General features: G+C 40.6%; 6 protein-coding genes across 7 annotated transcripts; 3 read left to right on the top strand and 3 right to left on the bottom strand.

Annotated features, from left to right (window-relative positions):
* Positions 1–30802: 30802 nt before the first annotated feature.
* trh (thyrotropin-releasing hormone) lies at positions 30803–32072 on the top strand (the record flags this gene model as incomplete). The annotated part of the gene is made up of 2 exons (XM_080031064.1): positions 30803–30992; positions 31447–32072. The coding sequence occupies 2 exons, from the start codon at positions 30803–30805 to the stop codon at positions 32070–32072; spliced, it is 816 nt and encodes a 271-aa protein (XP_079887190.1).
* A 3059-nt stretch (positions 32073–35131) lies between these two features.
* On the top strand, positions 35132–42452 carry rbsn (rabenosyn, RAB effector). The gene is made up of 12 exons (XM_080031043.1): positions 35132–35219; positions 36198–36478; positions 36979–37113; positions 37249–37349; positions 37477–37522; positions 37625–37786; positions 37916–38187; positions 38395–38465; positions 38580–38666; positions 38779–38881; positions 38974–39078; positions 39176–42452. Exons 2-12 carry the CDS (start codon positions 36316–36318, stop codon positions 40307–40309), a joined length of 2379 nt encoding a protein of 792 aa, XP_079887169.1. The 5' UTR covers positions 35132–35219; positions 36198–36315; the 3' UTR covers positions 40310–42452.
* Positions 42453–42540: 88 nt separating this feature from the next.
* Positions 42541–44431, bottom strand: mrps25 (mitochondrial ribosomal protein S25). Its single transcript, XM_080031066.1, has 4 exons — positions 44215–44431; positions 43379–43485; positions 43200–43287; positions 42541–43070 (listed from the first exon to the last, which is right to left on the bottom strand). The coding sequence occupies exons 1-4, from the start codon at positions 44346–44348 to the stop codon at positions 42881–42883; spliced, it is 519 nt and encodes a 172-aa protein (XP_079887192.1). The 5' UTR covers positions 44349–44431; the 3' UTR covers positions 42541–42880.
* Positions 44432–45387: 956 nt separating this feature from the next.
* On the bottom strand, positions 45388–55622 carry nr2c2 (nuclear receptor subfamily 2, group C, member 2). Of its 2 annotated transcripts, XM_080031050.1 has the most exons (15): positions 55492–55622; positions 53580–53664; positions 53184–53285; positions 52740–52940; positions 52469–52574; positions 52122–52301; positions 51047–51203; positions 50849–50939; positions 50449–50594; positions 49818–49995; positions 49472–49593; positions 49084–49223; positions 48474–48611; positions 48215–48320; positions 45388–47791 (listed from the first exon to the last, which is right to left on the bottom strand). In XM_080031050.1, the coding sequence occupies exons 2-15, from the start codon at positions 53637–53639 to the stop codon at positions 47617–47619; spliced, it is 1902 nt and encodes a 633-aa protein (XP_079887176.1). In that variant the 5' UTR covers positions 53640–53664; positions 55492–55622; the 3' UTR covers positions 45388–47616. The 2 variants fall into 2 exon arrangements, 1 of the variants encoding a protein (XP_079887176.1); XR_013844946.1 differs by lacking the exon at positions 45388–47791 and having other exon boundaries at positions 48217–48320; positions 49052–49223.
* Positions 55623–57348: 1726 nt separating this feature from the next.
* Positions 57349–59666, top strand: b3galt4 (UDP-Gal:betaGlcNAc beta 1,3-galactosyltransferase, polypeptide 4). Its single transcript, XM_080031054.1, has one exon. It carries the CDS (start codon positions 57537–57539, stop codon positions 58650–58652), a length of 1116 nt encoding a protein of 371 aa, XP_079887180.1. The 5' UTR covers positions 57349–57536; the 3' UTR covers positions 58653–59666.
* Positions 59667–59775: 109 nt separating this feature from the next.
* Positions 59776–69703, bottom strand: wdr46 (WD repeat domain 46). The gene is made up of 14 exons (XM_080031051.1): positions 69633–69703; positions 69216–69389; positions 67875–67955; positions 67676–67788; positions 67501–67588; positions 66584–66645; positions 66260–66364; positions 66013–66163; positions 65261–65496; positions 64655–64808; positions 62620–62767; positions 62160–62350; positions 61912–62025; positions 59776–61760 (listed from the first exon to the last, which is right to left on the bottom strand). Exons 1-14 carry the CDS (start codon positions 69687–69689, stop codon positions 61641–61643), a joined length of 1794 nt encoding a protein of 597 aa, XP_079887177.1. The 5' UTR covers positions 69690–69703; the 3' UTR covers positions 59776–61640.
* Between the last annotated feature and the right edge of the window lie 1236 nt (positions 69704–70939).

Below are 70939 nucleotides of genomic sequence, written 5' to 3'. Positions count from 1 at the left end.
TAGTAGGCTACTGTCTGTAGTGTGTGTGTGTGTGTGTGTGTGTGTGTGTGTGTGTGTGTGTGTGTGTGTGTGTGCGTGTGCGTGTGTGTGTGCGTGTGTGTGTGTGTGTGTTCAGTGTTTGATCTGCACTTCCTCACATTGCTGTCTTTTCTCCTTGGTTGTTTTATTTTCCTGAATTAAAGTTATATTGTTTTCTGTGTCAGTTTTAACATTGAGTTTCAGTCAACAGCAGTGATGCACACACATTTATGATATATATTTATTTGCCTGTTCTACAATTGAAAAATTAGTTATCTGAGGCTTTGTATTATTTAAATTTTAAATTTGTAGTTATTTATTTGTTATATCCTACTGCTTTAATCCTTCAAATTCATGAATCACTTTACACATCACATCATAATCCTTTTTAAATCACCTCACTTTTTTCTGCACCCAACCTACAGAGCAAGTCATCACTCCATCAATTGGACCAAGTAAAAATAGTAGCCTATAATCAAATTTTCATTATGGACAATCAAAATTGTAACTTACCCTGCAAATTATTATTGCCATGCTGTAATTTGCTTTTACTTCTAAATTAAAATGTTCAATCAAGATGATTAAGGGATGCAATTAGACCTATGAGATGACTCATCAGTGTACTCCCACTACTAGCGTTGAATGAAGAGAGAGAGATGGAAAGCAAAAGAACAAGTTCACATGAAAAACATCCTGGAAATATGTTTTCGCCACAAAATAAATGTCCCTGTAGACTAGACTAAGCTGCTCTCAAGTGCTTTACATCAATGAGTGCAATGATGTTCTTTTAAGGTGTGAACACACCTGTGTTGCCATTAGACAAAGTACTTACACAACCCTTGCACACAGTCCCACACAAACAGAAACAAGCTTAATTATAACATACACTATGAACTCAAAAACACACGAACCACAGGCTGGCTGTTTTTCCTGCTCTACGGTACAGCAAAGGATAATGGGAAAGATTAGTGTGAGCGGCTGATGCCTGGCGACCCTATCTCTGAGAGCTCGGAAGATGGGGATGCTGGCTCTCAGCGGCCCTTGACAATTACAGCATCCACTCTTGCAGGCCGGATCTAATGAAGAGTCCGGGACACGGGAGTGGAGGTGGGCAGGCATGGGATCGATCCCCAGTTTGGTGAGGGCACTGCTGAGGGGCCGCCATGGGAAAGCCGGGGGACTTGGAGACATTATCTTCTTCCTCTATCATTCATATATAGGTGTCCCTCAGGGCCATATGGCTCAGTCTTCCTCTCTGTTCCCCTGTTTGACCTCTCAACATCATTAAAGCCACTTCTTTTCACATGGAATACATTTTTCTCCCTTTTAATCTTCAAAACTACTGTTGCTGATGTGCATCAAATCAATAGTAAAACGTCTGAGGTGGATGCTGGTGTGTCTCACTGTACATCTCTTGAGCCTCCAGCTTTGATAGTCTATGTCAAACCGTTTCAAACTAAGCCAAGTGTTTTTTTTTAGAATAATCCTGCAAGACTGACAATTGATTATCAGGAGTGGGGATTACCACAGCTTTCAAAGTACATTTAATGAGCTGTTCTATGGATGTCATGGCAGATTGTCAATAACCTGTCATTTTTTAAGCAGTCACTGCACGTGTATCAGAGGCAACTTGAAGATGTTGTTTTAAGCTTTTGATTATTATTATTATTGTGGTGATCGCCTGATTTTTTTTCTCTTGCGCCATGAGATTGACATCATTTGCTCTGAGTGAAATGTCATGCTATATGAAAGTTGAAACAGACATGGTCCCCAGGGGGATGAATCCTAATGACTATGCAAGATCCCCGGATATTTCCTCTAGCACCATCAGCTGGTTGAGATATTTGGTTCAGACTAAAATACCTCCGACAACTTTTGATGGATTTGTCCCCCCTTCAAATATGTGTTTGTATATTTAGTGATAGGTTAACTTTGCATGTAGCCACAGTCAGAAATGTAATCTGTGAGGTACTTTGGTTTATGACCAAATAACTACAAAACTAATCCCCATCGGTCTCAGTTGTACTTTGTGTGTAGTGCTAATTAGAACATGTCGCCTTATTTCTGTTGGTTTAATTGTTTAATATATTTTTAATAATAACAGAACTACGTTAATAACCCAAGCATTAAACTTTAAATGCTTTGATTATCAAATCTCATTCGGCAGCCTGTAACTATGCACCTGCAAACCAGAGACTTCTAAAAGTAAAAAAAAAAAAAAACATTTCTTAGAACAATCTGTACTTTTTGAAAAAAATAAAATAAACACTCTCTCTGCATTCTGAGCAAGCCCTCTGCTGCTCACTCTTTGAAAAGGTCAGGAACCCCTGCCTTATCCTCAGTGTTTCTGCATCGCCACGGTGATCAGCATGCTAATAGGGCTGATTGCCATTTCTAGTTTAGGATTAGCATTCAAAGGGAATATCCAGCAGTGCTGACAGCTATTCTGGCAAACGCTTTCACTAATGAAGATTTTCCAAATATTTCTGTTGGATACCATTAAGGCTACAACTACAGCAGTCCATATTTGGCCAATGCCGGATCCATTTCTCCTGCTATTTAATGCCAGATCTTGATTTCCGCCAACATTACCTCCAGATGCACCTGTCAGTTATTAGAGTACTATTCAGATTGGCTTTCAATCACTTTTTAGCAGAAACAAGTTTTGCAGGGCCACAATAGGTCTACTCTGTTCAAAGTGCTGTATTTCTTTGATGTCTGAATCAAAATGTTGTGGAATTGGTCCAGGCGTCTTGTCATTTTTATCAGCTATGCTAGCAGCCTGGGTCATTGGCTATATCTGTGTGCCTGTCGGTTGGTTAGTTGTTCCGACACATTGGTCCCAAACTGAAAAAAGTCAACAACTATTGGAAAGATAGCCAAGGAGTTTAGTACATATTATTCCGGTTATCTAAAGATGAATTACAAAAACCTGGTCTACCCCTTCACTTTTCATCCATCATCATATTAACATTTCAATTAGTCCAGTTATTTTGTATTTGCCATTGCCATCAGTCTCAAATGTACCCCATGTTCTGCCTATTTGAACACAAAACTTAAAATTTCATTGATATGACCAAAGACAATTTAATCGAAAATCAATAATCTGGAGTATTTCAGAGGGGCTTCTGAGGCATCCCAGGTTTTTCTAACCAGCCAATTTAAATTCAAGGTTCCTGACAATACTATACATAACACCAAATAGTCTCATGATAGATAGAAGAAGTCATTGATAGTCATGGAACATAAGTGAAGAGGCTGGTTAGATATTTTGAGAAATGCTGTCAAGATGAGGCCTAATTGCTTTTCTTTGAACCTGATTTACAGCCATGGGCTCTTCTCGCTGTCCTCCTCATCAGGGAATAGGATATGTGATAAACCTCACGATACAGTGTGAGTCAGAAGTTATATCATACCTTTAGTTCGACAACAGGGAGTTCTACTAATTAACTCCTTTTTTCCCTTGAGGAATCTTCTGCCTGAATAAGATGAGCAACAAAATATTAAGCAAAGCTGTCATTTATAACACAGGTATGAAAGTGAAAGTTAATGTACCAGATGCAATAGCTTCTTTTCAAAATCCATTGAAAAAGAATGGATCTGTGTATGGCAGCATATGTTCATTTATACTTTGGTGGTGGTGGTGGTGGGGAGGGGGCGGGGCATGTATTGTTGTTAATATTGTTAGAATCACATTGCTACTGGCCAACTGGTTTAATTGGCTTGTAATCCTTAAGTGCAAAGCAACAACAAGAATTGCTGGTGTGTTACAATGAGCAGTTGCATGCCTTATTGATCTGAGATGATGGATATCGGAGATTGTTAAAGAACAAAACAGATCCATATGGCACAAGACCAATATAATGAACTTGTCAATGTGTGTGTGTGTCAATGCAAATGGGCAATTCAAAACAGAGGCAAATGCTAATTGTTGCCAACGTCACGTGTGGTCACTATTGTATTAAATACCAAACTGTACTTGTATGGACTATTTAATCAATGGAGAGAACTAAAGAAATGCACTGAGAAAATCAATAGACAGAGACACGAATATACAAAAGATAACACCCATTTGTCATCTGATTTAGCAAAAAAAGTGAAATAATTTGGTAAAGGACAGGGAGTATTCCTCTGAGGGGATTAAACCAAAGAGAGTGCTTTACCTTCTCGGTGTAATGAATGTGTTAGCGAGAGCTGAAGATGAAACTCTCTCCTAATCTGAAAACAAACACATGCACAGTGTTTGCTCCTCATTACCAGATATCAAACCATGGATAAGCCAGGGATTAAACTAAACTCCATATGGGGGAATGTCACTTAACTATGTGGGTCCAATCTGAAGGCCTGCTTCAAGGAATAAGTAGTTCAATAGTGATTCATTGGGACTAAATTTGCCCAAAGTTGTAGAAAAGCTGTGTTTGACATTGTATTTTCAATAATTTGTGACTCATCATCTATTGAAAGCGCTTGCTGGAATAACCTGAATTTATCTAATTTGTGATACTAGGCAAAGAGGAAACAGGACAGAGATATCCTTCATTGAAGGTGAAAGTAAAGTTTAATTTCTTTTTGCGCAACATGTTTAGTTATTGACAGATGGAGCCGAAGATCAATGATTGCAGAACATAGGAGCATATTGCTTTGTTTTGAAATATAGAGAAATACAATTATTCGATTCTAGAATCCTACTAACTGCCTTTGGAAAGGAATTGAGTGATAGGATCATAGACGGATTATGAGATAATAGGCCCCTGGGCACACACTCTTAAAGGGCCCCCCACTTGTCCCTATCCAGTCAGGTACACAGAATTTTCTACACAGATACATACAATTAATGGCAAAAAAATATTAAGGAAGTCAGTGTTTCCCACAGGATTTTGGGATATTGTTGGAGGGACCCTGTACCTTGTTGTTTTACCTTTTTAATGTAAAATGCATCAATCTGGTGCACTTTGTGAGGACATTTTAGAGACTATATCAAATCCTGAGATGCAGAAGGAACATTATTTTTCAGCTTATATGTATATGTGTGAGGGGGCCTTCAAGGCCCCTCATGGAGCCCCTTAGACAGAACTACTAATGCTGTTGTTTTTAACTTGCTTTTGTATTTCTCCCCTACTAGTTGAGGGGCACATGATGATTTGTATTTTGTTAAATTGTGATGAGTATACTTATAATTAGGCTATTCCTTTTTGGACCCTGTTATTGACATCAGTGACTGAGCTCTTTGACTATGCAACATGAAAAGTTACTATCAGTATCTCTGGCTAAGGGCCCCCCTGAGCCCTTGGGCCCCTGGGCCTGTGCCCGGTGTGCCTGTGCAGTAATCCACCACTGGATAGGTTACACAATTAAGAACAAACAACGATGGGCCTGTTCATAACTAATTTATATATTTTTTGTAATGTAATGATTATCATGAACTTTTTTTAAAAAACTTAATTTTGGGGGGCCCCCGGATCATCCTTTAAACTCCTATTCTTACCTCTCCCTGTCCCCTTACCCTTACCCTAGTAACGAGCCAACTATGATTCCTGAACCTAATCGCCAATTTCAGGAATATAATCCTGCTGGCTCATCAGGCTATGGGAACATTAGGGATGACATCGTTCAGCTAACTGTCACCTGTAGTTTGATCATAAACAGGAAAACACAAGGGGGCTGTCAATCTGCAAATCAGAAATAAGAAATCACATAGATCACAAAGATTTTCTCCCCAAAACGTCAGGCTAGCCTACTTTACAAATTGATAAGCTTGTCTCAAAAACAAAATCACCCAGACATACTTTTCATCTACCAAAATCTTCACAGCCAGAACGCATTTCCACACGCTAGGGTTAAGCTTGCGTGAAGTATCTTTTTTTAAATCCTAAAATGCTAAAACTTGATCGTTAACATATCAGTCAAACACTGAGAAAATGAGTAGGAAAGGACGATAAGACCTGCTCTGGACTCCCCTTTACAGGTTTCAGTGATTGCCCAAACGACAGGCTGACTCACCTAATGTCCTTCATTCTGTGCAAGTGCCACACTTATACTTTGTGCTAATAGGATATGCCACTGGGTTTCAGCCATAGGCTATTCTGTCTTATTAAAGTTCTCAGCTGAAGTATTTGAGGACATAATGGTGAGAGCAATTAAAATCCACATTCGAAGTCTGTTGGAGGGAAAGTACTTGTAAGTGCTAACACCCTTACACTAGGCAGGTTTGCCTGTTCCGTCTACCATTCACCAAACTACTACCACTAGTAGCCTATAGTCATAATACTACTACAGCAGCCAATACTTCTTCAAGCTGAATGCAAATATTGCTTCAAGGTATAAAATGCTAAATTTGCACTCATAAATAATCAGTGATTATTATACCATTACGTAACTAATACAACTAGTGCCTGACTGTATATTTTCACTCTCAGTCTGAAAAGGGCTTCCCAGCCAGAAGGTAAATATTTTCTCCAAGAATCTCATTCGTTATGATTTATTCAGAGCCAACACTTTGCATAACTGGATGGTAGAGCTCACACGTTGAATTTATATGCAGATCTTAGTCTATTTAGAGAGTTAGAAATAAAACACACAAACACATAAACGATTGCTAACACACACATGACAGCCCTGACCTTCCCAATGACAGCAGCCGAGCACCCGCTCCATGCAGTGCCTTGTTACTTGATTAATTAAAGGGAAAATGAGTAGGCGGCCTTACCAGTCAGCAATTAACTTACATGTGTGTGCTTTGTCTGTAGAAGTGTGTGTGTGTGTGTGTGTGTGTGTGTGTGTGTGTGTGTGTGTGTGTGTGTGTGTGTACATTTTAATGACATGCAGATCTATAGCACCTATCCACCGTAGCTGTAGACTAAATAGCTGATAAACAGCATTCCCACAATTCAACATATTATTTCTGTGAATCATCTGGCTACACAGAGACCAGAGTGATACTCTTTTTAACCCTTGTGTGGTGTTCATATTGTTGTTACACAGCCAGTGTTCGTGGGTCTGGTGGACCCACTGCATTTTATGGCTTTTTAACTCAACACAATCAAACATTTTATGTTAAAATACTCAACAGATGTTTACTTCAACCTATTTGCAAGAAATATAAACAGCATATAAGGTTACTATTTGCCCTTTACCTTTGTTAGATCACATTTATGAATTAAAGTACCACTCGTTTTGTCTGTTTTTGAATAAAATTTAATAAAACAAGAAAAACAATTATAAAAAAGATAAGAGGGGAATAAATTAAACCGATGTACAAATGAAGCAGGGTTTTTCATAACTTTTGATTTTAATTTATTTGAAATTAATTGGAAATGTAACCCATTCAGGTCAGTTTACACTACAAAGCTAATTGGCTGGTCCTAGGGCTGGCTGCTGAAGGCTGGTCCTGTGTCTTCGTTATGGAACTAGCTGATGCTCAATCTCATTATCTTCTTCAAAGTCACTGTCAGACTCTGACATTTCAGAAATGCGATCGTCACTTTGAGCTCATCACTGCTTTATGCAGATGATGTGGTCCTGATGACATCATAGGTCTGTGACCTTCAGCTCTCACTGGATTGGTTCAAAGCCGAGTGTGAAGCAGTTGGCATGAGGATCAGCACCTCTAAATCTGAGGCCATGGTTCTCAGTAGGAAACCGATGGATTGTCTACTCCAGATATGGAATGAGTCCTCGCCCCAAGTGAAGGAGTTCAAGTAGTGTGAGGGAGGGGACAATGGAGCTTGAGTTTGGCCAGAAAATCAGAGCAGCCGGGGCGGTATTGCACTTGCTTTACGTTGTGACATAAAGAGAGCTGAGGTGGAAGGCAAAGCTCTCGATCTACTGGTCGATCTTGGTTCCTACTCTCACCTATGGTCATGAAGACTGGGTCATGACCCAAAGAACTAGATCGCAGGTACAAGTCGCCCAAATGGGTTTTCTCAGGAGGGTGGCTGGAGTCTCCCCGAGAGACAAGGTTAGAAGCTCAGTTATCCTGAGAGATTTGGAGTACAGATGCTACTCCTATGTGTAGAAAGGAGCCAGTTGAGGTGGTTCGGGCATCTGGTCAGGATGCTCCCTGGGCGCCTCCCTAGGGAGGTGTTCCCGTCATGTCCATCTGTAAGGAGGCCTCAGGTAAGACCCAGGACAAGGTGAAGAGATTATATCTCCACCCTGACCTGGGAACACCTCTGGATCCCCCAGTCAGAGCTGGTTACTGTGGCCCGGGAAAGAGAAGTTTGGGGTCCCCTGCTTGAGCTGTCAGCCCCGAGACCCGACCCCTAATAAGCAGCTTATGTGATGACTGGGGGAGGGGGGGGGGGGGTTGTTACACAGGTGCGGACCCAGGGGTGTCTGAAAGTTATAGTAGGAGGGATAACCACTAAATCGCAAAAGCGACTACAGGGAAGGGAAGAAAACAAAAATGCACCGAGCTGTAAAGGACCACACAGGCCACCTTTTTAATATAAAAAACTAAAGCAACAACAAAACCACCACTGCCAAGCAGCTGAACGCACACACAAGTAAAACAGTTTCCTTTGCAACACATAACACAGAGAGCACTCGGAGACAACCTCTCACTACCTCTGAAGGTGAGACAATGAGCAGCACAGAGCACTGGGGGTCTCAGGGCATATATAACCCCCTCACACCTGGGCTCAATCAGCCAATCAGTGCCACACACACCTGATTGCAGTTAGTGAATCAGTCACCATTCTCACGGAGGCAAAAAATTCTGTGCCCTCACAGGGCTGAAATCTTCCATGTCCTCACAGGACCACCCCTCTAAGGAACGGCACTTGACGTTCCAACAGGACCCCCCACCCAACCTCGGTGGAGGCCTCCCTGGAGGGGCTATTGGATCAGAGCAGACTGGCTTGAGGCGGGAAACATGAAACAAGGGGTGAATCCTCATGGACCGGGGGAGCAAGAGGCGAACAGTGACAGGGTTTATCCTTCGAATGATCCTGAAGGGGCCAACAAAACGTGGCAGCAATTGGCGAGACTCTACCCACAGTGGGAGATCCCTTGTGGAGAGCCACACCCTCTGACCCACCCGATAGTTTGGGGCTGGGCGGCAATGCTGTTGTGACGTCTTGTTTCGGGCGCAAATATTGCAAGCTGCCACAAACTCGCTCACATCTCTCCCCATCCGGGGCCACCAGAATCTGCGTTTGAGCAAACCAATTGTGCGACGAACACCAGGGTGATTTGTGAGGTGTGCGGAATGGCCCCACTCAAGCACTTGTGATCGCACTCCTGCCGGAACATACCGACAGCCTTGGGGCCCCCCTCCAGGGTCAGGCTCCTGCTGTTGAGCCCCCTGAACCACTGTCAATCTCCCAGGTCAGTGGGGCCTGGATGTGGGTAAGGAGCACAATGGGCTCTAGAGAACTCTTATCTGAACACTGGAATCGTAGAGATAAGGCATTTAGCCTCCGATTTTTCGAACCTGGACGGCCCTTATGTTTACTAATGACTTCACTAAGTTGAGCGTACTCTGCAGGAACCCCATTTGCAGGAAGAGACACAGAGGATGAAGAATCAGGGGGAGTCACGGTCTCAATCGCCCCAAGAGTCAGGCGGTCACTGGGGTTAGCACAGGTGAAGCCTACTGAACTGGGAGATTTTGAGGCAGAGGCACTGGTGGCAGGAGGAGGCTCGCATCCAACAGGTTGGAGTTGAAAAACTACCTGCTGCTCCTGAATCAACAAATGCAGAGAAGGAAAAACCACCACTGCCAAGCAGCTGAACGCACACACGGGTAAAACAGTTTCCTTTGCAACACTTAACACAGAGAGCACTCAGAGACAACCTCTCACTACCTCTGAAGGTGAGACAATGAGCAGCACAAAGCACTGGGGTCTCAGGGCATATACACTGTATAACCTCTTCACACCTGGGCTCAATCAGCCAATCAGTGCCACACACACCTGATTGCAGTGAGTGAATCAGTCACCATTCTCACGGAGGCGAAAGATTCTGTGCCCTCACAGGGCTGAAATCTTCCGTGTCCTCACAGTTTATGATGAGTAATGATCATGAGAGAGTGAGTGATCATCACATTCTGACACCTCTAACTCTATATCATCTTTAAAAGCTTCTCTCTCTTCCAAAACAAACAAAAACAAAACAATTTCCCCACATGTATTAGCCCTGGGTCCAGTAGACCCAAACATCCTGTATGTAATATAAATGTGTAGGGGGGGTGTACAGTGAGTGTTGACCAAAAAAAAATTCTGATCTATGTTCTTCACGGTGAATGAGCCAAGGCCAATGAGTCTGTTTGAAATTATAATTAATTGTATCATTTTCTTTTGATAAAAAATTAAAATGGGTCCCACAGACCCGAACACCACACAAGGGTTAAGCTGTTTGATGCAGGTGGTTATCATTTTGCTTGTGTTATCTCAGGATTTACATTTGAAAAGAGAGGTAAGGTGTTGCACCTTTAACTGCCCCTGGATATCACATTTACCACATTTGCCAAAACTACATTCAAAAATTGCTTAAACTGTCATAAGCTGAAAAGAAACTTAAAGGTTAGAGCTGTTACTGTCTCTCATGTGTCGTCTCTAGAAGTAGAGGATCATCGGTTGGGATGCATCCATCACCACAGTGGGCAGTTGACATTCTGCCTACAGGGCACCTTTCCTAGTTTGGCCGCACCTTTGAAACGTGGATGGATGTTGAATTAAGAGGTGTTTCCTTTATACATTCCTTCAGCCTTCTTCTATCTTCTTCGTTATATTAATGCAGGTCAAGATCATTAGGGCACACAGATACATTTCTTATAGTATGTACAGTATTTGGGGTAAAATACACAAATTCATTATTAGAAATATCATCAATTAATTTGTCTTTTTAAAGTCTCAACAACTATGGATTGCTCTGGAACACTAAACAGACATTCATGATCCTCGGATATTGTACACTAGTCCATTTGGTGATCTGCTGACTTTTCCTATAGCGCTAAAATGAGAAGGAATTGTTATCACTTTGATTATCTCTAAACTTGAAAAAAATCTCCTTTCGTACTCCTTATTTATTTTAAGTAAATTCCCTTTTTGTTTTTATGTTATTTTACCCATCTATGAGGCATCCACACAAACTAAAGTCATGACAGCAAAGGTGTCATAAGGGTGCCCTTGCGCATCTAATCTCCCCCATCTTTCTCTCCTCTCACCAGCTGTAAACAATTTAGTAAAGTTTTAAAAGCCGTAAAAGTTTTCCTCTCAAGATGGTGGGCGGTAATGATTGAAAAATAAATCAATGAAAACGTCCACCTTCTTTGTCCTTAGAGACAGCTGTCGGTACATGGATATAATGAAGAGAGGTAATAGGCCAGCGGAGCATAACGCGCCCCACACACATCCTACCTCTACCTCTGGAGCGCGTCGCGTTACCTTACTGCTGCCTCTCTCGGACTTTTCTCGGACACACATGCAACGTCTCAGCAGCTGCTGCTGCAGCGCTGCTTCTAAAAGCCCTATCTTTCTACATAGAGTTTTCATAGATAATTCCCATTACAAATGAAGTTCTTTCATGTCATCTATGATGCATATGATTTATATTGAGTCTGGACAGTAATCCGTGCGCCCCATTGCCATTTTTTTTCTTCTTTTTTTGCCATATTTTCGCTTGTTGGAAGTTTTATTTTGAAGGGGACACACCAGGAAATGGTGAAACTACAGCGAAAGCTGCCAGTATGAAGTCAATATGACTCTCAACAGAGTATTTCAAAAATCACTTTACTGATATATACGGGAGAGAGAGAGGGGGGTGTGGTCGGGGAAGAAGAAGGCCGTAGACACAGATAGAGCAACGGAAAACTGTTGCGCTCATCATGATCTTTTTTATTTCTTCACTATATTGGATCTCTATATGTGTCATTTATCCAAAAATGAAATGCCAGAACTAATTGAAAATTAGGTTTTAAATCCCTCGGATTTTGATTGCACAATTAAATCGTGAAATAAAGGGATTATTCGCGTATACGACTGAGGGATGTTTTATTTTGAAATAAACACACCGGGTAAACGTGTAACTAGAGTGAATGCTGCTGGTATGACTGTCAACAGAGTATTTCTCTATCAGTTAAAGCACAGAGACGCGAGAGAGACGCGCTGCTCTCAGAAAAAAATAGGCGAGCCTCCTGAGGTGAAGGGGAGCGGCGCTGCAGACGTGCCTCCGACGCGCCTCAGCAGTGCGTCTGAGGTTGGATGTGTGCTCGCTCTACGTTGATTTCACAGTCTGTGACCAAAAGTCAGACGCAGACGCGAGGTAGACGCGCAGTAGAGGTAGGATGTGTGTGGGGCGCGTTAGCCATACCATTTAGGCAGCTATAGCCTATTTGTAAAGCCATTAAAACTAGAAAGGTCAAGTAAAGATTAATTTTAATCTTATATGCAAATCGGAAGTTAGACCAGTCGGTTGAAGTGTTTGGGATTTTTCTTTTTGCACAAAATCGTGATAGCATAGTTTGGAGGTATAAGCACAGTTCAGGTCAATGGAGTCAGTAAAATGGGAGTATTTCTCTTTTTTTATAGGATGTTCAACAAAATGAGCAGTCTTATTTTCATATGCCAGTTCTATTCATGTATTCATGATCTGGCTCCTTGAGGGGGCTAGGGGCCGACCATCGGCATAGAGATGAATCCTTTAATACAGGAAACCCCCCGCAGAGACCAGTGGAAGGAAAAAGACAGACAGTGTAGGTAATATTTCTGAGTGCTATTTCTGGTTATATAAGGCTCAGCAAGTGGGGAAGAGCTAGATGAAGAGAAGAGGTGGGATGGGAGGCACCGAGAGATGGTTAAAGTGACAGGCCAATTGTTAAATGTTTAACAGTTTGGGAGGCGCCGGGTTGGATTTAGAAATCTTTCACATTTTGTGTTGTTCCAGCAGACAGAAGTGTGCATCTGGAGAGGAAAGAGCAGCAATTTGTTTCTTGTGCAAAACAGTTTTCTTTTTATTTGCAAGAGTGTCTTAATGTCTTGATAAGCACCTGCCGAAATTGGCCTCAGAAGAAAGAATTGTTTCATTTAAGAAGCACATTCCTGCTAGTTATTGCTGCATTTCTTTCCCGTGCTCTTCTCTAGGAGCAAGTTGATGCTGTGTGTATTTGAATGTAAAGCAAAATTGTAAGGATATGTGCTGAATGCAAATGAGGAGAGAAAATGGGAGAAAAGAGAGAGAGAGAGAGAGAGAGAGAGAGGTGTAAGTGGGAGAGGACAGGCATGAGTGGAACAGGGATTGTTTGTGTGGAGGAAAAAGAAGGTGTGACTCCCCTCTCACTCCGCTGATTACGGATGGAGAGGACTCTGTGGAGTTGTGCGGCAAGTTCCTGCTGCCTCAGTGTTGAGTGTGCCTAATGCTCTCTCCTCTCTATTACAGCTCGCAGCGCCACACACACACACACACACACACACAGAAAGATAGAGAGAGAGAGAAAAAGAGAGAGAACAACAACCACTCGTTATCTTTATCTTTTAATTATGTCCTCTTGATGTCATTCTGCTGCTTCCAAACAATACAAAATCCTGCTTGGCCTTTCACTTTCCTTGTGTAGTTAATGTAAAGCAACATGTGGGTGGCAAATTGCTGTCAGCCAACACTGTTAATTATAACACTTTATTGCAGCTTGTTAGATGTGAGCCTACCTTAAACTAACAGTGAAGACCCTTAATTACAGCTCTTGTATTATAAGAAGACAAGTTATTCTAAAACAGTAGCAGAAGCTAAACTGAAGATCATTGAACAATGCTTTAACAGATGATATTCAAAAGAGGTCACAGATGTATAGGTGATGGTGTGTGTGTGTGTGTGTGTGTGTGTGTGTGTGTGTGTGTGTGTGTGTGTGTGTGTGTGTGTGTGTGTGTGTGTGTGTGTGTGTGTGTGTGTGTGTGTGTGTGTGAGAGAGAGAGAGAGAGAGAGAGAGTGTGCATGTTACACATTTGCTTCAAAACACAACTCTCTCTAATAGCTTGTGTAAAAATCAAAGGGCACATAGTTTTTTATTTATTTATTTATTTATTTGTTTATTGAACAGGGACAATGTACAGCACATAAGCAGTACCAGATTTAGCTATAAGCTAATTTTCATCTGTAGTCCCTGGGCAGGAAACAGAGTATTACATCTCTGTCAAGATGGGAAACTGAAGTATAAAAACAATAACACACAATTTCACAACAGTAAAACACAACAACGCAATACGAACACTAAAATCACAACATTTAGGACACCACAACAACAACAACATCACAACAGTAAGACACCAAGAAAACAGGACATCACAACATTAAGAAAACAATCTATGCATGATGGGTACATGCTTGGGTTGATTTCAGCCATGACTTCATCTTACATTTAAAACCAGCAAAGGTGTTCCACTCTCTTATCTCGCTTGGTACTAAGTTCCAAGACTTGGTGGCTCTAACTGAAAAAACGGATGTGCCAAACTCAGTGGATCTGTGCTGTACTACACAGTCCCCTCTGTTAGACGTTCTAGTTCTCCTTCCATTGTCTGAGCGTAGTGACACAAACTCATTTAATGGAGGAGCGGCCAAATCATTAATTATTTTATAAACTAAACATACATCCGCAAGAAACACAAAACTATCAAAAGTCATGAGATTATGTCTTTGAATTATGTTACAGTGGTGATATCGTAATGGCTTTTTGTCCAGTACCTTGAGTGTTTGTTTGTAAAGTGTTTGCAGTGGAGCAAGTGTTGTTTTTCCAGTTTGTGACCAGCTTGTAATACAGTATGAGATGTGTGAAAAGATCATGGAGTGCATGTAAAGTTTTGCTGCATCTAGAGGGAGCTGGTTCCTGATGTACCTAAAATTCCTTAAATTGAATTTGACTCTATTACACACCTGCTTCACATGTTTCTTAAATGAGAGCTGTGCGTCCACAGTTATTCCTAAATATTTAAAATGTGAAACAGCTTTTAAAAGCTTGTTTCCTTCCACAGTGAAGATTGCATGCAGGACCAGCAACACACAAGCAGCACACATGCACACAAATACATAGATCATTCATATACTATTAGATTAAAATATTAAACGATATTATCATTACATTACATTTTATGTAAATTCCAAGGCTTTTGATTTGATTGCCTGATAAATATGACGAATAATCCCAAACACATCTTTACAGTCTCCAAACCTCAGAATCATCAAAAGGATTGAATAATCTTCCCTGATCATAATCCTTTGTAGTGCAAGAAATACATTTGAAAGAACCCAGCTCTGGTTTCTGCAGTCTTCCCAGAACGGAATTATTTCTGTTCAGTCTCAGATGCTGAGGGTAAAAGTTCATCTGAATCCATACATTTTCAGTTCAGGGTTTATGGGTGAATCACCAGACACAGTGACATACCGTATTGATTTTCATGAATTTCCTATAAGAAATGTATCCTTGAGCATCAGAAATCCAAGTATAATCCAAGGTATATCCCATTGAGTCCAAAGACTCAAAAGAGTCTTTGGACTCAATGGGATATACCTGTATAAATAAAGGTAAAAAAAAAAAAAAAAAAGTACTCTCCAACAGTACACCACTGGAAAAAGGAAATGTGTAAATATAAGGAATTATTAACAATAATATAGCTATTGTATTTTATGTATTTAAATATTAAATATAAGGAAATATTTAAAGACATCAAAGAAAAGCACAGAACAGAACATATAATCAACCCAATTTGAACCCACATCTATGTAACTGTGATATAGCATAACATTTTGGACCATAAATCGGTATTCTGAATTTGAAACTTAGGTAGGCCAAAACAATAATGATGAAGCAAGAATCCACACATTATTAATGAGACCAGACTCTTTGTGCTTGTGCCTGAAGTTTTAGTTTTCACTTGGTTGAGAAAAGACGTGTGTTTATTGTATACTGTATGTGTGACTTTCAAGAGAGGTTTATATTTTTTCAGGGGGAAAATGTAAATAAAATCTCCCAAACTCACAGCTTGCTAGGCAGGTAAATACAAACTTTCTGTATAGCGTTGATCTCCAAATCTTGTAAAATTTATTTTTGTGGAGTTAAACAAAGCGATTGTCAATCATACTTGAACATGTATACATACTGTTCTTTCAGAGGTTAAGGGTGTTTTTGGAGAATCCATTTGGGGCTGGTGAGTCACCATGACTGTCAGCCTGGCTGTTTCTCCACTCCATCAGTGTGGCAGAGGCAGGCGTTCGGGTGGCAGGACAGTGACAGGGGCTTCTGACAGCGAGCACGGACGTGATGCCAGGGAGGAAGAGGGTGGTGCACGGGGCGTGAGACTGGGCACAAAACACTATGAAATCTAGACCTTTCCTCTCTGTTAGACCAGTAAACAACAAAGGAAACGTTTGCATCGTATGTCTGGGGCATACAGTGGGTAAGATAATAATGTTATATAGCCTTCCACATTTTCTAAAAAGGTCATGCATTAAGATCTTAAATCGAACAAATTGGAGTCAAGTATCAAGTAGAAGGGGCTCAATTTGAGTCTTCGTGATTTCTCTATTTTGCTCATTCACCGAAACCAATTACAGTGAACCAAACCGCAAGTAAGTTTTTTGCAAACTACACTGACAGCTCTGCAGCACTCAAATCTCCCTCAACAAAAGCCAATCAGAGTTGTGAAAGCAGGCTGAGAATCAATCTCCTTGGGCGTGAGCGGAGCATGGCCCTGACGAAAGACTGGAAGTCACTGGATGTGATCACAAAGCTATTATCTCTGATAGCTAAGTCACATTAACTGCAGAAAAAAAAATCTCCTGCAATGTGTTTTCTTATACACCTCAATGCGTCATACTAACTGATTGTAACTACAGAAATTGAGATCCACACAGTTTGAGAGCTGGAGGAAAACCTATGAAAACCTATGAAGGAAGCATAACATGGCAGGGACACTTAAGATTTTATTTTATTTTTATTTTAATGTGACATTTGAACTTTTTCCCCATGGGAATAAGAGCATCATGCATAGACAGGGGAATAGGTCAGCCACAAGAAAACATTCTTCTTGGGCATCAGTCTGAGCCAACAATTTGAATCCTATGTTATTTAGAAACTTGACTGTGGAAAAAAAGAAGAAAGAAAATCCAATCTCATTCATGGCATCTATGAAACAGTGGATAAATGGCTATTTCCTGTGGGGACAAAAACCTTGTGTGTTGGTGCAGCACTGGACAATAAGGAAGCCGCCTACACCCCAATCATGTCGCCTTTATGTTTTCTTTAGCAGCCCTTTTTCTGAAATCAGCTTACTTTCTGTGCAGCTCAATAGCGCTTAAGGAGCAACAAAGGGCTAATGTAAAGTGATTTTCTGATTCAGTTGATTCACATCTGTCCCACTTTTTTCAGTCTTACCCAACTTAACTTCCCGCCTAAAACATACCCATTTCTTTCAACTACACGATAACTCTGAAAGAATCCATCTTTGTTAGGAGCAGTTGATCATATTGAGTTTTTATTTTTATTTTCTTGTAAACTAAACACATGAAGAGACCAAAACTGAAAATGAATACTAAGAATTCCCTGCTTAGCCAAAGCTTGCCTTATAGGTTAATCCTTTGTTCATGAGTTTTTAGAAAATCGATAAAATTAAAAACGACATATAAATGTGGACAAACTGTAAGTGGTGGGCACTTGCAACCTCCTCGCCCGCCTAACTTTACTAATTAAAAAACATCAACTCCCACGAGACAATTATGTTAATCCATTAATTTAGGAACGGCTTTCATGAAAAAAAGCTAATTACAATAGAAAAGCTATGACTACGTTCATTTAAACTCAGATAAATATATTTTTTTCTCCATAAGGGCTTCCTGTGAAGCCGCTGGGCCGGAAAACAAACCATTGAGCGTCTTTTAACTTGCAATATAATGGTTTACTCTGACGGAAAGGTCTTCGGTTGAAGCAGTGGGCCACTTCTGATGAATACTTGCTGCCTGACTTCCAAGGCTATACAATTCTATTGGCATCTTACAGAGTTAAGACAAAAGTTCAATCCAGACAAAACACGATTGTCTGGCCCTTGAAATCAACCCTTTGCAGTCTGACCTTTACAACCTTCATCCAACATCACATAGAGACAGTTTATCTTCGCCAATGCCTGTGGACAATTACGTTGCTGAAACAGAAGACCCTGTCAGTGCTGCTCTTTACTGTAAACAACAGCTGTGATGTCATCCCAGGAGACCACAGACTTGTCAGATGTCAGAGTGATACAATGTGGTCCAAATACGGAGGGCATGACAATAGATGCAGAACATCAACTTAAAACAACCTCATTAGCAAAGATGAATCTGGAGTACAATAGTTGTTGTGACCCAAATGGGCTTTCAATTGATGCTAATTTAATGAAGACAACATTATTATAACTGATACACGTGCATCCTTTTCAGTAGTGACAGCAAATTAAGGAGTTGGAGTATTGTTTTTTTAGGTTACGGCCTCACCACAACTGACAGAGCAGACAGGACCTTCCCCTTAGCAGTCTCCTGGGAATAGGTCAATAGGGAGAATCACCGCCTGCTGCTGCAATCACATATCTAAGGGTTCCTCATCGATTGTATTGACTACCCAGGTGGTCTTTTCAAACTCAAGACGCCATTATAAGGGATAAAGCAAATTCTCATCTGTATGTGTCCATATATGCTGAAAAGTAGAACTTCATACAACATTATGTACGTCCAGAATCTATGTTCCACTTGGTTTTTTCATCAAGTAGTAGAAGTAAAAATTCAGGACAGAGTACAGGTCTTATTTGTGGTGCGTTTTAGCTGCTTGGGTTGGTTTCTCATGGGAGCCATTTCCTGGCAGCTTTCAGCACACCTGGTCTGACTCATCCTTTATCCTCCATGTGTGACGTGAATTGGGAATACATGTTTAACCCATTCCTGTCTAGATGAGCATGTGGAAAAGGCTGTTGCTGATCTATCATCCATTATTGGATCTGTGTAGTCTGTTATTCGTACTGCCTCAACCATTGATCATTGATGATGTGGCAGACATAAATAGCTGCTCGCATTCGACTTTAAGACAAAATCAAGAAGTCCTCTTCATGCCTCCCTGAAGTCCATCTTTTGGTTGAGGGCTTAATAAAAACACCAACAAAACAAAACAGGTCAAGTAGTGTGAGGGTCTGTGCTTGTTCATGTTGTGGTTTGTTTGTTAGATGGTTAAGATGGGGGGAAAAGAAGGAAAAGAAAAGCATTGATAACACTGCTTTGCTGATTCCAGGACTGATACGAGAATCGGATGTTATTGCTTTCAAGGCTCTATTCACGTGTTCGGACAATCTTTGTGACAACTCTATCTGTTATAAAGTAAAGAGAGAAAAGACAGTCGTAAAGGGGAGGGGGCATATTGTTTAAATATGGGGATAATGGCACATATTTGCAGTTTTAAGATTATAGATCCACAAAACTATTAAAACCTTATTTTATCCAGTAATGCAGCATTCCATTATTATCTCCAGTGTGAAACTGTAAGCCTTATTATTGCCCTTATTTAAAGCTTTGCATTTGTCAGACAGTTGGTTTGTGATATTCTTAATGTTGGTTTTTGGAGATATGGATAGGACTAGTACAGACTTGTGTATTAACTGTTATTTATTTATTATTTTTATAACAAGAAGCGATTGGTGTTATTCTCTCTTCACTGGTCCCCTGCAAGTATTATGAATAGTGTCAGCAATAGTAGCATTATGAGGTTTAAGGAACTTCGAATTTATTTTATTTTTATTTTTTACTTTTAGCAGATAATGTTGTTTTTCTTGCTCAATCAGATCATGACCTCCAGAGGGCTCCAGAGGGAGCAGAGCATGAAGAGGTTTGGTAAGAGGGTCAGCTACAAGAAGTATGAGGTCATGGCATGGCCTGGACATAATAGTGGGTGTAACAGTATTAGACGTTATAGTGTAGAAGTTAGTATAACAGGAGGAGACAACTTAAGGTGGTGTGTGAATACATTGATGGTTAAAATGATGGAGAATAAGATATTTTCATCCAGACAGAATGCATTTAGCTCTCCGTTTAATTGGCCCATTTCACCTGAAGCTCCAGCCCATTTTGCCAGGCTGATAGAAAACAATGTTTATACTAGCAGCTGTGCTTCCCAGACAGTTATACTTTCTTAGATTTCTCCAAACAGAAATACTTTAAAGGCTCATTGTGTTTCTGATGAGCCATCGCTGAAAACGCAGGGGAAGTATTTCTCTCGTGTGCTTGTGTGCAATAAGTATGACATATCTGCTCCACCCGCTGCAGAGGAAGATGATGGCGAGGAAGATAACACCATTTGCATGTGTTGGTATTTACATTTAATGATAAAAAACCCTTTTAATCTGCTTTGCAATCGACCACTCCCCCCTAATTAGATTAATTAAGCTAAGGGATGTTTAAAGTGGGATAAGAGAGAAGGACTTCCTTGAGATGTCTGTGATCCCAACTGGTTTCATACACAAGAAGGATGGTTGACATGTGACGTTGCAGCTACAGATTTCTTCATGTGCTGAAAATGAAACACGGGTAGCAAATCCCTTTCCTGTTACACCCTCACACATCCCCGCACAGCCACTGAGGACCACAAAAGGCTAAAAATATAAAGAGGGGACTTTAATTCAAGCACCAGATCTCTCCGAGATTCATGTAAATGGGATAGTCTGAGGGTAAAATATGCTTGTGATGGATTATGTAATGTGTTAATGTTTTAAGGTTCGAAAGTCTAAAACCCTGTAATGTCTGGTGGAGACTCGGAAATCTGAAGTTAGATACTGCAGGAAAGTACAGTGGCTCTAGGCACAGAAACATGGACTGTCATGTAAAGTAAGTATCGTCTGACTATAACAAACCAATATGACAACCATAGAAAACAAAATTCTGAGTAAAAGCTTCAATAAATGCTTCACATTTCGAGGCAAATGAGAGATAGAAGACAGTGTGCACAGTCTCAATAAATCGCGTTTCATTTATTGTCCCTTTGTGGGCAGCACAAAAACAATAACATCATATCACCAAGTTGATAAGGATATAACATGTCAGCGATAAGGAGCAACATTAGCATTCAGTTTGAGCTAATAAGCCCAATATTCATTCTCCCTTCAGCTCTACTTTGGCTGCCACTATCTCTTAAGGGAAATAAGAAGCGCTTTAACTGCTCTTTATAGCAACCAAAGAAAACAGTAAAGTTGCAGGCTGGAAAGCCAAAACAAATGAGCCTAAACAGATGCCTTATTGCTCCATCTTGGTGAGAAATGAGAATATCTGCAGTCGGGTGATAACTCTTCCCCACAAACTCAACCCTTTTTTAACAGAAGTAGTCACCTGGTACATCGTTAAAATACTGTATGTTTAGCTGCTTTAAACGCCAGACTTTGATCGAATCCAGCTAAACCAAACTGTACCATTGCTGTATCTGAACAACTCCCAATCCAAACAAACCAATGCGTCTGTTAATTAGTCCAAAAGCCAAGTCTTCTTAAAGCAAGTACAAAAATCTCTGAATGTTTGCTAAATAGTTTAAGCCTGTTTTGCACATGCATCCATTGATTACAATAATTGTTCTTGGAAAGTGTTAGTATCTAAAAACACGACAATGCAAAGGTATTAATTAGTGGTGGGCCGTTATCGGCGTTAACGTGCTGCGTTAACGCCAGACTCTTATCGGCGATAAAAAAAATATCGCCGTTAATCTCTTATTCCACCTCCTGTTCGGCTCAGGGAGCCAGTCATTTGTACAGTTCAGTTTAGACTCGGCCGTAATGCTGCTGCACACACACACACACACACACACACACACACACACACACACACACACACACACACACACACAGACACACACGCTGCATGTCAGAGACGAGGGGCGAAGCTTCTCTCACACACCCGCCGCTATCTCTCTCTCCATCACTTGCCCACGACACAATCGGGTATTGGAACGCAGGGTGGGTGTGTGTGGCCACCGGTCGCCACGTGACTATAAGTTTCCAAGTTTTAAACACTTCTATCTCTTCAACGTCAACGTCACCGTACCCGAATCCTAAATATCCCCATAGCAGACGCTATATTTCATCGGGGGGAAAACTTTGTTTTGCGCCACAGTTCGACTCGGCCGTAATGCTGCTGCACACACACACACACACAGACACAGACACAGGCACACACACACGCTGCATGGCAGAGACGAGGGGCGCTACCAAAAAGACGAGAGGAGCGGTTGGAGCAGTTGGAGAGTTTAGAGACACATGCGCGCACATTTATTTACATAAAATCGCAATCGCAGTCACTTGTGCAGTTATGTAAAATGTTTCACTAAGGAAAATGACAGAAAAAGTAACGCACAGTGACTTTGATGAGTAACTTTAATCTGATTACTGGTTTGGAGATAGTAACGCGTTAGATTACTCGTTACTGAAAAAAGAGGTCCGATGCCGGTAACGCGTTACTATGTAACATCTTGTTGAACATTATTTATTTTCATCACCAATTATCATAGTAGAACAGCTTCCTCAAGCAGTTTGTGATACATGTTGGAAACAGGAGATGAGCCCCTGGTCTGATGCGCCACCTGGCTTGAGAAACACGTTCTCAAAGACTTACTTTGAGTCATTATTTAGGAGCACACACATATTATGAATGAATTCAAATGAGCCATTTTAATCTAGATTAATCTAGATTAATTCCAAAATTAATCTAGATTAATCTAGATTAAAAAAATTAATCTATGCCCACCTCTAGTATTAATACAATTCACACTTGATTTTCTATAGGTTTTGAGTCTAATAATAAAGATGATTTAGTTTAGCCATTTAAAAGATGATTCTAATATGAATTCAAGAACAATTCAGTCTGATTGTCCACTGGACAGGTTAAAATAATCTTACCAAACTTTGAATCATTTTTGTAAAGAAAATATGGGATTTAGGACTCAATTATATGACATAACGACTTGATAGGATAGAGGTTTTTATTCCACAGCACTCTGATTAAGGACTCTTTATGGAACTTATATTTCAGTGAAATATTTTCCCATTCATCACTCCTGAATAATGACGTATCTAAAAGCTCACATCTGCCATTTCAGCCGAGGCGTGAGACTGAAAGATCAGCTCAATCTACAAAGATTATGGCTGGTTCCAGACACCACCTGACTGTGATGGAGGGCTGCGAAGTCACAGAGGGAGAGAGAGAGGAAGCGCGATGATAAGTGAGCTATAGCATGTGGTAGTAGTGCACTAATCATAGTCTCCGGCTGAAGAAACACACCGGCGCCTCTCAGGTTATTGAGAGATAATGAGATTCTCAGCGCAACAGACACACGGCTAAAGACGGATGAAATGTGAAAAAGAATAATGTAAAATGCTCTTTCTCTCCTGTGTATGTGGAAATAAGGCATTAGTCCAGGAGTTTGGATACTTAATGGCAAAATAAAAAATATCACATTAAAGGAAATAGTTGTGATAAAAAGAAAGAATATTCTGATTATCCAATGACACACATTACCTATCCTAATGGATTTGACACTTGTCAGAAAATAATAAAACGCTTGTCAATATGCATGAGAATGCCTAATGGGCTCAATGTGGAGGGAGCTGCTTAATTTTTGTCCAAATGCATGGCTGGTTTTCAAACTCTTATATCTTTCATCAAATTGTTGACTGGGCGCAGTAAAAATGGCAGGGTTAGTTGTGAAACAAACATTGCTTAACTTGACGTCACAGCCCCCTCTGAAATAATTTTGCAGTTGCAGTGTGTACGCATCAAAGTCTTTTGACAGTCTTGTTTTTTCCTAAACAGCTGCAGGGGGCTGCTGTAAACCACCCCTACTGTGTGAGCCCTTTAAGAACCCATTGTGAGTGCATTGACAGTCACTCATCCACTCTTCTTTCTCCTCATTTGACTCTAGACACCCACTAAGCACTGCAGGTCAAATATTATAAATCAAAAGGAAACCATTTATACAAAATAAGATTGTGCACAACCATGAAGTAGTACACTTGAACTTGAAGGAAGGTGACCAAAAGGTTTCAACTGGAAATAATCGTGAATTAGAAGCTGTCTTTGAAATTCCTGCATTATATATATATATATATATATATATATATATATATATATATATATATATATATATATATATATATATATATATATATATATATATAACAACTTTGCCACTAAAACTGAGTCTATTTTCCTGTCCTGACCTTTGACCCACGCACAAACACATCCAGCCATGCGTCTCCACCAGTACACCCTGTAGGCTGTCAATCATTCCCCCGCCACAGTGACCCCTGTCAGGCCTGTGTCACTTCTTCAGTCACAGGGTTAGCACGCTATGCACACACACTCCCTTTTCCATTTGTTTATTTATGTGTAGTTGTTTTTTCTTGTTGTTTTCTGGTGTCTGACGTCATCCACTGCGGACACATTTAGATGTCTTGTCTTTCAACTCACCACCTGTGACCTGCTTTGCTCTGAAGTGTCTACGAAAACACACTGAGGTGTTGGAATTTTCACCTGTCCACAGACCGACTCTCCACTTTCGGGGAGTTTCAATGAACTTTGTGAAGACCTTTTTTATTGACCCTCCTTTTCTGAGCTCATCTGTTCTTTAGCAACAATAAAAAACATGCTTTATTCCAAGGACTGAAAGAGATACTATAGACAAGCATTATTTCTACTACTTGGACTGCAATTATAGAGAATTATTAAGCAGTAAGTCCTGAGATGCCTATTTTAAAGCTGGCATTGTTCACCACCTGAAGTTTATAGATTATTGAGGTATGCTTCTTGAACATTTTAAACTCTTTAACCCCACCTGTTACCTACTCTGACTACTTAATAGTTAAATTAATTTAAAAAATTGAGAATATAAAAGAGAATATTGGCTCTAAAATGAATACTAATGTTGCTCAATGACTGCTTGATGTGCATAAGCAACTATTTGCATACACTGTATACATGAACTATATAATGTGATAATGTGTAAGTGTTGTGTTTTTGAACCTATAATTTTTTATGCAATTAACATTTTTTCTGCATGTATTAGCTCTTTGTTTTTATTATCTCTTAAATGCAATTACTAATGTTTAATCTTCATGTATCTTATGCTCCTGTAAAGCACTTTGAATTGCTTTGTAAGTGTGAATTGTTTGTGCTATATACGTAAATCAACTTGCCTTGCATTTTCAGCTTGTGACAATGAAGCCCAAAACAAATCAGTTAATGCAGGTTTAAATATTAATGCCCCATGTGAAATCAGAGATGGGGACAAGATATGTCGGTTTTAAAGCTTCCTCTTAAGTTCATCTTTAGGAGGTTTTTCACCCTTGCCCGTGTTCAGTGAGTCACTGAAACTACATATTATGAAGCAAAATAAGATCACATCCTGCATGATGATATCCTGGTCAACCTGACATATGATAATATAAAACCTCCTAACTGAAAAATCTGTTTCAATGTAATAGTCCGCAGAACAGCAAAATGCTCTATTGAAAATACATGTGAATTATGTCAGTGGAGATGATCAGAGTAATACTTGAGAGGACATACAGTATAATTTGAAGCAATTTAACAAAGATGCAACAAAATCAATCCTTTGTCATATTGTAGTTGTCGCGTAGGACCAGTTTCCTCTCTGGGATCATTCAGGTCTTGAAGCAATATGCAAATGTCTTATCTTGCTTCTATCTTTAGTTAAGTGGTCGTGTGTGTGACACAGATTTTTATTTCTATGTTCAAACCTAAAGTCTTCAGCCAGTCTAAAGAGAATGATTAATCACCAACTCATCCTGAACTGTAGTAAAAGTCTTCCTAGGAATGAAATAAACTGAAACTGTTAGGAGCCTTGCTTGACAATTGTCTTCATTATGTTCTGCACTCAGTAATCAAGGGACTTAATCATCTACAATTGGTTTAAAATGCAGCTGCTTTGCCTTTGCAACCATTACAACAGAACACTAGCAAGAGCTTTAGCGTCCCTTCATTGGCTTCCCATTGTTTCCTGAACGCAGTTCAAAATGATATGAATCACTTCAAAATCCTAAAATTGATAAGCACCTTGAAACCAAGTGATGTTAATATTAACAAATCTATTGTTACGGAAAGCAAAATAATTTAGCCTATGTGGAACTATAACTTTTTGTGACTTCATAAAAACGTTATTATAATTTTGCCATTTTTGTCTGAAGCAAATTAGGCTGGTTTAGTAAAGTAAAGACAGACTCGTTTCAAGCCTAAAAAAGTTAGCCAACCGGTTAACTAACTAAAAGTCACATTTCCATGGCAACAACCTGCAGGCCAGTGGCACCAAATGACAAAAGGAAACCCCACAAGACATGGCTCATAATTAATGGTTTTCTACCAATGTTGTGGGGTGGATAATGACAAGGGAAGGAGCTTTTTAGAGAGTGCAGTAACCTGTTAGAAATACTGTATACAGCTGTGAGAAAATGGTCAATCACAAAATACTGACAGGTTAGCAGAAGTGCTTAGCCAAGGGGGAACATGGAATGTAACAACAAAAGTGTGTCCTATTTAAGGATGTTCAAGAAGTAGACAGCTGCACCAAAAGATGGATTTAGAAATGTAAGATGTCAACTTCCTTTACACACTGAAGATGTTCACAGTAGCTTACAAAGACAAGAGTAAGCAAGAGGACTAGAGCCTAATGAGTCCTATTATTTTCTTCCATCGCACAGGGTGTATACTTAACCTATCTTTTTCCGCAGCACACAAGGAAGGTTCATAATACTGACTGGAATACTAATTGTTGAATGATTTCCCAGCTCCGAAGGAATCTGATAGGGTGCCGTGTTTTGTGCAGGATGAATGAGAACGCGTCAAGAAAAAAAGATGGCATAATTTTCGATCAAAGCCTGACAGTGATAAAGGGAGAAAGACAGGCAACAACCTCGATGCTGCCACACACCTGCTGCCCGATCATCTCCCTCTGCTTTAATAGTTCTAAATCTTCAGTATCAGGAGGACACTGTGTTCAATGAGCACATCTGTCAGATTTTCCTTTGTCGGGAATGCACGTTAGCCTTTTAAACTGCTTGGGCAATTAATTGGTTCCTCTGGGCATGTCATTACACACATGGCCCTAATAGTTGAAAGGGGACATACAGGAAAGATGAAAAAGAATGTGGATTTCCATAAATATCAGATATATTCTAATTGTACCCCTGTTGCTTTCTGTGTGGACTTGTAAAAGGCAATGCAGAGCAAAACCAAATCTCTGCCAGTCAGAGAGGCGTCTTTGGCTCTCAGGGGTTTATTCTTCCTCCCTCACACTGTGACTGAGAAACTGAGGAGAGAGACAGTGAACTCGTCTGGTGGGGTTAAATATAACACTTTTTTAACTACAGATGTGCTTTGCTTACTAAAATGTTGAAACTCTTAACAAACCTCACCCTCTGAGAGAATATTGATCTAATTATAGTTTTCATTTGAACATAAGAAAAGAATGTCAAACAGAGATTAGAATTGTTTCCTCACAAAGGAAAATAAGACGTATTATAATGTAACTATAGGAGCTAGAGATTTATGATCCAATATTTTGTGCTGTTGTTGTAACTATCGTAGAGCATTACTAATGATTTCCAACGTGCTATTGATGTTTTTAACTGCCGGCACACTGCAGGAGTCTAAACCCCGCTTGAAGTATTGAACGTGACAGCAAGTTGAAAGCACATAATTATGGCATTACATGGTCAATTCAATTCACGCAGACATTTTATTACTGACTGAGTGTGACTGTGGAGGCTTTCATCCAGACGGCAGAGTGATTGGGCTCTGTGTATGGATAAAGGTAGTTCAGTAGTTTCATGTGGTAGAGTTGGTGTGGATTGAGAACTCAAGTGTCTCAGTTTTATGAGGGGCAAAATCTCCTGAAAATGCTTTTTTTCTGACCAAGAGTTGTCAACTTTCAACCAGCTCAGTAGTGACAATGCTTAAGTGAACTCACTATAAGCAGCACTGACAAAAGACGAATGTCCTGTGTTAATATCCTTCAATGGTGTTTTTTTTTTTTCGGGGAGGTCTCGGGCTGATGCTGACACATTTCCTTCTGCACAGAAATAGAAACAGTCAGGACCTATAATACTTTTTCGACTTTTATGACCTATAAACAATGTTATAATGATTTATAGTCATGTTTAACCATATTAGCGTATCAAATAATGACTTACATGCATTTAGACGTATTCCCTGCTGACCGTCTGGGGTGGCTGTGCAGAGCACGAAACACAAGGGCAGCCGGTCGAGAATTCACTTGTTCAAATCGGTTCAAATTTCCTGCATTCTTGTCGTCACAAATGCGGATTTTTCCATGTATGGTAATGCTGCAACGTGCTGAGGAGCGCTCCGGCCATGCCCCCACCTTCCTGCTCAAATCCGCCCTCGTGCTGCTGAAAGTGTTCCGGAAGGAAGGTAACCAATCACAACGGAGTGGGGTTGGCAGGAGGGGGAGGGGGGAGGGGGGGGCGGAGATGGCCGAAGCGCAGTGTTGACAGAGCATGCTGAATCGCCCAGATGAGAGGAAGCGTTTCCCGAAAATCTACATAGTTTTTAGTGATGTGATTCGTGTCAGGTTGCTCTATAGCAGTTTTTAACAAGAAATTAAGACCAGAAAAGTAGTATAATAGGAGATCTTTAAATAAAAAGTTGCATATTGGCTGTAATTGCCTTGCTTGGGTTTTCCCAAATTGAACCACCTTTTCCCAAGCAGAAGAGATTATGTAGCTGCATGGGTTATAATCTCACCAGTCCAAACTCAAGACCCATCTCTTCTCCTCTGCCTACCCCTAGTTCACCCACCAACCCAACTCTACATGTTCTTTTGGTTTGTTTATTGTTTTGTTTTTGTAAAGCGCTCTGAGTGAGAGAAGAGCGCTATATAAATAAAATGTATTATTATTATTATTATTATTATTATTATTATTATTATATTACTAAATTTGACCGGTGGTGGAAGAAGTACTCGGTTCCTTTACTCAAGTGAAAGTACCAGTATCACAATGTGAAAGCATAGAACAGATTATCAGAAGCATTACCAGGAGAATTAAAGCATCAAAAGTACTCCTGTGACTGTCACTATTAGTACTCATTCATCAATATGTCAGCCACATTTTACTGCTGCAGCTTGATTAAGTGGGGTAAGCTGTTTTGTTTTTAGAGCTGGAACTGATGAGTATTTTCATGTCAGAGCTGCTGGTGATTTTCCCCATCAATTCATTAATTGTTTACTTTGTAAAATGTAAGAAAATAGTGAGAAATGCCTTTAACAAAGCCACACCTTGCGATTTATTTTGTCCAAACTATAATTGCGGACCAAATAAAACAGCTAATTTTCACATTTGAGCTTGGACCATTAAGAGTTATGATATGATCATTCAAAACAGTTGCCATTACCGACTAATTGACACATTGATTAATGCCTTGATTGTTTGAGTTCTAATTGTATACACTGTTGGGTAGTTTCAAATTTAAGTTCTTCCGATGTTTTTTAAATGCTTGAGAGAACATGTTGAAAATTACACATCTCAATGATGAACATAAACAAAATAACTTTAGAAATCTCTACGTTTAGTTTTTCTGGTTGCTTTATAACAAACCAAAACGAATTCCCTTTTTCACACTCCATGTGAAACCTAGATTCTCACATTCAGCTGTGTAGTGACCAGAGGGTGCATTGTTTGTGCTATGAAGAACCAGATGGATTCAGCTCTCATGTGTGAGTCCTTTGACCTTATGGGGGTTATGAAAAATATGAAAACATGTCTGTGCAGCCTTTTACTTGCGCCCCTATGGAGACCTGCAGATTTCACATTGAGAACCACATCATGTTATGTCGATATCTGAGTGGCAGCAATGCAAAAGTATTGAAGCCTGTTGCAAGACTCAAAGATTATCAAAGAAAAAAGGATTAGAAAACTTTGAATGAGTGATGACTCATTCTTTTTTTTTATTTATTTTTTTATCTTATCCAGTCATCATGTAGTAGCACCTGTTGTCTATCTTACTAAAGTGTTGTATTTGTTTTTCAAATGACTGATTGGGCAGCAGCTCCTATAGGGCGATCAATTATTGCGCACGAATCAGTGACATCATTGGAGACTAGGGGTCCTGAAAAATGAGTCCAGCGTTGGTGTGACGACAGTGACCGGTTGGTATAAAATGCTGAGGCGGAACTTTATCTGCTCATTCCTCCAGACTTGGCCTTCAAGGGTCAACAACCGCTGCGAGAGGCTGACCAGAACCACAGAGGCTGGGAAAGAGGAGGACTTGGATACTTCCTAGGTGAGTCTGGCGCACTTCAGAATACAACCTCATGAAAAGTAAATATTTCTACCTTTTCTGTTAATGTTTTGGCTTCATCGTACATGTATTGGTCATTTTATTTTATTTTTATTTTACGACAGCATGAAATGTAAAACTGTATAACAAGTTTAAATGATGCAGTTGCAACAGTGAAATTATTACATTTGTTTCCTATATGGACAATGTTGACTTGTTTTAGGATTTTTTTTGACTTGTTTAAGAACTTGTAACAAATCCGAATGACAACAAGCAATGCGCTTTAAAGGGTTGAAAGGAGTTGCAATTTTCGCTGGATAAAATATCTCTTAATCTTATTTTTGATTCTCGATATTGAATCAAATATGTGAAACAATGTGAGTAATGTGCCTTAACCACACGTTTAGAGAGTTTACAGTGAATGTTATCTTTACAACATATTTCCCATCGACCATAATCTATTTCTTCAACAGACCACCAACTAATTCCACTTATCATGAAGTCGACATGTCTGCTCATCTTGGCTTCTCTCGTGGTCTGCAACTTGACTGTGTGTGGAGCGCAGGGTCCCCCCGCTGAGGATGAGACGGACCGAATGACCATAGACAACATCATACTACAGAGAGCAGAGAGCCTCCTGATACGGTCCATTCTCAAAAAGATGCAGGATGAGGACGGCAGAAACGGTGCGTAAAGTGTCCGTCTTGGATCATATTAACAGGCGACACAGGAATGATTGTTTTAATGCAATATAGGGCTTGAAATTTCAAATTCAAAACTGTCATTGGATTTAATTTCCCACAACCATGATATAGATTTCAGGATATTAGGGTAAAATGAAGTCTTAGAAGTCTTGAAGTGCCAACATGTTATAGCCTAATGTTTTTTTTACGTTATGGAAGGTTATTCTAGTTGGATTATTATACATAAATAGAAACCATTACAAATAACGATGGAAATAATGTTTTAAAACAAGAAAATTAAAGAAAATCGGCTTCCACTTTAATATGACGCAAATGGACCACCATTTATACTAATTTGTGCCAAATTTACGCGCGGCGGAGACAAGATGGGGAACCACTTTTTATTGTAGATTTTAGGCAACTTGAAGTCATCTAAATTGTGTTTTCCTTTCTCCAGAGGGACCTTCCGCTCAGACAGAATGGATGACAAAACGACAGCATCCCGGCAAAAGATACAGCGAGGACTTTGAAAAGCGGCAGCATCCGGGGCGGAGAGAAGAAGACGAGGATGAACAGTACACGGATGTTCAAAAGAGACAGCACCCGGGCAAACGCGAAGATGAAATGCACTCCTTCATGGAGTTCCAGAAGAGACAGCACCCGGGGAAGCGCTCCACGATGGGACACTTTTCTGACAACCCCGTCATGTTCCTGAGTGAACTTTCAAAACGACAGCACCCGGGAAAACGTTACCTGGTGCTGCACAGCAAACGCCAGCACCCAGGTAAGCGCTATCAAGAGGAGGAGGACGCCTATGATGGGGACTGGGATGAAGAGGCAGATGGAGACGAAGACCTCGCTGATTTGGAAAAGCGTCAACACCCAGGCAAACGGTTTTGGGATACCTCCAGTCCGGATTTGGGAACAAACAGTCCGTGTGATGTATTGGACCCTACGAGTTGTAGCAAGAATAGTTTGTTGCTCGACTTTTTAGACAACATTAACAAGAGTCACGCCGAGGAGAAGAGACAACACCCGGGTAAAAGGTTTGCGCCCGAGGAGGATTTAGTGGAAGGAGAGTAGGTTAAAACAGAATCCGGGGTGCGTTTACTGCTGTATTGTAAACCAATAAGTGTGTTAAAAGGAAGTGTCCACGGTGAATTATTAAGGATTCACATCATTTAACCTTTTGTGCAACAGTTTTACTTTGGCATACAGTTCCTGTATCATCGTCGCAAAACATGTACCTGCTATTTGTCTCTTTGGAGAGCTTGTGCGTAATTGATCTCCAAACCGACATTATCGCTGTATATAAGGTTTTTCATAAGAGTTCTTGAACTATGTTGAACTTTATCAATGTATTATTATTATTATTATTATTATAATTATCCTTATTTATTCATTATTCCTTTAATTTGTTTTGTATGTTAAAATCAGGTCCAAGAACGAATGCATTAGTCTACTGGCATTTGCGATGTTGCCTCTGTGAGGCACCACACGCTTGTCAGTGCAGCACATGCTGGAAATACGATACATCGAAGCGGCTAACGTTGAGTTATGCACAGAAGATCACTTAACTGATTGATTTACGTTTCGTCCTTTTTTCTTTTACTTATGTAAAATATAATGAATATCACAGCAAATAAAATGTGTCATGGATTATTTTTCTACACATCACTGCATGGATTAAGTTTATTTAACCTAATGTTGTAAATTAAAAAGCTATATTTGCCTTAAAGTCAACCACCAATGTTTTTGTTGAACAATAAAACGCATTGGTAAAAATGTATGGCTTGCTTCAGTCCCTAATAAACGGGTTATTCAAACCAACTCTGATCAGTTTGTTTGACAAAGCGGGTACCCTGCCTTATCTAAGGTGATTTATGCAACTCTACACTAGACAGACTGTGTAAGATAACCCTGTTCTCCGTTTAATTGGGCTCATTCCATCAGAGCCATGGGAGCAGCTGTCCACAGGCCATATCAATATGCAAATGATTCATCAAGACAAGCACATCAGGAGATGGAGATTTAATGGTAGAGATGCTCCACTACACACACACACACACACACACACACACACACACACACACGAACACACACACACATGACTTTCAGCCCCACTGGATTGACACACCATTAAGAACGAAAATAAATGCACATTAACTAACAGAAGGAAGAACAATATCAGATCCACATTATTTCATGCACTTATCATTTGTAGACTTTAAGGACAGAAGGCAACATAGTTCAATATTGTGTGGCTATGGGGTTTCTTATATATTTAGATCCTGCTGTGTTTAAAAATATCTGTATAGAACATTTCTGTGAAAAGTATGACACAAAAACACACAGCTCAATGATTTCTCAGCCTTTTAAATGAAGAAAGTATGCCTGCTATCCCTGATCATTGTTAACGGCCACAGTTTGGATTTGAGTTTTGAGCAGTTTAACCCAAGAGTGATATTTATACTTTTATACATTTCATTTAAACAAGTTGAGAAGATTTTTTTAAAGTAACCAGGATATCACAAATAAAAAAATAAAATAATCAGATAAAACTGTAAATAAATTATTTAACATTAAACATCATTAAGAATGATTCATTCCTATACATGTATTCATTGTTTGATACCTCATATTAATAGTTCTGACCCGTCAGATAGTGAACCAGTAAAAAAGTCTCACCAATTATACTTTAATTTTCCCGTGACTGACTAACGTGCAAGGGGCCCTGGGGCACACATGAGCTCTGGTCCACCACTGACTTCTCTCTCCTGCCACATTGTGTGCATTTAAACTAGATTTTGACATAGGGCCATTCTACGCCACATGCCTCAGGCTTAATGATGCAGTGTCCACCTTGAGGGTCTTAACATTTCCAGTCATGTTGTATTGCATATAGCCTATAGAACAAATATGCAATTAATAAAACTGTCCCAAACCAATTGACACACTGTGGAGCTGATACACCTGGGGAAGTTTTCCGCTTTGCACACCAACCATGGACATCATTCCAACACATTGAGCATACACCAAGTGCACGACAACAGTCATGCTAAACTTTTGAGCAGTATGAACTGCTTCTGTTAATTTTTCAACGAGGCCGAAAGCCTGGATCATTCATATGTAGCCCATAGGCTAGACAGAAGACAAAATAAATGAATAAAAAACAATAGGAAAAAACACAATGACACTATGGCATTAGGACAAGTAGGCATTAGGCCTACAGCCAGTTATCATCACCAATAATACTATATCAAGGGACATATCTCACATTAATTTGGTTCCCAGCACAGCCAGGTAACCCTGGAAACAAAAGATCTGGCAGAGGGAGTGATCCAGAAAGAAACTGTCATAATGGATATAGGACTTTTATAATTAGAGTGGACAAGCCTCTAGTCTAGTGTATAGAAAAATACATCAAAAGTGACTCAGTGGCAAGAGTAGGCCACTGTTGTATTTGGATTACAAAATAAAAAAGAGGACATCTACAAGCAATCTGAAATGAAGTAGCATTGATATGGTACGAAGTAGAGGACCTAAGTTGCAGACTGAGAATTGGACACAACCTTATCCTCATTGGAAATCATCAATAGATCCATAGACATAGGCTACACATACATAGGTCTACAGGAAATCTGATTGATTATTTTTTCTTTCTTTTTTTCACTAATGTAAAATATAATGAATTTCACAGCAAATAAAATGACAGACAGACAGATACACAGACAGAAGGACACAGGCCTAGATACTGTAGGCCTACCTTACTTTACATTATTCATCCCCAGATGAAAGTTGTATTAAAGATACAAATATCAAAGAAAGGAAGCCTACAGACAAGAAACACGTGGTTAAGCCTACCACATAAATAGGGAAAACAGGGCCAGTAGAGACCAGTAAAAAAGCAAGGACAGTGTGGAGTGCAGAAACTGGCTAATTGGTTTTATGGGAACTGCAACTAATAACGAGACTTTTTAAAAATGGACGTTCATTAAGACCATATCAAGCCAAAACGTGCCACAATGGCAAATGTTTACTTGCAATGTGGTCCAGTGTTGTGAAGGCTGAGGTCAGTCTAGCTGGGGTCGTTTGTTTTTTCGTGTCGTTTGTCCCTCTTGAGTTTCCGTACAGGCTGGATGCTAATCACATGACCAAGCAGGGCTGCTTCTGCTGCAGCTGCTGTTGTCGAGCTGTCAAAAAAGAACTGTCAACCACACTGATTAATTTGTAAGTATAAATTACCCATCGTGTTGATTGGTTGAAGAGTTTTTATTTCTGCGAGGTATGAAGTATATTGTTTTTATTATCTTAAAGAGACTGAAGGAACGATGGCTAAAGAAAGCCAGACCTACTACTGTTAGCATCCTCCAGCTAACGATACATTCTCTGTTCGGTGTAACTGCGGCTAACGTTAGCCCCAATTTAAAAATGATAACCTTAGCCTTTGTATAGTTAACATGCAAATATTGCCCATCAAATAAAATATTGCTCTTAAAGTAAATATCTACTGTCCAGTGAGGTTTGTATTACCCTAACTGCGTGGATTGGATATAAGCGCGTTGGGTTTTTTAACTCTAATGTTATCTGTTAAAAATAGGCTAAACATAACAAATTTAGTTTAATTCTAAATTACATGAGATCAGGAAAACATATGTGAGGTTAAATCACTGTAATCAATGTGAAAATGGTTCAAGTGTAAAAATTGTGCAACTCATACACATCTCTGCAGTAACCTTACATTGTTAGCTATGATTTCTATAGGACAAGCAGTTGTGGGTGTAAGACAAGCTGTCATCAATTTAATATTTTGCTTCACTCAATATTACACGATAATTAGACAAGTCTGTACAGATGTAATAACCCCAATTCTGTTCTTTTATTCCAAGTAATTGATTTTCAACATTGCAATCATCTCTCATTTAGAGTCTTTGTAAGTTATTGCTGTTTGCTGTCCTGATACTCCTGATTCACGTGTTTCGATCACTTAAAAATCACATTGTGTCAATGCAGCAAATTATGCTATACTAAGTTTGAATAGATGAAGGACTGTGGTTCCAACCAGAATCCTTGTTTAAATGTGTGGTGGATGTTTGGGGTATTTTAGTACACATTTGAATCCCCCCAAATATCTTGTATTTAATGGATGGATATGAAAAAATATATGCATTCTCAGTCTGCTTTTTGGTCTGCTCCTCCATTTCCCAGGATACCGTCTGGCATGATGGAGCTACTATGGGGTGGGTTGCACACCCCGTGACATGTGGACCGCAGCAAGAATCTCCCACCTTGCATATTTTTTCCGACAACACAGCCGAAAACTGTTATGGCCTCCAGCTATCCACAACCCTTTGAGGGCCCAGGTGAAGTGAAGGAGGGCTTTCTTTGCCCACTGTGCCTGAAGGACCTTCAGTCATTCTACCAACTCCAAGACCACTACGAAGAGGAACACTCTGGGGAGGACCGCCATGTTAGGGGACAGCTCAAAAGTGAGGCCCGTTTATTGTACTAATGGAAGAAGCTTGCAGCCGGAAAAATCATTTTAGTGTTTTCATGTTCTACTCTAAAGAAACAAAATGACTCTGTAGTGTTTAGTGTAGCAAGAAGGACATTGTGGCAGTCCCTTGGCAGGCAGTTAAAGGAGAAAGGACAATTTCAATATGATATAAGGGCACTGCAGTGGTAAACCAGGGAGAATTGTTGCCAGGATGAATTGGCAACGTTTTCTGCCGCAGCTTCCCTCAATGAGGGACAGTAGGTGAACTAGAAATCTGAAATGGAGAGAGAAGGAATTTAGGTTGGAAACAGGCATCCAAGAGGGGTTGGTTCTCTGATTTGTATTTAGTAGTACAGATTGATGATTAAACTGGATATTAGTGGAAGTTCTTGAAGACTAGGCATGCACAAATGTCTGCTAATGGGTGCAACAAATCCTTTGCCTTTTCTACACATGGAGATAGTTGTGTCCTAAACTTTTCTCTGTGCACAGGTTTGGTTCAGAAGGCGAAGAAAGCCAAAGACAAGCTGTTGAAAAGGGACGGAGATGACAGACCGGATACAGGCAGTTATGAGTCCTTCTATTACGGTGGAGTGGACCCCTACATGTGGGAGCCTCAGGAACTAGGTGAGCCTGAAAGAGTTCATTATTTGCATAAGATTGATACATTAGATTAGATAATGATTAATAGGAGCGACTATGAAGGCCTTTAAGCAGCAACCACATGCTGAACTCTCTTGCCTTTCTTCTTTACTCATGCAGGAGCAGCCAGGAGTCACCTAGACCTCTTTAAAAAGCACCGGGCAGCCAGGATAGATCACTACGTCATTGAGGTCAACAAGCTCATCATCAGACTGGAAAAGGTGTGCTTCCAAAACTATAGCAAATCAAAACTGAAACACATTGCATTTTCTTCCCGCTGTTGTTGAAATTACACTTGAGATGGGCTCAACTGGGTCAAGTCATTTACCATGGAAACTGTCGTTTCAGTTAACATCATTTGACAGAGTCAACTCAGATGCTGCCAAAATCAGAGGTTTGTCCACTTGTGCTTTCATTACAAATCTAACCCCTCTGTGTATGTAAATAGGATTGATTTAATTTGAATAATTAACAAGTTTTTCCCTCGTTTTTGTAGCCATTGAGAAGTCAGTGGTGTCATGGGTGAACGACTCAGATGTTCCGTTCTGTCCCGACTGTGGAAACAAGTTCAACATCCGCAACAGGCGGCACCACTGTCGCCTCTGCGGCTCCATCATGTGTAGGAAGTGCATGGAATATGTCCCCTTACCTTTGGCTCGTACGTATGCACAACACGTCTTGCAAAAACTAGAGAGAATCATGGGATATTATCTAGTAGATATTCAAGTTTTGCCCATAACGTGTCTCAATGCCGTGACATGCTTGTGCCTTTTTGTCCGTCTCACAGAAAGGCTGATCAGTGGGACACGAGAGGCCCTGTGTGTGCCTGGTAGCCCCCTGCATTCCCAGTCCCCCCCAGCAGGTGGCGGTGGTGGCGGCGGCAGCGGGATGGGCTCCAGGAGAGGCAGCATCACCAGCCTGAGCAGCGTCACCTCCATGCTGGAGGAGAAGGACGACGAGAGGATCCGCTGCTGTCACCACTGTATGGACACACTGCTCAAGAGACAGCAGAAGTTGGAAGAGAAGGACCACATGCCGGATATAGTGAAACTCTACGAGGTTGGTTCATGTACACTGTCTCGCATAGTTTAAATGACGGATCAAATGACCACTACAGATTTCACTATATGTCAACTTCTTCTGTTCCAACTAGAAGTGCAGTCGTTTCAACATTTTTCTATTCAAGCTGACTTGAGTTTACACTGTTGTATCCTTCCTGCCGTTGAGTGTTTTTTTTCTTTTGGGGTTTCCTTCTCTTCCCGTCAGAGGCTGAGGATGTGCATGGAGAAGGTGGATGAAAGGGCTCCAGAGTACATCAGAATGGCTGAGTCGCTCAAGTAAGACCCATTTACTAAGTAGTTATATAACTAGCATTTCAGATGTGAGAAATAATCTATGGATCTTTGATTTAATTGACTGATGCTTACTGCCATGGCCGTATGCTTTCACAGTGCTGGAGAAACTTCATACAACCTTGACACTGCTGGTGGACTGAGACTGGAAGTGCAGAAATACTACGAACTAATCGATGCCCTGAGGTACACGTCTGTCCTTAATGACCTTTTCAAAATTGAACTGAAGTCTTCTTTTATATTTTTTTTCTTTTTTTGTAAAAGATCAAATGAGAGTTGTTGGTTTTTTTTTTCACAGTAAAAAGATTTTAACACTAAATACAAAAGATGATACACCAGTTAATCCAAAGGCCCTCCAGCTGCAGAAGATGATCCGCTATACAGCCACACTGTTTGTCCAGGTAAGGAAGGACAAGCTGTGCTTTTACAGAAAGAGAGCTGGGATCCTTTCGTTCCCGGAATTCACCCATTGTTTGTGTCCTCTCTGTTTTAGGAGAAGCTGTTAGGTCTCATGTCTTTACCCACTAAGGAAAAATATGTAGAGCTGAAAGAAAAGAGGAAAGAGGAGCAAGAGAAGAGACTCCAACAAGAGAGACTGGTGAGATGTTGTGCTGATACTTTATGTGTGGATTTTCTTCACAAACGTAACAAGTTGCTTAATGTTCATACTTCATGCATTTCCCCCTGATGAACAGGCATCCCAGGAGGCCTCGAAGAAAAGGCAGGAGTCTGAGAGAACTCGTCCATCTCCCAGCACCAACGGGGAGCTGCCTCAGGCCCCCAGGGTTCCACGCATGACCAAAGCCGGCGGTTGGTTGCCCTCCGCAGACACAGCCAGCATACGCATGGAGCTGGAGGACCCCTTACTGCAGCAGATCGAGAACATCCAGTCATTCCTCCGTCAGGCGCGGGAGGCCCAGAGGGCGGACGAGGTGGCCATGTTGGAGGAGAACCTGCGTCAGCTGCAGGACGAATACGACCAGCAGCAGACCAGCCTGGCCATCAGCCTCTCCCAGAAGCTGGCCCGGGAGGAGAGCATGCAGCAGGGCGAGTTCCATCGACTGGAAGCCCGGGAAAGGGAGGAGAGAGAGCACTGGGGCCCCGCTGTGGGCTCCTCCGGCCAGCAGTCATTCACCTGGGAGAGCTCTCTGGATATCAGTCCGGCAAGGGGCTTCCAGGAAGAAGAAGAAGAGGAAGACACCGCAGCGGAAGACCTGACTCCCAAAGCCGAGAGGAGTCCGTCCTCTGTCCGAGCGTTCCCTGCTCTCACAGGCCAGGAGGAGGAGTCCCCTCCCAGGCTGAGGAGCTTAGGGGGCCACGTGACGCCCCCTGGTGCTGAAGGACAGAACAGCAGCTCGCTCAACCCTTTCCAGGATGAGGAGTCGACTCCCGTTGAGGAGGATCCGTCCAATCCCTTCTTCGAGGACATAAAGAGGGAACACAAAGGAGAAGCCAATGGGAAGAAAGAATACAACCCATTCGATGAGGAAGAAGAAGACTTGGGGGAGAACAAACAGGCAGAGGCTGCACCTAGCAACCCTTTTGAGGAGGAGGAGGGCGACGACACAGACACAGGCAACCCTTTCCTGGAGGCCTCCGGGAACTCTCCAGGAGTCTCCACCAACCCCTTCGAAGGAGACAACGATGAGCAGGTTTTGCCTGATGTGGACATGATCGAGGAGGAACTGCTGCTGCAGCAGATTGACAACATCAGGGCCTACATCTTTGACGCCAAGCTGAGCGGCCGTCTGGACGAGGTGGAGCTGCTGTCAGAGAACCTCAGAGAGCTACAGCACACCCTACAGGGACAGAAGAAGAAGAAGCACTGACACCTTTCCGTTAACGTCTCCCTTATTACCTGCTACTTACCAAGGCCTGCAAAAGGCTAGCACACTTTACATGACTTATGAGCCCACTGAGTTTAATTTGGGTGAGGTCTGCTGCACCTAAAAAAAGATAAGATTCCCTTCACTTTCAAACATCTTTCCAAACCACTAATCCCACATAGGGTCGCAGAGGGCTGGAGAATATCCCAGCATGCACAGTTTCTAAGCAGTGGAATTTAAAAATGTATTTGTACAGGCATGATGCTGACGATTGTTAACCCTGTTGCATCAGTTCAAACACGAACAATGGAATGCGAAATAAGTGAAAGGTGCCACTTAGAAGATTTTTTTTTATGGGACATTCAAATGAATGTTTGAGTTTAGAGTTAGTGTTGCTGTCAGGATGTGTGATTTGGACCTCTGGAAGAGGCTATGAACATAATTCAAAATGTCTTTGTGGCTAAGGGTGAACAAATGGGAGCCATAAAGCAACAGATGCACGTTAAAATTCTATGGTTGAACAATATATATCTTCTAAGACTTTTTTGCCAAAATAGTACACCAATTCAGCACTGCAATATGAGACCAGTTATCGACTCTGGACAAGATCAAAATTGATGCAGTGGAACCAGAAATATCAACTTTTTTATTCAACCGCATTCCTCGTTTCTCAAAACTTTGTGCCTACATTACCTACACTGCAACTCTATGGCTGATTGGTTGAATTCCTCTTAAATTTAAAGTAGTATTAGAATCTTGTCGTTCACACCAAAGAACCAAACCACAAATTACTGGGCTATGAAGAGCACAATCACTAACAGATTATTTAATGAGAATTAAATTAAAATAGAATTTGTATGACCATATTTGGGCAGCATAGTGTTTGAAGGAAACTGGTAAATAAACTGTTATATAAAATATATCAAAATTTAATCAAAGGCTTAAACAACTTATTAATTCATGCAAATCGCATCCTTCGTCGATGCTGAGGCTGTGACCACTTTGCGTCACAGGAGACTTACAAGGGAAACTAGCGGCACATGACATTTAATCAAGCCATTCCTGTTGCTTCTGTTATGTGAACTGTCACTAATGCTGACTGTGATGGCTCTATCACAAGAAAAAGCTTTTAATCTTTAATCAATAACAAGTATGTGTTCTTAAAGTTGTTTGTTACTGTTAAACTGGATTCAAAGGGACGTGGTAACGTTTGTCTATGTCTGCATGGTTCAGATGGAAGTTTGACTCAAACGGATTCAGTTCATTCATTTTTTCTATATGTATCTTGTCTATGTCATGTTGGCACTGGCAATTTCAAGCTTCATTATTTAAGCATCTTAAATGCCAGCGTGAGGCGCCAAATGAACAAAACGTTCTCTATGTCCTCCTGTGCAACCCCTAAAAGGATGTGATCTTATTGTTTACGGTGGCACTACTGATCCAACTGAGCACTTGGGTAGCATGATTCATATGTTCGTATATTTGCAGTGCTTTGTTAATCTCTCTCTCTCTCTTCTCAAGCTAGTGGCCAAGTTTTCTTCCTTTTTTTTGTACATTTAGACAAACTGGTAAAATCTCTCTGTCGGTAAATGTATGTAAAGCGTGTTATTAGTGCAGTTGTTCTGCAATCTAAAAAGGCCATTCAAAAGATCATCCAACCAACACTCACTATGAACAAACTGAACACTATCTGCAAAAGCACATCATCGGCAAGTTTAAGTCAACCAAACAGAGTTCAAAGGAATTAGCTACATTTTTTGGTCAAAGCAACAGCTTCTTCATCAGATAAATCAACACTATGTTAATGCCAGCCAGTATTATCACTTACACATGTTCATTTGTCATTGTGCTTTCCTGTCAGTTAGAATGTCCATTAGTTCTCTTCAGTCGGTTGTTGATTCACAATGGTCATCTGTGACGTCCGCACAAGATTTAAAGCAAAACACGTGACACTGCTCTGTGCAAATAACTCGAGGAGCTTCTTAACGTGTGAGCAGTGGATTTTGGCAACACCTATCTAAAGCAGTAACACAGACCTGAATTTATAAACTGAGAAATCTCATCACTAATTAAAAAATAATGTCTGTAAATGTGTGTTTTTTCCTTCTTTTCATAAATGTTGGTTATTATGACTCAGGATTAAGATGTTACGTTATGTATACATGAAGCCACAACATCAGCCACAGGCAAATTAGTTTTTATTTTAACGTTCAAATTGCAGTAGTGACACTGTGCTTAAAGTTAATTGCATCTGGATCTATGGATTCTTCCACCAGGTCGCATCATGATCAAACACCAGGAGTGACAGTCAAGTTATTCCAACCTGGACCCATAGTACTGACTGCCCAAACAACAAGTTTGTAGGTTCCTGCTGTTTAATGTTGAACTGGAGGGTCTCAGCTCAGCCAGTGATGACCGCACAATGCACACACAGCATGATCGGACCCATTTACTTACAAATATTTACAGACAAAAATGCCATGTGGTAGTCCTTTTATGTGATCGTATAAAATCCAACGTAACATCACGATGCCTTAATATTGTCCAGTGAGTATGAAGCGCTCGGCTCTCCTCTCACTCCTGCGACGCTGCCATCTGGGCACGGTATTTTCCCGTCATCTCCTTGGGCAGTGGCGTTGTGCCAGGACAAGGCACCTGGCCCTCCACCTCACAGATACACTCCCTCAGACAGTACTTCTTTGGCCCAAAGTTGGCCGGGTTAGAGGCCTGCATCTTGGCCAGAGCCTCAGCTTTTAGCACTTCTCTGTTAACAGGGGAGTGAAAGAAATACATTGATATGTGACCTGGTTCCTGCAGACACGTGAAATATAGGGCAAGTTGTGTCCCTAGATGATGACCCACTCTTAATTCACAATATATCTGAATGTCTTACTCTGATTTGCCCAAAATCGTCTTCACACGTTGTGAAATGTTTTTGTGGTCCTTCCCTTCCACATCCACCAGAACCTGCTCCCCATCATCTGTGAAAGAAACAGATGAACCTGGCTTGAAACAAATTATGCTTTATAATAACAATTGATAATAATCGAGCAGCATTGCAAGGATACACACCAAGGTAGAACTTCAAGAACGGCGCTGGGGTCATATTTTTGAACATCATTATTTGGACCCACGGGTTTTTGTACTGAATCTGAGGAATATTGAAGAACACAAACTTCCTGCAAAACACAGCGAAAGGTACACAATTAAAGAGCAGATTCACATAGAAGGCTGTCTTTAAATAACAGCACAGTTCAACATAAGCTGAGCAATTATTACATTCTATGTTGAGCATTTCCTTGTGGCTCTGAAAGGACCAACAGTGTTTAATATAATGTACACTAGCCACAACCATTCATTAAAACTCATAGCTGTCATAGCAAAGGTCTTCAAGGCAGCATTGGCTTAAGTGAGTTTTCTGATGGGAAACAAGGGAAATGAAAAATTATATCGATCATTACTCATGATCGATTCATTCAATCGTTCTGGGTTCTCCCATGTCTTAGATTTGTAAGACATTTTAATATCAATAATATGCATTTTTTTGTTATAGATTAACTTAATCAATACATTTTAGGACTTAAAAACCTGTGCAAGCCCTGTAAGAAATTGTGTTAGACATGTTTAACATGTTCGGGCATATTATAGAGAACAAACAACACAACAAAATAGTTCGATCTCGAGAAAGAAAATGAATAGGCTATTTGTTATCATGGACAATAATGGAAATAACAGTAGGCCTAACAGCTATATAATCGATGCGTTAACGCCACTTTTCGAAGTAAATGCTCCGGCCACGTTCAACTATAAAATATCATCATGTGAAACTGAAGCTTGCATTCACACACACGAATTATGGCAGTCCTTCACATTTTCTCTTCAGTCGTGCTTGCTGGTGTAGCTCTGACCTTGCTCCGTCGCTCAGCTCTCCCTGTGTGTTGTAGTTCACCGTCATGATCTTCACTCTGTTCTTAAAGATGATGTCGCCCTTCTGAAGATACTCCAGAGTCCTCCTGATCGGAAACCTGCCTTTCATAGGCATGTTGAAGTCCTTCTTTGATTAATATTTACAACAATACCATTTGAAAGCCAAGCAGCCCGAGTTCCGGAGTCACGCCAGCACACACGGAGAGGCGCTTTTTGATGACGTAGTAGGGAGTCGGTCCATGCTTTGTAGCTGGTTTGTATTTTTTTCGGCACACACACACACACACACACACACACATATATATATACTGTATATATAAAATATCAAGGACATGAAATAAATTAGATTTAAAATAAAACTATTCCAATACAATGGTTAATATTCTGCACAGACGCTACATGCACATTCTATTTTCTATTACATGTTTGACTTTTTGACAGAGAGCATCAACCTGCACAAGTGAATGTACATTTACATACATTATACAAAGTAATCATTCATATTGCAAAGTATTCACTTAATTATTTGGGATGTATTTATTGCTTTCCTATTTGTTGTTCATTTAGAGATAGTCAATGATATGCTGAAACACACTTGGCAATAAACAGGGTTCTGATGAAGAGTTTCCTAATTGACTGTAATGCCTAAAAGTTACAATCCCAGTCAGATCAATATTTAATGCATTGTATAGTTTTAATTTTTTCTGCATTTTTGATAATCCATCCATATTTGAGAAATAATGTAAAACTGAAATTATTTAATGTTCTGAGTTGTTCAGACAGAGTTGAATATAATGTCCACATACTTACTGTAACCCTTGACTTGACATCATTGTAAATTAGGGTCACCCCTCAATGATCTCGAGTATAAATAAAAGTTTAACAAAATTGAATTGAATTACAGAAATGTTCATTTGATAAGTAGTTTTCAACATGTTTCCAGACTAATAAGTGACTACTTAATAGTTTCTAAATTATAGAAGTTACTCTTTTCTAAAATAAAGACGGTGTTTTGAGACAGCTTACCAACAAAAGTAGCATCTGTGATTAGAAGTTGTACAGACATTCTTCCAGTCTTCTGTTTTCCTGCATGAACAGACTCAAGTCATTTTATATTTCATAATTAATTGTTTATTTATTTTATAATGTGTGGCTTTAGTGAAACCAGCCTCAGAGACTGGAATGCTGATACAGGAGCTCAGTCATTAATACATTTGTTTTATATCTTCATCGCTGTGAGGTAGAAATGTAGGGTTGTGACAAACTTGATAAACATAAAGTTGTTTGAATGTCTCGATCTCAATGTTTGAAGAAATACTTTTACATGAGCAGAAAACAAAGTAAATTTACATAATAGAATATTTTAACCATAGGCTATCATCCACAAAGCTGAAAGATAAAAAATAAAAATAAACTTTTCTGATCTTATATTCTCTAGTGTGGGAGCTGCTCATGGTAAATATTTTAAAGCCACATTTAAATTAACATTTTTCATACAGCATTTAATAAAATGCACTTAAGCAACTTTTTTTCATGCACTGCAATGCACGATAAAAATGATAACAATGCTCCTTAAAAGGGCAGACAGCGACAAGATTATAAAACCCTGCTTAAAAACAACATGCACTCATTTTTGTGAAATCATATATACAAAGTTCATTTCACAACAGTGCCTTTAAAAACAGTCTGTATGGGTTTTAAACCCAAATACTTTACAATTGACATTTATTTCACAAGACATATCCTGGTTAACTTTACATCCCCGTTATCATTCATGTTGCTGAGGATGCTCATTCTGAAACATTATACAAGTGGGTTAGCCGATGCACATCTCAATATTGTCTTCAAGACAACAATACACTTGGCTTCCCGAACAATCTTTTTTCTTTTTCTTTTTTTTTAACCAGGGAGACCTGCCCAAAAGTACTTTAAGTACACTTAGTATGCAACAAGCAAATTTGTTTACAACAAATTATAGTTTTTAGAAAACACAAAGGCTTAGTCAGCATGACCACAGTGGAAAGACACAAAAAGCTGATTGATTTGCACTTAGTAGAGTACAAATGCAAACACAAATACAAAAAACAGTAGCATAGCTACACATAAGTAACATTTTCCATTCTTTAAAAGAAATAATTGGCATTGATAAATAGAAGTACAAAATGCAGATTGAGAAGCACAGTCATGACAGAACAGAAGAAAATAACAAAAAATTGATTGTCATAAGAGGGAAGTGAAGGTGATAAAAACATCCCCGCACCTAGAGATCTCTCAAAAGTCTTTTAGTATAAAATAAAATGTTATACTAAGACAACTGGTCGGTTAAACTGGCTAATGTGGCTTACGTGACTGTATGAATGTGAGTTCAAAGTGAACCTGAAAGAGAATGATATATCAGACGTTGGTCATATTGTAATCAGCTAAGAACAAACAGTGTGGTAGATATGATAGACAATCCATATGAACACACATTAAGGGTTAATTAATTGAGGTTTGAGTTATTTCTTGTACCTGATAGAAGTTCCCATTCCAAACGATATTTAAATGTATGTTAAGTAAAGAAGTGTACATAAATGTCTGAAACCTTCTAGGAAATTCAGTCAGACATATTAAAAATTGAAAAGACAGGAAATTATGACAAAGCATGTTTCAATTCCTTGTTATATGATATTCAGAAAAATACATACAATTTAAAAGCACAAACATTAAAAATGCCAGTTTAAACTGTGCTAATGTTCCCAAATACCAACATTAAAAAAATGCTTTACAGCTTCAAAGTACACTTTTAAAGTAAGTACTCCGGTTTACTTCAATCTTAACATACATTTTTTTGAGTAGATGAAATTCTCCTTACATGTGAGGTAACATATTACGGACTGGGCTTGTTAATAGAGCTCATCTGATATCTGCAACAAAACAAGGCGCTAATTTATATATGTGTTCAACACGAAAGCATGATAAGGCTTAGATAAGACTAAAACTATTTGAAAGGCTTAGCCCCAGAAGGTAAAGTTAACTTGTAATCATCTTGAAGTGCTATAAAGATGTTAAAGGAGATGAGCACAGTTGCAGCAGCAGATGATTCCTCTTTTTTTAATATATTTTTTTTTTTTACTTTGGAGCGACTGAGTTTAGGGCAGAAACTCACGCTTGGTCGGCTCCAGAAAACATTCCAAGTGTCATCATGGCTTTCCAGTGCCAGATTATCTTAATCTACAAAGAATTTCTGACTGACTTTGCACCATGCACCGTTAGAAAACAAGGGGGTCACTGCAGGATTGTGGACTGTGGTTCAACAGTAACCCCTCCTCCCCCCACCCGAGAGACAAAGAGTACCTGAAGAAGAGACTCTTTCATTGGAGACGCAGGAGTGATAGGGTGGGTCATTCTGTGAGGTCAGAGTCCTGGCTGTTGTACTCAGCCGTCTCCATCTTGAGAATGTAGGGAATGATGCTGTCGATGGAGACGTTCCCAATCAAGCCTGTGAAGAAAAGCTCCTCCGTGATGCTGGAGCTCATGAGACGCAGGGCGGGGAGGCGAGTCAGGATGCGGGTCAACCTTTGAGGGGGAAAAAACAACGATTCCTGCAAAGACCTCTCCATATCTTGTGTTCACTTTGGCTTTATATCCCACAAAAATAAGATGATTTTGTTCTCTAACAGACCCCTAGAACTTTGAGGCTGATTTACCAGCAAAACATGATGATTAGATATGATATGATTTACTGTCATACACAAATATGCGGTGCGAACCCACACATTTATTCATTGATTCTGGTGTAGAGGACAGCGGCGACGCGTGTATAAATATACTTAAAGTCTATTTTAGACATTTGCAACGCGTATAACGCCCGTCTGCTGTTGCTCAGACTGGCTCGATGAAGCAGGTCTGATTGATTATAATGGGAGCGTATCCTTACGGCTTGCTGCTTTGAGCTGATTACAGTGTAGCCAGGGGGTCGGCTTGTAGGTATGACTCTACCTGTAGGTGTCATCTGGGTATGTTTTCTGCACGTAGTCCTGCAGCTCCATCAAAGCTTTTTCCTGGAACTTGTCAATCTGTCCGCTGCCGTCCACGCCTGGGTGATCTCATAAATCAAACACACAACAGTTATTTTCCAAAATGCTACTCTTGGTTATTTATTTTGAATCGCTTTCACTCCCCCGTTGTATTATTTGTATTTGTCTGATAAGAGCTTTAATGTCTCTGATAATAACTTGATTGAGACAAGCAGACTCACCTGGGCTGAACAACACTATGGCCTTCAGGTAAGCATATTCGTAGCTGTCAGTGTCCAACCTCGTCATGCTGTTACAGAACTCCTGGAACTTCCAAATATGCTCCATCACCTGCTTCACCCTCTCCCCCGACAGCTTGTCTGAGAGAGAGAAACAACAACCAGCTTATATGGGACCATTCATCAACCTTTATTAACTTGTTGTTCAAGCTTTATGTAACCAGGAAAGTCCCTTTGAAAAAAAAAAACATGTCATCACCATCAAATGTTACATCAATGTTAAGTAGTTTTGACAAACATGTAGTTGCCTCCATCGGGCCAGCAAAATGCTACTGTGGCTGGGAGATGCATTAGTTCTCCTGTTTAAATCAAAAAGTAACCTCTCAGATGGACTCATAAACAATAATTTAATAATTATAATAATCCTTCTAAGTTTAAACTTTAATCACAATTGAATTAACAATGAAAACCATATGCTTGACAAATGAATTAAGCAATGGGGGGGAAACGTATCTAGAGTCTCACTCCCAGCAGTTCTTCTATTATGGTAACAAGTTTAAGTTTGTATATGTGTGTCCTACTGAGGAATGATGACGATGTCTGTAGTCCATACCATCCTGGATGCCGCTCTGCAGGTGGTTAACGATGGCGGTGAGGATGGTGGACAGGTTCATCACATGAGCGCACTGAGCAAGACCCAGAGTAAAAAGCTCATTCCAGCAGGCTCGCACCAAACTGGTGTTTGCCTCCTGACTGAGAAAGACAGACAGCACAAATAGGGATGTGTGAGCATGTCATTTATCCGCGATTTAAGGGACGGATAACAAATTGTTTATTCCAAAGATGATAGGATCGCCTATTGAGGCACTTTTAAGTAACTTACTATCATGAGATGTTATTAAAAAAATATATATCTATAATGTGCACCCCACTGCACACATTAAGAGAATGCAGAAAGCTTAAAGGTTCAGTCTGCTTCGGCCATGCTTGCAAGTTCTCACCCAAGAGCTGAGAAGGCAGGAATGGAGCGTGCCCAGTGCATGGAGAGAAAGAGAAGTCTGGATGCTGACTCACAGATGTAGTGTACGTTTAGATACTCGGGAATGGGGCTGGGCATGGTCAGCTAGACGGAGAAGAACAGACAGAGAGGAAGGTAAATATGCAAATACATAATGGTTTATATTTTAACATTGTAGTCGTGAGAATAAACACATTTGTTCTAATTTCACAACTTAATGGTCTCAACTTCTTTCATGATTTCCCTCTCTTTTGGAGTCTTGTCAGTCTTTTAATCCCTAAAATATTGATCATGCGAGTCCATTAGCTGTTTGAGTTGTCACCGCCCACCTTAAAGCCGACGTGGCTGTCTGTGAGCAGTGGACCTTCCACCTCGATGATGGGGGTCTCCTGGTCTCGACCAATCAGCTGGATGGTTGTTCCACTGACACACTGCGACTTATCTGCCAGTCTCTGTCCGACCCCTACTTCAGGTGGGTTGAAAACTTTGGCCAGGGTATCGAAGGCACTGTGCGCAACACACACACACATAAACAAACACACACTTGAGTGAATTTGATTTGACAAAACTCTCTGCATCATAAATAAAAACGTCTCTCATCCTTGTAAACATATTATTTTATGTATACTTGAGAAGGCACTAGGGAGGTAAAACTAAAAAGTGATTCAGTAAACATTACGGAATAGCTATCTGGATGCCAAGAATGCTGTATATTTGAAAACACAAGTAGGAAGAAAATCCTTGATTAAGGCTTTTAATCATTTTTTAAATGATGTTATCTCTGCAAAGACAATACTGTTTACAATTTTAAATAATCTGCTTCCAAAGAGGCCACTCATTTGACACATGTTGCCAAGACCACATGGGAAAAGATGAGAACTCACAAAGGGTTTGTGGAAGTGAGTGATGAGACGTTGATGGTACCTCTCACACTCCCCTCCTCTCTGTGCAGTGACTGACCGTGTTATGTCGCTGGCAGATTGCTCCTCGTGTTGGCTGTCCGATGTATCGCCATTGTTTAGATTCTCCTTCAGTGAGTCACTCAGGTGTGCCAGTGATGTCACCACATTGGCTAGTGTCCCCAAGTCCCCCTGCCCAGACTCCATCTGAAAACACATGAAACAATGCAGATTATTTTCCATACACTCAATAGAAGTGTGGAGAATAGCACAGTCATATTTCAATGGATAAATAAAGACAACAACAAGCAATTTGTTATTTAAAAAAAAAGATCTGCCTTAATGTGGGCATTTTCGGTACAGGTTTTAGTAAGTCTGAATCATACTTCTGTTACCAGGAGCATTTAGAAACAGACAGCAGGTGAACAGGCAGACGTCATGTTTACGTTTAACAGCTGTACCTTTGAGTCATTGGCCAGCAGCAGAGTACCATCACTCTGGATGACCGGCTGCTGGATATTAACCAGCATCCCCTGGTCCAGCAGGCTGGATCTGCACAGGGCACGAAAAATCATCAGAAAAAATAAATATTTAAAAAACTAAATTACACCAACACCTGAGAGATAAAGACAACAAACAGCAGTCAGATTCCCACTGACCTGGAGCCATCTGTCTCTGTGTCGGAGATGAAGGTTGGCGTGGCGATGAGTGGACTGTTTAGGTCCTTGCGAATGTAGATCTTTTGGGTGGAGGCAGCACAATTGGAATGCTTCTCTCTGGGCACTACATCGATTGGCTTCCTCTCACTCTGGACAGCTGAGAATGGACAGCAGGCAGAAAATCTGTATTATTATTTTTTCCTAATGATTTCATTTGCAATATCACTGTTCAACTCATGGGAAACAGCACTGTTCAATTTTCACAGAGTGCAATACCACTGTGTTTTTTCAAACGTATTTAATATTTCAGACGGTCCATTGGGTCCCTTGCTTTAGTAAGCCAGTCATTTTTTAACTTTATACATTTTTTAACTTACTTTGTTTCCCATTTTACCTTACATTTGTTTACTTATTTTGAGTCTGTTGCACTGTCCCTTCGTTGCTGTAACAATGGAATCTTATCTTATAAATAAATGTCTCTAATAATAAAATGAACCCCAGAGGAATGTTTAGTCTGCCTCCTCAGATGCAGAAAAACACAGAGCATTGAAGTAGAAATTGTCTTCTGGTAAGACACTCCAGTGCTGATGCAGACTCAAGGTCCTTTTGGTTTTAATAGTTGTACAGATCTTTAAATTGTTAATGAAATGCAAAGGACCAAGCAATGATTAGTTTGGGAAAAGCCTTTTTTTGAATGAACAGAATGCAAATGAAAGCCTGACATTTATATCACATGTTTTGAATATTTCCGAGCTGTGTTGAACAATGATTCTCAGGAATATAACTAATCATTTAAGGTTACCTTGTTGTGAATGCAATTTGATGGATGGTTTAACCAATAAAAAAAAATTACAGCAATTCATTTATTAAATAAATTGAGTGCATTTTCGTTGAAATTGACAGACGCCTAAGACGAGGAACTTCCCAGAAACTTTAGATAACAGAAGTTATAATGTAATCTCATACAAAAAGTCATATACTAAAAAGTGGCACACGGCAGGTAAGAAAAAGTATTTTCAAGATCTGCCTATACTCTGATAAAACCTGTGATAATAACTTTTGGATGCAAACTCACAGTCGGTCTTCATCCCCATATTAAGGCATTTCCTCAACCGACAGAACTGGCAGCGATTGCGGTGGTGTTTGTTGATGACACAGTCCTGTTTACTGCGGCAGCTGTAGGTCAGGCTCTTCCTCACGCTCCTCTTAAAGAAGCCTTTACATCCCTCACAACTGACCGCTCCGTAGTGACGCCCTGAACACAGAGACATCTTGTCAGAGGGTGTGAGTTACTGTGAGCATTTGATTGGCCAACAATGTGTAGCTTAACATACAGTCTGGTTTAGCTTGAAGAGTCATCAGTCATTACACAATAAGACAACTCCTCATGTCAACAGGTAAAGCAGCTGTAAGCGTTAGTACCTGAAGCCTTGTCCCCACACACCACACAGTACTCCACTGGCTGCGGTCGGCTCAAGTCCGCTGACTGCCCTAACAACCGTTCCATTGACACGGGATCTGTGACAATCTGAAAGACAAGGTCAAGCAACAGCCATAAATAGTGTTTTACCTTAAGACAATGTCAACATCATGGGAATAACACTGTCAAAGACAACAAGTATCCAGACCCAAGATATTGGTCATTGTCTTACCACACTATGTACCAGGAAGAGATATTATGGCGGAAGTGTACCTGTATCCGTCCTGGCATCAGGCTGTCTGCAGCAGTGAAGATGAGCTGCTTAGTGTTGAGGCTGTCGGGTGAGGCCAGGATAACCTTGCCTGCTCCCGAGCCGTCAGCCGTAGTCAGTATGAACTGCTGTTTGGGAGCACTGGAAGGCTTCATCGCTGTCACTATTTGAATCTTCTGACCTGTCTGCTGGTCAGTTACAATCTGAGGGTGTTGAGGATGAAAGAGGGAGACAGGAAATAGAGGGAGGTGAAAATTCAACGTGCACCAATTGGGTTGAAGAAAACGAAACAGAGGATATATTGACACTGAAGGTGGACGAGCAAAGTCACATTGTGTAACATCAATGTATTCATGGCTGCTGCTAATGCACCGAAGGAAGACTAACAGGTATCAGCAGTGACACACGCCCTGAAGCCAACCGATGCTTGAGAGTGTAGCGGTTACCTGTATTCGCTGTGGTGTTGTGGCAGGGTCAGTGGAGATAACCTGAAAGAGCTGCGGAGACTCACTCATCCTTGAGTCTGAAGGAGAGGATGACTGTGACACCTATAATATAAAAAAAACTCTCATCAATATTAAAATCAATACGTCTGCAATACACACATATTTTGCATGAGTCCTTGTAGAGCCCAGACATGTTATTATAATGCACTTTTACTTAAGGAAAAGTCAGAAGTGTCGAAGACCCTTCATCTACAGAAGGTGCGTTTCTATGGCAACCAATAAAGGCAGCATCCACTGACCAGACAGCCAAATTTAGAAGCAGCACAGTAATTAATATGGGTTATACGGGAAAAAACTCGAACAGTGCATCATGGAATGGCCCAGTTGCACACTCACCTCTGCCTCGTGCCTAGAGTCCACTTTCTGCTGACAGAGCAGATTCAGGTTGGTCGTCATGATTATGTAAGGTCATTAGTGAGGTCTGTTTGGAAAGATGCCAGCGATATTAATCAGAAATCACAAAAAGTGTAAACTGTCACAAAAGAGCGGGTCAACACTGAGAGGGACAGTTTCATAAATATAACGTCATGCTGGTGAATCAAGTAATACATAGTTTTTTCTGTAGTTTATGTCCTCTTGATGATTTAGTGGGGAGGTTTTGTCTTTGTGGTGATAAACAAAGCAGGGAATATAATTCACACAATGACATCGGTTTACTGAGCCATATCTTTCCCGTCATTACGGTCGGGTCACAGATTTTGTCCACGATCGCGCCTTCGGCAATATTCTTTCTGTCTCGACACCTTCAGTAAATATTTTGTGTGACAAGAGGAGTCTTGGCATGACCACAGTGATGTCACCATAAACCAAGTCTGTGAACTCCGAGTGTGACATGATAACCAGATAACACTACAGCATAACACTACAGCAGCCGGAACCTCACAGTGTCCAATATAACCCTGAAACAAAGGCAAAGAATGTATGTCCCTCCATGGAGAGTTATCACCATTAATATGCACATTATTACACCCCTGCTGCTTTTCCTAAGGGCTTTGCTTCCATCAACAAACAAACGGACGGCAAGCAACCTTGTGTCCTTTAACACGTGACTTCATACTGATGATAGAGTCTAAATGTTGTCCCTCTGACAATAAGCTGACACAACAAATACAAAAAGATTGTTCTCCTTTCTTGGGAAACAAGCTTTAGAAAAGTGTGAGCACAAAACTAAGTAGGTGTGCTTGCACTTTTGCAAAGAAATTGCAAACCACGCTTTTGTGACATTTGTGTAAGAGGCAAAGAGAAGTAGAGAACAGTGTTATACCACAATATATAGTTACGTTAACAAATTACAAATTGTGATCACTGCATTTGAACAGATTTGGCAGAAGTCTACAAAACATCAGTGGAGAAAACATTGTTATGAAGTAATCCGTCTATCCATGTACACCCTATTACAATTCCATTTAAATGTATTACACCGAATGGTGATTAAGAGTGGCCGCAATGCATTTGGCCATCCCTTGGCTCTGTCTTTGCTGATTCTGCATTATAATAATAAAGAATACAATTTGGCAGCTCAAGTGAAAACTGACTGATGTGGCTGCAGCAGCTCTAGTTGCTCACTGAGCACAGGGAGGAGCATACTACTCCATATCGCTGACCGATTGGTCTAACACAATGTCCATCAATACCTTATTCCCCAGACGCATCACAGCATAGAACAAAATGGAGAATTTGGCGGTTAGCCAATAACAGTGGAGACAAATCTATATGATAAATATATTACAGTAATTGCCTTTCCAAATAGTAAAGTGGACGATTTTGTATGTGCTTGTTGTAAATGTAAAAATGCAGCTTTAGTGAATTAAGTCACACAGGCATAGTAGTTTCACCCCGATCCTGTCCCCGGGATGGCAAAGGTAAAAGGGTCGAGTTCATCTGCAGCAACTATAGCTTTCCACTGTTAGCTCAACACAAGTAAACGCAACAAGGGCTGCAGCAAGAGCCGACTACCCGTATCTCCCCCTGGATTTGTCATTAAAGCATGCGGGGATTGGTTTAGGTTATGTCGACAGCGGTGTCACACATTGAAAAAATAAGTTTAAGTGCCTAAAGTAGATCAGTGTATTCAGACTGCCCCGGGCGGTTCAGGTTCCTTGCCCGGTTCCCGAGCTGCCGGAGTCGGGCAGGAAGGCAGCTCCGCATCGGCAGGCTAACAAGCTAGCTGCCAGATTAGCTGCGCTCTTTTATCATCCAGTATCTCCGAGAGCTTTTCTACGGTTTTCAAACCGGAGCTTAGACTTACCTTCGGGAAACGCTGGTCGCAGATTTAGGGCTTTCTGGTATTTTAAAAATTATTTGTTTTGGTTTTCTTCTGTTAAAGGTCATAGTTCGTGACCCCGCACCAACAGCGCGTCGATGATGGTTGAGTTTTTTTTCCTTTTTTTCCCCTCCTTGCTCTCTCGCGCGCCCCCCTCCACCCCACCGACGTGAGCCAGACAGAAATGACGTCATCGGGTCTCACTGTCTAGTGTCTATCACAGTCGGTTTTTTATGGGTTTTGTTAACCTTTTACTATTCATTTATGTTGACCCCTGGTATCTTTTATGTTTATTCATTTATCCTAATTATGTTTTTATTTTATGGTTTATCGTTTTATTTGCCTGTCCTTATACGAATACCTCTGTTGAGTTATATTCTAATTGTTTTGCACAATTCTAGAAGTAATAATATATATATATATATATATAATAAAAAAAAACGTGTAAAATTAACACAATTAAAGAACATGTGTTATACACTGATAAGGACTGTTTCTCCATAATTATTTCTGGTCGGCTCTTGGTGAAATATAATGGATCACTTGCAAACGTTGAACGAGTTTATTACTGAGAAAATAATCATGTTGTCATCGTCTTTGGACTATAGAGTTTAGAGTGACATTCCTTTTGTATGCACACTCATAAGTCATTGCATATGTTGCTTTAGGCCACATGTTTGCAAGTTACATCACTAGAAGACAAAAATCTATTAGGCCTACACTTATTTTCCCAATGATCCATATGAATATCTCTTCACAGTAAGCTGCTGCTAATGCCAGTGGCATGTGTGTTACACATTGTAACACACTGCCACAATACGTTTAGAAACAGTTAAGAATAAACAAATAATATATATTATGCATATATATCCCCATTACTTCATATATTCATTAGCCATTTTCCTGCATCTCCCATTTTATAAAAACAAGTAGAACCTCTGCCAAAACCAAAACAAGTTTTTTTCTGAATGACCACTAGATGTCGCCCTGCACCATACGGTGCAGCAAGACTCGCCTTGCGAAATAACAATACTAATGGCATATTTTAAAATAACCCTGGTTTAAAAAATCCCTCATATGTTATGATATAATGCTCGCTTCTTTCTTTTCCCCCACTTGATTGGAATGTATGTAGTCCTACTCCAATTGCGCAATGTTAGCCTGTAGGCCTATGCCAATTCTATCTTAGGCACAACCTTGTTCTGACATGTAGGCATATTCGTCGCCTCGCCATTATTTGCTCATCATAGCTTAGATCAAAATCCGGTTCCGGTAAGTAGTATAAGAGCCACTTTAATTTTCTCCGCAGTCCAACTGCAGGATCCTGTAGGCTCTTTTAGGCCACCAGCTAGGCCTAGGCAGCTTTTTAACCACTGCAATCTGACAAATTATTATTCCCTAAACATGTGCCTAAATTACACGATGCATAGGCTACTACAGCTAAAAGCCTTAATGCATTAGGTCAACATTAGGAGGAGTTATGAAAATGAAAAAATAACTGGATCTGTGTGTAATAATCTGGTATGGCCACAAGATCTAGATCTATACGCAGGCTGCTGGTCGGAAAACATACAAGCTCATCGAAAGCAGAAGTGGCCTGATCAGAGCACACGAAGGCGTTTTTTATTTTTTATTTTTTTAATATATTCTTTATCTAGTTGGATGATCCTGGATTTTTGGCAAATTTTTCATGTGTCGCAATTGACCTAAGCGTATCCACGTTTAATTAATAGAAAATAGCTGGGGGCTGCTGCCGAATCGACCGTCCCATTTGCGCAGCTGCACATCCCCCTTTGGATGAACGGACATGGCTGCAGCATCACCCGCACTCTCCTCCGACCGCTGCAGCGAGTAACTGGAGCTCCGAGCAGGAGCAGGGGGAGCAACGAGGAGACCAAGAGCTGGGGAGGCGCAATGACAGAGCAGTGAATCTAGTCGTGGAGACAAAGGAAGGAGGACCAGGAGAAAGGGGGTCAGTTATTGCGGCTACAGCAGTCTTCAGAGCTGCGCAGCGGTAGTGGAGGTTGGTCATGGTCGGACGGGGACTTTGGGGATGTAAGCCCCGGTTCGGGAAGCGAGGGAGCAGGCTTGGTGTGTTGCCCTTTATGTGCGGGGCAACAGCATGCGCTGCCGTACTGGCTCTGCTCTTCGTGGACTTCATCGAGTCGTGGGTCACCTCCATGGGCATGAACACTGTGGTGGAGCTGCACGCCGGCATCATTCCCCCGCAGAGCGTCCCTCCATCCAGACCCGAGGAGTTCCTGCTCATGCCCAGCCCGCTCGTGTGCCAGCGCGCCAAGCCTTACCTCATCACCATGGTTACATCGGCTCCTGCCAATCAGAGGGCCCGCCAGGCCATCAGGGACACCTGGGGAGGGGAGGTGGAGGTGAGGGGCCTGCGGGTCATGACCCTCTTCATGGTGGGTGTGGCATCTGACCCTGGACTGGCCAAGCTGCTGATAGAGGAGGCCAGAGAGCGGGGAGACCTGATCCAGGGCCGTTTTGTGGACACCTATTCCAACCTCACCCTGAAGACTCTGGCCTTGCTGGGCTGGGCCCGCCGGTTCTGCCCTCAGGCTCACTTCATGGCCAAAGTGGACGACGATGTCCTGTTCAACCCCAGCGCCCTGCTGCACTTTCTGAACAAGAGCCGTAACCCCTATGAACAAGGAGACCTGTACCTAGGCAGGGTGCATCTCCACGTGGCTCCTGACCGTGACCCAGAGAGCAAGCACTACCTCCCTGCTGGGGCCTACCCTCCCTCTGTCTTTCCAGACTATTGCAGTGGTACAGCCTATGTCCTGTCTCGATCTGCATTGCTCAAAATCTCCCTGGCAGCCTCTGCATCACCTTTATCCACACCTCTGCCGCCTGAGGATGTGTTTGTTGGCCTGTGTGCCCGGACGGCTGGGGTGCTGCCCTCTCACTGCCCGCTCTTCTCTGGTGGACCAGCCGTGCCATACGGGCGCTGCTGCTATCAAGCCCTGGTGTCCATCCACCACATGTCACCCAGGGAGATGCTTCACTACTGGGCTGACATCCATTTGTCACAACCATGCTCCTGGCTGAATACACGGGCCTCTCTGGGGGTCTGCAAAGTCAGGGCGATGCTTGGGTCAGCACTGGGGCTGGAGCAGGGGTTATGAGCGTGTACAAAAAAGGAAAACTGGACTAATTGGGACTGTGCCTCGCCTCTATTATGTGAACAGCACAAGTGCTCTCCAGGCTGAAGCTACACTTGGGGAAAATGTCACTTTATTTTTATAGCTTTATTTTTTTAACCACTACAGTGAATTTAACCTGCTTTTTTCTTTTTTGCAGAAAAAGGGTTGATGAGCTGGTAGTATGGAGAACTGTGTTAGACTGTTACAGCATCCTTCCTTGTTACACCAACACGTACTGTAGATGTAGAAACAAACACTTGCATGTTGATAGTCGACGACAGCGAGGAAATACAGCCGCTTCTGTGATGATTGCACATGAAGGGTCAAGTATTTATATTACCACAGTAAGTCTTACTTCTATACACTGCTACCTTCATAAATGTTTAACACCTGCGTAGTCCATCAGCGATACTTCAACTGTAGATGTTAGTCTATTAAGATGCCTAAATGCATGACGTCCTAAACAATAGCAGGCCAACAATAGCTACCAATCCAGTTGGAACAGGCTTGATTTACCCAGTATGAACGAAGAAAGTAATACAATATATGTAAAAGCTCAAACCTTTGTTATTCTTTACAGATAGTCGCCTTATTACAGGATTTAGCCAAGGAATTGAAGTGCTGCGTTTTTCAATAACAATGTAGATAGATATTGTATGTGCAACCTGCCATTAATTGGAAAGTTAAAAATTGGATACAGTGATAAAGGAACAGAGTGCAGAGGGAGTTGCTCTCCAATCCTTAGAGGCTCTGCTCTTCTGCTGCCTTGTATCAAACCATCACCGAAAATATAACCATGAATCGGAAATGATGCACAGCTTTAATCCCACTGAATTGTCATATGTATTACCTTTCTCTGTAATAGTGAGAGTAAACATTAGTAGAGTGTGAATGGACGCTTTTGTGCTAGTGGGTCTACTGGGTTACGTCTGAGAACATTTAAAAAGACAGTATTCAATGCGTTGGCTTCAAGCCTCGGGCAATCTTGAGGAAGTCAGTGTGTTTACATTCATGAAATGTTTGAATCAAGCACTGTCATCAATAAACCACTCAGTATCTTGTGTTCTCAATGTCTTTTTAATAGAGAAACACATTCATATATACAGTATGCACACACATACAAACACAGGTCTGCTTTGTTTAATCACTTAAAAAAGTTTGTCACATTAAAAAATGGAGCTAAAGAAGGTAATGGCCGCACAGCATACCAGAGTGATGCCTTGCCAACACAGGGAAACACAAGTGAGGGAACATTTTGTCCTTTTCAAATCATAAACAAATTCCAAGATAGTTATTTTACACGGGCCTAATCACATTTCTGCTGGTGACTGTACAGAAAATGCAGGCCAAATTGGCTAAGTTGTGCTAATACTACTTTGATTAGTAGATACACAGATGAAAAGATGCTTAAATAATTCAATCTGTTGTCATTGCGAACAATTGGAAGAAAATTCTAGACCCCATTGTGAAAGCATATTTTGAGGGGGTGGTGATGCCATTAGCTATACAGAAATAAACCTTGATGCACATGTGCATCTCATTATCAGAGTATCGTGGAAAAGCTCATTTATTTCTGTAATTTAATTCAAAAAGTGAAAGTTCCATATATTCTAGATTGATTAGACATGAAGTGAAATAACCTGGGCCCTTTTCGTATGAATTAGCAGATTACGGTTTACAACTCAAAATATTAGAATATTCCATATGGCCAATCAAAAAAAGGATTTATAATACTGATCATTCATCCACTCAATACTTGGTCTCTCTCTACCTGGATGTAAATTTGCTTGAAATATTGCATTAATGCTGCATGGTAGGGAGACAATCAGCCTACTGAGATGATATGCAGATGACATGGGACCCCAAATCATCACTGATTATACAAATGAAATGTTGCATTTAATTTGTAACTCAAGGTCCCAGAGTCTTGAGGAAGAGCGGAGAGGCACAACATTCAAGTTGCTTGAAGTCCACTGTCAAGTTTCCACAGTCAGTGATGATTTGGGGCACCATGTCATCTGCTGGAGTTGGTCCACTGTGTTATCAAGTCCAAAGTCAACACTGCCGTCTACCAGCAGATAAGAGCACTTCATGCTTCAGTCTGTTGACAAGCTTATGGAGATGCTGAATTACTTTAGCAAAATAAGATCCTATACCAAGTATTGAGTTGATGAATGAACATACTTTTTAAAGGGTTGAGATTTCTGTATTACAAATCCTTTTTTTGATTGGCCTCATGGAATATTCTAATATTCTGAGATGCTTGATTTTTGATTTTCATGAGCTGTAAACCGTTATCCACAAATGAAATATATCCCTTTATGTCTAATAAATCTCGAATATATGAAACTTTATTTTTTGAAATTAATTACAGGAAAAAAATAGCTTTTGCATGATACTCTAATAATATGAGATGCACTTGTATATGACGAAAGGTGACATATCAGTGTCAGGTCCAGAAATAACAGCAGCTCAGTTAACGCATATTTTAGAATGTTTCATCTTCAGTAGTGAACTCAAATAACACTCTGAATTCAGCACCTTGGCATAATTTTTCATTTTAGAAACATGTTTAATATAAAACATTTTACATACACTCATTCAGATTAGCCACCAAAGCCTTAACAAGGTCATAAATTCAGTGAAAAAAATGTTCTCAGTGGAGAACAAAATACTTAGCACAAATCCTGGATGACACCCATTCCAGCCACGACACCTCGCATTATCCACTTGTGTGCACAGGAAGTGCCTGCAGCCATTAAATAGAATTGCCCATACTGCACTCAAAATTGATTCCAGATATACTGTCACCCATCAGAGTGAGTCCGTATGAGCAGAGTGCAGCTAGAATTTCTGCAGTTCGTGTTTTGTTCTCACAGAGGAGAAATGTGGCCTTTATGTGAAGTTCAAATGTCACTCCCAAAGAATGTCCAACTGGGATTTAGGCTGCACAAAGGGTCCTCTTTTTTTCTATTTTCGGAATCTGTCCAGAGCAGATTTCTGACTTGGTGATACTGCCGCCTTATTCTCCCTCATCTTCCACCCTTTCTCCTTCTTCATTTTGTCCGCCACAGTTTTCTTGATTTCATCCTGAGGGGTAAACAGGTCAAGAGAGTTGAGCCGAACACTGCATATATAGCAGAAATATCACAAAGTATCATGAAAGGCGCTATATAAATCCAAGCAATTATTAATTAAAGACAATTGCACAAAACGTTATCTTATATTCTGGGTTACTTACCCTCGTATCCACATGAGCCACTTGTTTCTTGCGCTTTTCAACATTGCCAGCAGAACTACGACCTTTCTTCTTATACCGCGGAGCAAATTTTTCTTTGGCAAGTGGGTCGAAGCCCTGGGAAGACAAAAAAACGCTTTTAGAGGGCCGTAAACAACACACCTACCCAGATCAAAATAAATATTTTAATATGTTCTGATTTGTATCTCAAAATTTGGTGTATGCCAATAAGATGGCTTTGGTTCACTGACCAGAGCTTGGACCCTGTCTTGGTGCCTTTGCTCAAAGGTGGCGCGGTCCACATGTCCCAGTTCAGTGGGGTCAAGGCTGATTAGTTCTGGCTGGACCTTCTCTAGCAGGGCCTTAACCTCCCATTCCTGCCTCTGCTTTGCACTGCGGTATGGATTTGAATCCAGACCGTCAAAGTTAGGCTCTCCCGCGCCTGTGAATGTATAAAAGGAGGGCAGAGTGGAAGACGGGAACAGTTTAAAACGCATGAAAAAAAGTATGCATTATTTTCTAAGTAAAAATAAACCCATCAGCATATAGTTCAGTGATGTTTGCTGCTATATTTTGCTTTACACATGAAAAGAAGAAGGACAATATCAAGCTGAACATGCCATTAAACTTTGTGCTCCCGACCTGTAAAGTGAAACCTTGTTTTTCAGTCTACTTTTAAATATGTAGGTATAGTGTGGAATTGAGCAGGACCTGGTGTGAGCATGCTGGTGAAGCCATCTCCGTGCCCCACTCCGAGGACATCCTCAAAAGGACAGAAGTGCAGACCCCAAACTGTTCCTCTAACTCGGTGAGCCATGTAGGGTTTAGTCACTGGAGCGCTGCACACATCCCTGTACACCTGCATGTAGACAGTTTTCACAGACACAGATTAAATGACATGAGAGTTATACGGTTTTACCGTGTGTTGCTGGTATTATAAATATATATAACTAAATAATACTAAAAAACACACGTAATTGTGATCAAAATGACATGTTGCAGTGTCATACTGTAGGCAACTTAAAGTATTTTAAAAAAAGCGACAAAGTCCTTACAGACTTCTTTCACAGCAGGCATTATGGCTTGTCATAACAGTAAGACACAGCAGTATCTGAGAAGCACTGGAGATATGCTAGTTTCAGGGTCCATAGAGGTGTACTGCGAAACAAGATAAACAGGGTAGCCAGGTATGTAAATAAGTCAAATATTTCAGTTTGATTAAAGTAGTTCCCTTTTGAACTGGATACTTTTGAACTTTTGGATAGGTCACCATGGTAGCTCTAAAATTGCCACGCATTACTCTTACTCCTTTGTAAATCTATTGGACCTGACGATATTTTCTCAGTGATATAGCCTAGATTCTCACTGAGGGAACCCGTTATAGTATATCTATCAGGACACCAGTGGATCCGTAGCCTACCTGAATGAACCAAACAAAGCCGTGAAACCATAGCGGAGAGTGAACTGTAGCATTACGCTGCGGCTCTTTGCATTCAAATATTGGTGTGGATAAATATAAATATATTTGCAACTGTATGCAGCGATATTTGCTTTTAGGCAAATCCTTGCACTGACTTCCGTAAAGTTAATGCTGTTACCAAGCCCGAGGATTGTGTGGAACAAGTCGGGGCAGCAAAATATTACAGTAAATTTGTTCTTTTAAAAGGTTATTGGCAGGTCCACCTTTCTAAAAGAGCTCAAGAGGTTTGCTCCTTTATTACCCCCTCTGGTTTATATGCGTACACTTTCATGCCTTTTGGATTGCTTAAGTTTTTCTTGCTCTCAGTAAAATACTAGCATATGACGTTTACTTGGTTTAAAATGTGGTCGGAGAAATCTTGTAAAAAAAACCAAGAGAGGAGCTTTAGGGGAACATGAAGACAGTGTTTTGAGTAAAAGTCTTTTTCAACATGGCTCGTTGAACAAGTTTAGACCGGTTTCGGTTGGGCGATAAGGAAATAGCTGCAAGTACACTAAAGCTGCTGGACAGAACATTTCACAATCAGTCAGAAATATTCACAAACAGCACAGGCTTTGAAATGATTTGGTCAATTGGTTTTATCACAGACACAATTCCTTCAATTGAATTACTATCACTCTGATGTGGCCGAAAGTAAATGATAAATTAACCTTCATAATGGGACAGCATAGTTCATATAGCATTAATATTAGTGCTGTCAAACGATTAAAATATTAATTCGCAATTAATCGCAATTTTTATCTATTCTAAATAACCCTTGATTTCTTTTTGTCCCATTATTTATTCTCATTTTAATGCTCTTATCACACCCATCTACACTCTTGTAATTCAGTGTTTTCTAAAATATCATAATTTTCAATTCAGTGCAAATAGCCCACAATGTAGTCTAACGCGTTACTATTTCCAAACCATTAATCAGATTAAAGTTACTGATCATTACTATTTTTGTCATTTTCCTTAGTCAAGTTAGCAGAAGCGATTGTTCCATTGTGCGAGGAGCAGACACGTCTACGTTCCTTTTATTTGCATGTGCATAGAGCCTGAAGAAGGAAACCCAGGTTTAAAAAATCCAGTTTATAACCACCGTCGTGAAACACATTTTCTCTGATCCTGGGTTCTGTTCTTTTTTGTAGTGAGCAGCACATTATCAACAACACAACTGGGTTGACTCATAACAAAATACTGCTCAAAATAAACCAATTCCTGAGCCCTGGATGATTTTTCAATGACAAATCGTTTATGGTGCAGTGTGAAGATGATAATGACCTGAACAATGTCCCCCGTGGCAGCAGAAAGCAGCCCTCTCTGGCTCAGAGACAAACAGGAAGCTCCAGCAGGGAGGAAGTAGGACTTGAGGGGCTTGAAGGCTCGTATGTCGTATACCTTCAGCTTTTTATCCATTCCAGATGTCACCATATATCTGCCAAAAGTGGAGACCATAACAACAGATTGCTCTCTGGTGGACACTGAGGGAACTGCATTTCCTGCTCTCAACAGAAAATGTAATAGTTATTCCACCTGACTATAAACAAGAATGGTCATTTAAGGATTACTTATTGCAAACGTGTCAATCTTTGACAGACTATTGTTCTGCCTGGGGGATGCTAGCGATTTGTCAATTCACAGACTGTTACAATGGAAAGTTGCACTGATAGAAAAGGGTTACTGTATGTAAAGGTGGATTAGATAAACAAGAGAAGGAAACAATATTGTCTAATATTACATTACATAAAGTGGACATTTGCCTTTTGTATTCTGGTTAAACAAAAAAAAAGGACTTAATAAACTCAACTTCAAAAAACGTAATGATTGTGTGTGGAAATCCAAAATCCATGTAGTCCTTAATGAGTGTAAGATTTGAAGGTTACTCACGTGCCCGTCTTGTCTACAGTGACAGAGCGAACGGCGCCCTGGTGACACAGCATCTTGACCAGGGCTTCTTTCTGATTAGGGGACCAGAGGGAGACCGTGCCGTTGTGGTGGCCCAGGTGGACGATGGCATTATGAGGGTTCTGGCACATGACGTCAAGCCGGCCAGTCTTAGTACAGATAGCTGCCACCTCCTTACCCACAGAAACATCCAGGTACTGCAGGAAACTTGTAGCACTCTGAGGAAAAGAGCGACAACAGTTCAATTTAGTCTGGGGCCGATTACTGAACCCTCAATAAATCCTGCTCAGCTATAGCTATAGAATCATCACATTTGAGACTTATAGTCCAGTGAAAACTTGCTGTACGTCAAGGGATACATCGCAAAGAGAAACTGCTAATAGCCAATTCTTGTAATGGTGCCAATTTGTAAAATATATACACAAATACAGGCAAAAAAAGTCAGTATTTGAAAATGTAGATAGTTTTGAAAACTCATGTTTAGTATCTCAACTGCAATTTGTTTATATTTATTGAGTGTGATAAGTTGTTTTCAGTTTGCTATTCTTGATTTATTGTCACCGTTTCCATGCTTATTGAACATTAAAACAAAATATCTCTCTTACATGTTTGATACATAACTAAAGGATGACAACTCCTTGTTGTGGCTGTAATATATTTAAATACACATATAATATAAAACACATGCATGATATCATTTCCAAAAGCTATAAGAGTAGTTTTAATGAACCTACAGCAGTGGCGAGCAAAAAGTGGTATGGGAGGAACTGCATTCGAAGGACGTCATTGAATTTGCGGATGCAGTGAAGCTCTATTCCACTGGAGTCGTAGATATGCAGCCACTTCTTCTGAGCCACTGCATACATGCTCTCACTATGGAGCCACCTGAACAAAGGCAGAAATTGATTTGATTTACAGAGAGGGTGTTTTGTTTTTTGGTGCCTTGCGTAGTGCTGCACAATAAAAGGCTGGAGGACTTACTTTACGTCATTTACAGACTCCATGACGTTTATCTCGCACATTAGCTGTTTGGACACCCAGTCTACACACGCAATGTGGCCTCTCCTCCCACCAAGCAGCAGGTGACTGAGGGGAAGAGAAAACATTGTTAACAACACTAGTTCTGTGTCAGGAATTCATCTTCTCTTACTGCTGCTCTAGCTGCTTCATTCCAATAGCCGCAGTATGTTCATCTACTTACTGGATGTAACTGAGCCAACCCGTATGATGATATAAACGTGCATGAATAGCGTGAATACAAAAACTTCATAAATGGTTTGCCGATAAGAAGAATGTGATACTGACCGTCCAGTCTTGCTGTAATCCACTCGATATGGTCCAAACTGATTCAGTTTCAGATTAAAGTACTGAGGGGGAAGTGGGGGAGAAAAAACATTAGTAGACATAAAAGGAAAGAAACAAACTGATCAGTCTTGTTCCCTTCTAAGGTTGTGTTCACACATAACAGTCCGCTTCTTTGGTGCGCACCATTTGAGAGCAGATACATTGTTTCGTTTTTTAGAGAATTCGGTTCGCGTTCACAAAACCAAAACTCAAACGGACTATACATTGTAAACAAACGTCACGTGCACGGAAAGGCTGTCAGACATTTTCATCACAGAGCATCGGTCGGTTATTTTCATGTGAAGCGCATATTGTAACTTTCCTCTGGCGGAGTATATGGGCGTATGCTCTGACAACATTAGCTAAATAACTTAATACCATGTGCATTTAATAAAAGACATTATGCAAAAGACAGCGAAATGATGCGTAAATACTACCGTTTCCTGTGATTAGTGAGGATGGGGTTCACACCAGCGATGATCCGCACCAGAGTTGATTTGGTTTGAACACAGTCTCGGACTGCGTTCAAACCAACCCAAATGAACCGTAACAAGGGCTTAAACACTCCAGGGTTCGTTTCAAGCGCACTAAACAACGCTGGTGTGAACACGCCCTAAATAAACAGTGCTAACAGTTAACCTCCCTATTAATATTAAGCCGTCATTTATGATCAGTAGATAGGTTGGTAACACCATGTGCTGTGTATATGTTCATGTTGTCCCCAGTGTCTGTAATACTGGAAAACCCAGTTCATGGTTTTCTTAATAGCTCCTTTATCATGCAATCCTTTTTCTTAATTTCAAATAACATTTGAAGTTTCACTGTCAAAATAATATATATAAAAAATGTTCTACACAAGTGTCCAGTCAGTGTCCCACCTTTGACCCAGATGTGATATCCACTGCTTCAGAAATATCTTCCTGAGAGATAGTACACGTGTCCTCGTCTTCATCTCCTTCCAGAAACCTGAGATTAGAAAGAAATTGTGTCACAATCAGGCTTTGAGTGAGACTCTGTGACACCAAGCAGCCAGCAACTATAAAAAGGAATTACCCTGCATCCTCTGGGAGTAGGAGGTCGAACCGGGCAGCTTGTTTCTGGGCCATTTCTGAAGCTTCTTCTGAGCGAGTGATCATGTCTTTCAGCTTGTAATGCTGGCGACGAGGCTAAAATGAAAAGAATCAACAAATAAGATGTTGGTCAGTGGCAACAGCTGACTGTGTGCTTACTTACTAAAACATGAGTTTCTTACCTTTTTAGTTGTATCTTTCCTCTTGAACTTCTGTAACCTGTCTTCTGGAATAGGAGCAAGTCCAGGGAAAGGGTCCGATTTCTGAGGGAGTATGGACATTTATTTGGAATCTGGGCAATCGCAGTATTGTGGTATAGTTCAAATAACATCTTCTGGGGCCATATTACAGAAACTTCCTATCTTAAGTCCTAACTTAAGATAGGAGAGTCTAAGATAGGATTTTCTCTGATTTGGTATTACAGAAGCAAATCCTAACTAACTTTAGGAATCCTATCTTATCTTACCACATCCTATCCTAAGTCTGTTTAGGAAATCCTAACTGCTAAATCAAACGTCAGTTTGCAGCATTTCTGTCTGTTGCATAGCAACCGACAGTGTTCTATCTCAACTGACTCAGCCCAGCCTGACAGTAGTGTGTAGGCTCACAGCTAACTTTGCTTTATGGAGCAGAAAAGGCCTTTGACTTTAAAAAAGACAGGTTTGAGCTGTTGGTGACATCTGTGGAGAGGGTGAAGGAAGTTTTGTCTCCAACAATTTTTTTTCTCTTTTTTTTAAGAGTAATTTCAAGTCATTCAATAGCCTTTCAGTAAATACATTAACTGTGTCTCCATTGACTTGGTTTAAAAAAAGAAAACACAGCTAGTCTGGGTCCAACTGAGTTTGGCTGGCTGAAGGGTTATCCTAAAGTTAGGAGACATTTTTTAAGATTCTGGGCAGTTAGGATGCTTCTGTAATACACTTTTTCCTATCTTGACTTAAGATAGGAACATTGATTTAGGAACTGTTCATCTGTAATGGCTATTTTCCTAAATCAGGTCCTAACTCTAATTACCATGGTTACCAAACAGTTAAGATAGGAATTGTGAGTGAGGAAGTTTCTGTAATACGGCCCCTGGTCACTAAGGCTGATTCACAGTTGAGGGATGCTCAGAAACATTTAGAACAGTGCTCTGATGTGTTTACTAAAAAGATTTCACAGAAACAAACAATACAACTTTGATTCAAATTGATGTATACTTTCTTGATAATTAAAGAGGCCCGGGAAAGGCAAGTTTGGGGTCCCCTGCTGGAGCTACTGCCCCCACGTCTCGACCCTGGATAAGCGGTTGACGATAAGTAATGTATTCTATTTCATTCAATAGTAAGAAATATAATACTACGTTGATTGAGATCAATTTATAGCGACATTAAGGGCATACATGTGAGCATGTCAGAGGCTTCAATCTGTGTTGCTGTATTAAAAAAAAGTTTTAAGATAATGTCAGAAAGGATTATGTAATACTTTAATTTCCTTTAAAAAAGACATGGACATAATCCAAACCTCTCACGTGACACTCTTACCCCTGATATGAATCTGTGAGCATCTATTTGATCCTCATCTTGCTTTCTTTTATTTGCTTTCTGTGCCTCTGGGCCCTTCTGTTGCACCGCCTCTTCAGTTTGTCCAACGTCTTTTTCGGCTTTGTTTCCATCTTTTCCCTCCTCCGGTTGGCCGTCCCAGTAGCGAGCTACAGGCTGTTACAAGGGAGCAAACGGTAGAGTGTTAACAGAAGCGCGTTTATGGAGAGGACAGTTTGGTCGTATTTATGTGTGGACTTAAACGGGGTCGCGCTACTAGCGGTAGCAGCGCGATGCTAACCAACCAGCTTGAAATGTTGAGTTTGAAAAGCATCGTCTCAGTCTGTGTTTAGACCACAATTTCAACAGTTTCACACGGTTACAGGAACGTCCTCGCACTAATGACTTATAAATAGTTACCTTCTTCTTATTCCCCACGTGTGAAACATTCACCGCTGCCTCGCTGGGAGACGCCATCTTTGTTGTATACGTTTTTCAGTTCCTGTGACGTCACTTCTATAAAGAATCCGTCCATGGTCCTCCTACATTCACATTCCTTTGCATTCATTACTTGGTACTACTAGTGCAGGGGTTCTCAAACTTTTGATAGCTGAGGGCCAATTTAGGAACCCAACATTGGACCGAGGGCCGCCGAAGGAAAACAAATTATAAAACTGAAATAATTTCAATGGCCAGCGTCTTTGCGTCTTTACAGTTTACATGTATTGGTCAGCGTCTACTGTGTAATTAACACATTTAAAGTAAAAAATGAAGGGCTAGGTCTCATTTCAACATTGGGGAACACACATTAAAAGCGGGTGCCTGGGGGTTGTCCCCCAGAAAAATTTGAGGTTCGAACACTTCATTTTGTGCATTTTGGTTAATTTTTATGCAGTAATTTATGTCTTCTGTATTTATTTATTTATGGTGGAAATGTTAAGGAAAAGACAACTCGCTCCCATTGACACACATCTAATGGAATATATGTCAAGGCACTGAGGCATTCTGTATTGCATTCAAATATGTATTCTACTTTATTGTTCAAAACTTTCTACACATTGAAAACGTATCACCTTTTGGAGTGTTTTTTTGTAGGACTCACTACTCATGATGCAGCAGCAGTGTTAACTATTATGACACTATACATTGGAAATAAACAGGGTGGGCTATCAGCAGTCAACTAGGCAGATAGTTCCATGGCTATCAGCAGCTAGCTAACGTTAGTTTGTTAGCTAAACTTTAGGCAAAATAGTTAGAAACCAGATAATGTTAGCATCCATCCTTAGACACTTGACCTAATCTAATTCACCTTGAATGTGAGAAAGTGCATCGTATTGGGCTTGACAAGCTCACGATCTAACAACTTACATTGGGACCACTACACTGCCTGCTGCACTGCGGGAGGCTGACCAGCCGTCTGCAACGAGAGGCAGAGGCCAGCCGAACTTCGCAAGTTTAATAAGTGGGGAATGAATACAAACAATTAGGAGGGATATTTAAGTGTTTCGACCCCTGTACTGTTTTTACTGTTACGGGGGACGCATCCCCTCCGTGCGTTTCAATAGAAAAAAAAAATATATATACAGGTCCTTCTCATATAATTAGCATATTGTGATAAAGTTCAATATTTTCTTTTATGTACTGATACACATTAGACTTTCATATATTTTAGATTCATAACACACAACTGAAGTAGTTCAAGCCTTTTATTGTTTTAATACTGATGA

Source organism: Ammodytes marinus (genome assembly GCF_949987685.1).
Source record: "Ammodytes marinus genome assembly, chromosome: 7".
Taxonomy (NCBI): Eukaryota; Metazoa; Chordata; class Actinopteri; order Uranoscopiformes; family Ammodytidae; genus Ammodytes; species Ammodytes marinus.
Note: the sequence above shows the minus strand (reverse complement) of the source record. Positions and strands in the feature narration are given on the sequence as shown.

What these genes read in the sequence shown, in the direction of transcription:
- rbsn (XM_080031043.1), top strand. Translation starts at nt 36,316, where the DNA reads ATGGCCTCCAGCTATCCACAACCCTTTGAGGGCCCAGGTGAAGTGAAG. An exon ending in AGATGCTGCCAAAATCAGAG is followed by an intron (nt 37,523 to 37,624) that starts GTTTGTCCACTT and finishes TCGTTTTTGTAG; the next exon opens with CCATTGAGAAGTCAGTGGTG. An exon ending in GAACTAATCGATGCCCTGAG is followed by an intron (nt 38,667 to 38,778) that starts GTACACGTCTGT and finishes TTTTTTTCACAG; the next exon opens with TAAAAAGATTTTAACACTAA.
- mrps25 (XM_080031066.1), bottom strand. Translation starts at nt 44,348, where the DNA reads ATGCCTATGAAAGGCAGGTTTCCGATCAGGAGGACTCTGGAGTATCTT. An exon ending in GTTCTTGAAGTTCTACCTTG is followed by an intron (nt 43,288 to 43,378) that starts GTGTGTATCCTT and finishes TTTCTTTCACAG; the next exon opens with ATGATGGGGAGCAGGTTCTG. An exon ending in ACGATTTTGGGCAAATCAGA is followed by an intron (nt 43,071 to 43,199) that starts GTAAGACATTCA and finishes CCCTGTTAACAG; the next exon opens with AGAAGTGCTAAAAGCTGAGG.
- nr2c2 (XM_080031050.1), bottom strand. Translation starts at nt 53,639, where the DNA reads ATGACGACCAACCTGAATCTGCTCTGTCAGCAGAAAGTGGACTCTAGG. An exon ending in TATGGGGATGAAGACCGACT is followed by an intron (nt 51,204 to 52,121) that starts GTGAGTTTGCAT and finishes GTCCATTCTCAG; the next exon opens with CTGTCCAGAGTGAGAGGAAG. An exon ending in ACAGCCACGTCGGCTTTAAG is followed by an intron (nt 49,594 to 49,817) that starts GTGGGCGGTGAC and finishes TTCTCCGTCTAG; the next exon opens with CTGACCATGCCCAGCCCCAT.
- b3galt4 (XM_080031054.1), top strand. Translation starts at nt 57,537, where the DNA reads ATGGTCGGACGGGGACTTTGGGGATGTAAGCCCCGGTTCGGGAAGCGA.
- wdr46 (XM_080031051.1), bottom strand. Translation starts at nt 69,689, where the DNA reads ATGGCGTCTCCCAGCGAGGCAGCGGTGAATGTTTCACACGTGGGGAAT. An exon ending in CTCACAGATTCATATCAGGG is followed by an intron (nt 67,956 to 69,215) that starts GTAAGAGTGTCA and finishes ATACTCCCTCAG; the next exon opens with AAATCGGACCCTTTCCCTGG. An exon ending in AAGACAGGGTCCAAGCTCTG is followed by an intron (nt 62,026 to 62,159) that starts GTCAGTGAACCA and finishes TTGTCTTCCCAG; the next exon opens with GGCTTCGACCCACTTGCCAA.